Below are 72,089 nucleotides of genomic sequence, written 5' to 3' on the forward strand. Positions count from 1 at the left end.
TCTCATCCTATGAATCCTCAATTTTTGTTTCTAACTATATCTTCCCCCCATATGCCCTTTCTTCTATCAGCTCCCTCCCTTTTCTAATGCGCTTCCTCTCCTACTTTACTGCAGTATATACTATACTATATATATACACATACTATATAGAATAGAAAAAGAATATAACAATAATATATAATATATGAAAGCATTATATATAGTAGCATTATATAATAAATAATATAAAATATAATAATATAAAATTATATATAAATATATAGATCTAAATATACATACATACATACACACACACGTATATATTCAATTTCTTTACAATCTCTGCTGCTTGTTTCCTGGGATGTGACCTGTGCTGGTAAAGCTTAAATTAGAGATGCATTACAATCTACTCCATTCTTACTCTGGTGTGATGGACATTTTTTGTCATCCTTCTAAATTGTCTTGGGCTGGAAAATTGTTTAATCACATCCTTTTATGCATCCTGAAAGTCCAGAATTCATTTTGAGGCATTATTTAAAATTATTTGAAACAAATTTGGGAGTTCCCAGGCAAGTCATTTCCTTTTCTCCACCACCTTGGCACCCCCCCCACACACACACACACAATTGCCACAATTATTCACATTATTTCCTAAGTTTTTCTACCTTAGTATATACCCACACCCTCTGTCTATGTATACTCCTTCTAACTGACCTAATATAGATCCAGTTATGAAGAGAATCATGTTTCCATGTAGGGATGTAAAAAAATTTAACCTTATTGAATAAACATGTGCTTTTTTTCTGTTTAGCTTGAGACTTATATTTGAAGATAAATTTTTCTCCTTAGCTCTATTCTCATCAGGAAAGTTTGAAATGTCCCTGTTTTATTGAATGCCCATCTTTTCCCCTGAAAGTTTATGCTCAATTTTGCTTGTTGTAATTCTTCGTTGTAATTCAAGCTCCTTTGCCTTCCTGAATATCATATTCCAAGTCCTCTGATCTTTTCGTGTTGAAACCCCTAAATCTTGTCTAATCCTAACTTTGACTCCTTGATATTTTAATTGTTTCTTTCTGACTGATTTCAATATTTTCTCCTTGATCTGAGATTTCTGGAATTTGTCTACAACAATCCTTGGAGCTTTCATTTTGCAATCTCTTTCAGGAGGTGATCAGTAGATTCTTTCAATGACTATTTATCTACACCTCTGGTTCTAGGCTATCATGGCAGTTTTGCTTAATAATTTCTTGAAAGTTGCTGTTCAAGCTCTTTTTTTGATCATGGCTTTTGAACAGTCTAATAATTCATAAATCATCTCTTCTGTATCTATTTTCCAGCCTGGTTGTATTTACAATGAGGAAATAAATTTTCTTCTTTTTAAAAATTCTTTTGATTTTGTTTGACTGATTCTTGATGTCTCTTTTAGTCATTATCTTGCAATTGCCCAATATTAATTTTAAAGGAATTGTTTTCTTCAATGAGTTTTTGTACCTGCTTTTCCATTTGGCTAATTCTACTTTTTAAGGAGTTGTTTTCTTTAGTAGATTTTTTTTTTATTTGACCAATTGTATTTTTTAAGGAATTGATTCCTTCAGTCAGTTTTATCATTCCTTTTCAAATCTGTTGACTCTCTTACATAGCTCTCATTTATTTTCTGAATTTTTCTTTACTTCTCTTATTTGATTTTTAAAAATCCTTTTGAGCATTTCCCAGAGGACTTTTTTTTCATTCTTTCTTTGGGGGGGGGGACAATGAGGGTTAAGTGACTTTCCCAGGGTCACACAGCTAATAAATGTTAGGTGTCTGAGGTCAGATTTCAACTCAGTTCTTCCTGAATCCAGGGCTGGTGCTTTATCCACTGTGCTACCTAGCTGCCCCACAGAGGAATTTTTGGTTGTGAAATCAATTCATCTTCCCCTTTGAGGTTTTAAAGATAAGTATTTCGACAGTGTATTACTTTTCAGAGTTTGTGTTTTGGTCTTCCCTGTTGCCCTAGTAGCTTTTTATTGTTAAGGTTCTTTTCTGTTTTATTCAGTTTTAGCCTATTTTGAGACATTTAAAGTTGAGCTCTGTTCCTGGGGCATAATGGCCACTGTCCCATGCCTCTTGTGCTGGGGGCCAGGAACTGTCAGTGGCTTGCTGCTCTAGTGCCTCAGGGGCTTGCAACTTGCTCACTGTGCTGGGCTGGACTGACTTAGTCCTGCCTATTATGCTGGGGTGGGTTTGGGAATGGGGGTAGGGTTCCCAGGCTGGCACTTTACCTTTTGTCCTGTGCCTGCAGGCTTCATGACTGGCCTTCTTTGCCACAAGCCTGTTGAGCAAGGACTGAGGGGCCTAGGTTGCTGATCTGTGCTGTGGCTAAGAGCTTCCTACTGATTTGCCCAGGCACTCTCTGTACTGGGTGGTGTTCCCCTTTTACCCAAGAGAGACAGACCTTTTCTGAATTCCTCCTAAGTTATATTAATGTGGAAAATTTTTTCACTCTGTCTTTTTGTAGGTTCTGTAACTCAATAATTTTTTCCATATATTCTTCTAGTTACTTAGTATCATATTGAAACTTTTAAGTTTAGATGATTAAATATGCAGTATCCCATGAAAATCTATTTATTATACCAGCATAGAACCTTTTCATTCATATCTAAGAGCAGTGCCTGTGAATAACCTTTCTACTTAGTTATAACATGTTTTCTGGTTTGTTTATAGATATATTGACAATAAATATATATTGTTATATATACACTGAATACAAGTGTATTCCCTAGTGACATGTCAACTTGTTAATATTGAAAAAAAATGTCTCTGAGATAAAATACTCATTACATTCATGTTCATATTTAATTGATTTTTTTCCACTCTCTGTGATTCTGACCCTTTGTTAGTTTAAAAGCAGAGGATTCAGGGCCATTTTGTATTTCTTTAATTTATTTCCATGGCGAAAAAAAATATATCACCAAGTTACCTCCCCTGCTAGTGATTAAATTAACATTTATATATTGTGTTAAGATAATGGATTTAGCAGATACTCAGGGACCTACCTGGAGATTTAAACTGATTGAATTAGATAAGGCAACTGACTGTTGAGGGCTTACTAGAGTGTAGGCACATCTGGCTGGTACTTAAAGGTGCTTAAGAAAGAAATTGTTCTCAGCAACTTTGAACTTTGACCACCTTCGGGCCCAGTCAACAAATCAGCTTGAAGAACCTCCCATTTCTGGGAGGGGAACAGGAAGGAGGAAGTGGAGGCTGCACAGAGAGCTCATTCTCTTTTGGCTGGAGAGATCAGTGGGAGGCAGAGGAATTCAGTAGCGGGAAGCTAGGGAAGTTTAGGATCATTAGGTTTTATAGGAACTCTGTTCTCAATATTTATCTTTCTTTTACTATCTTTCAATAAACCCTTAAAAAAACCTAAATTTGTTTATCAGTGATTTTAGTCAGTTTCCCCCAAAACTGGGGGGACAGATTAGAACCCACATTTAGAATTTTAACTTATACAGTATGAAATATGTATAATTCTTCCCAAAGAGTGTCTCTCTCTAAATCCACCATAGCACAGTAATTATAAGAAAGTGAAAGTATTCCTCAAATCCTGATTTGGGGGTTTTAAATATTTCCTATATCAATATTCAAATCTTTAAACTATTACTAATATTTTGTACATCCCATATTTATAGCTCTATCACCCACTCCCCTTTAAAAGCATAATAGATTAAATTTGTATAGTATGGGGCAGCTAGGTGGCACAGTGGATAGAGCACCGGCTCTGGAGTCAGGAGTACCTGAGTTCAGATCCAGCCTCAGACACTTAACACTTACTAGCTGTGTGACCCTGGGCAAGTCACTTAACCCCAATTGCCTCACTAAAAAAAAACCCAAAAACCAAAAAACCAAAATGAAACAAAATTTCTATAGTATAATGTTATCAAAATTGTTTATATAATTTCTACTCAAACAAAAAACCCCCACAAAACAACTTTCTAAACATTTTCTAAAAGTATTTTTTTCTTTTGCACAATTACCATGATTTTATTATTTCATCATCTTCTTGAAGGGATATTGAATGTTTCTTCACTGAGTTTGTGTTTGATAAAAAATAAAATAAAAATTCAGTATGTAACCAATTTAGCAGACTAATGCTTTTGCAATTGAATAAGTTTGTATGTAGGTATATTTCATTTACTGAATAATCTCTTAATATTTATTTGAAATATCCTTTTAAACATATACTAAAATCATATTCAAATCATGTCTCACTTTTACATTGAGATGACCCAGGCTTTTAAAGAATATACTGCTAGAATATCAGCTCTGGCTGCATTTGCCAAGCTGGATACATTTTGAATATGAGTCCAGTGGTGGATTCTGTGCTTGTCATCTGATGACAAAACCAGCTTGGTTCAGAGAGACTCATCATCATGTTGAATTAAAAAGTAATGAATCATTTGACCACAATCCTGGCAGATGGTTCAAAAAATTATAAAGAGTTTTATTCTGTGTTTATGCCAAGAGTATCCACAAATGATGAAACCACAAACTTGGAATTTAGAAAGTATCTTTTAAAAAAATCAACACCTTGATGATACATGCTTAGATGTATTTTTTTTTGGGGGGTGGGCAGGGCAATGAGGGCTAAGTGACTTTCCCAGGGTCACACAGCTAGTAAGTGTCAAGTGTCTGAGGTCAGATTTGAACTCAGGTCCTCCTGAATCTAGGGCCGGTGCTTTATCCACTGCACCACCTGGCTACCCCCAGATATATTTTTTAACATGATTTCCACAGAGTAAATAATCTGGCTAAGTGTCCACATAAATATTTCTAACGTGTTATTCTTCTTGAATTGTCAACTCCATGAGGGCAGGACTATATCTTCTTAAGATGGTGGAGGAAAGAAATTAAACACACAAAGCTCCTGAAAAAATTACCCCCAAAATAGTCATAAAACAACCCCTGGAGCAGCAAAATGTACAAAAAGAAGGGATGTGATTATTTTCCAGGCAAAGCTCAACATGTACAAAACTAAAGTTTACAATTTTACACATTGATTTTTTAAAACTTTGTGTTCTAAATTTTCTCCCTTGGGGCAGCTAGGTGGCGCAGTGGATGGACCACCGGCCCTGGAGTCAGGAGGACCTGAGTTCAGGTCCGGCCTCAGACACTTAACACTTATTGGCTGTGTGACCCTCGGCAAGTCACTTAACCCCAATTGCCTCAGTAAAAAAACAAACGAACAAACAAAACAAAACAAAACAAAAAATTTTCTCCCTCCCTCACTTCCTTGTCCCTCCCTATGAAATCCAGCAATTCAGTATATCATTCATGTGCAATTATGCAAAACATCTTCACATTAGTCAGGTTGTGAAAGGAAATAGCTCCTTTTTCTAAAGTTATTTTGTCTAACAAATAAAATTATACTTCAATCTGTATTCAGATACCATGAGTTTTTCCTCTGTTGATGGTTTGGATTTTTCAAAGTCCTTCTGATATCATCCTGTTCATCATTTCTTTCATAGTTACTATCACTAACTGAAATACTCTCCATCCTATTCCCTCCCCTTGATATTTACTTTATTTTCTATGTTTCTTCACCCTATCCCTCCTAGAAAGTGTTTTGCTTTTCACTGCCCCCTCCCCCCATCTGTGTTCCCTTCACCTCTCCTCCCCCCATACCATTCCCCTCTCACATTCCCTCAGGGCAAAATATATTAACAGTAAAGTGTATTTTATTACCTCTTTGATCCAATTCTGATGACAGTAAGGTTCGCTCACTCCTCCACTCCTTCCCCATCTTCCCCTCTATTCCATAAGCTATTTCTTGTTTCTTTTATGTGAGCTACTTTACCTCCTTCCACCTCTCCCTTTCTCTTTCTTCCAGTGCATTCGCTTATCCCTTAACTTTATTTTAAAGATGTCATTATGAGTCAGCTAGGTGACACAGTGGATACTAGTCCTGGAGCCTGGAGGCCCTGAGCCCAGATCTGGCCCCAGACATAAGACACCCCACCCTGCCTGACCCAAAATAAATAAGGATAAACAAAAAAAAAATGCTTTACAGATATTATCCCTTCATGTTCAATTCACACCTGTGCCTTCTGTCTAAGTATATTCCTTTCAACTGCCCTAATATGGAGGAAGTTCTTATGAGTTAGAAGTATTGCCTTCCCATGTAGGGATGTAAACAGTTTAACCTTTCAATAACCCTCATGATTTCTTTTTCCTGTTTACCTTTTCATACTTCCCTAGGGTCTTCTATATGAAAGTCAATTTTCTACTCAGTTCAGTTCTTTCCATCACAAATGTCTTAAAGTCCTCTTTTTCATCGAAGCCCCATTTTGTGCCTCTGAGAGATTATTACACAGCTACTTTTGCTGGGTAAGTGATTTTTGGTTGTAATCCCAGTTCCTTTGCCCTCTGGAATATCATATTCCATGCACTCTTGTCCTTTAATATAGATGCTGCTAGATCTTGTGTTATCCTGACTGTAGCACCATAGTATGTGAATTCCTCTTTTGTAGCTGCTTGCAATATTTTTTCCTTGACCTGGGATCTCTGGAATTTGACTTCAATGTTCTTGGAAGTTTTCCTTTTGGGATCTCTTTCTGGAGGTGATTGGTGCCTTCTTTGAATTTCTATTTTACCTTCTGTTTCTAGAATATCAGGGCAATTTTCCCTAACAACTTCTTGGAAGATAATGTCTAAGCTCTTATTTTGATCATGATTTTCATGTAGCCCAAAGATTTTCAAATTATCTCTCCTGGATCTATTTTCCAGGTCAACTGTGTTTCCAAGGAGATATTTCATATTGCTCTCTTTTTTTTATTCAGTTGGATTTGTTTTATTGTGTCTTGGTTTCTCATAAAATCACTAGCTTTAATTTGTCCAATTCTAATTTTTAGAGCAATTATTTTCTTCAGAGAGCTTTTGTATCTCCTTTTCCATGTGGCTTTTCAAGCTGTTGACTTTTTTTCTCATGGCTCTCCTGCAGCACTCTCATTTCTCTTTCCATTCTTTCCTCCACCTCTCTAGATCTTCCTTCGATCTCTCCTACTTTGTCTTCAAAATCCCTTTTGAGCACTTCCATGGCCTGAGACCAATTCATATTTTTCTTGGAAGCTTTGGATGTTGGAGCTTTCACTTTGTTATTATATTCTGCAGGTATATTCTGGTCTACCTTTCCCCCAAAGAAACTTTCTATGGCCCGCTACTTTCCTTGCCTACTCATGTGGACCCGGAAGCAGATGTCTCATTGAAATCTGATTCTCAATGGTTGGAAGCTTGGCGTGCCTGTGTCCTGCCCTCTCTGGGCTGCCATCACTCAAATCAGCCCACTGGTTTAGAACATGGGCTCTCTGCTCCAACTCTAGCAGAGACTGCAGCTACTTTATCCCAGGCAACTGCTGAACGCCCTCACTGGTCCACAAGTTGAGCCTCAGAAGAAGCTGCTGGAGCTGAAGACCCCAAAGCCCTGTATGAGCTGTCTGTCCTGGACGGTCCACACTGCATGCTGAACTCCTCTCTCAGCCCAAATAGGAGGTGATCCCAGTCTCCTAGTTAAGCTGTCTTTGGCTAGAAAACAGTCTCACTCTGTTCTTTGATGGGTTAGGCTGCTCTGGGAGTTGTTTTATTGCATTATTTTTGGAGTGTGTGGATGGTTTTGTTGGGAGCTCAGGGAGTCACAGCCTTTCCTTTGCCTTCTGGCTCCACCCTCCTATCCCCATTCAACTCAAGATCTTTATCATCAAGAACTGTCTTTTGCATCTTTTCGTGTACCCATCAAACAGTACATGGCACATAATCAGTGCTTAATAAATGTTTATTGACTAATTTATCCTCCAGCTATGCTTGAATATGCAAATGATACAGAATTTGTTAGGTAACGTAGTAGTCCATTTCATTGTTTTATGTTTCTAATCAAGAAATCCTTCCTTTTTCTGAGTCAAAAATTGTCCTTTTGAAATTTTTACTCCTGGCCACCAGAAAAAAAAATCATCCCTATTTCTCATGAGAGCCCTGTAAGTGCCTCAAGGTCATGAACTGGTTTCTTTTCAACTTTATATCCCCATTTCTTGGCACAGTGGCTTACACATAGTAGTAGTTTAATATACATTTATTGAATTGAATTGAGTTATGGTGTTCCTCCTTCTTGTAGTGAGTAAAAGTTCCAAGATAAAAAGATTGTGCATATTAAAATCAATTTATTAATTAGGTTAGTCAGTAACCAATAAGTTAATGGTCAATGATTTTCTTGGTAATCACAGAAAAAAGCCAGGATCTTGGACAATCTTAAATCTCCCTCTTCTTTTTCATTTTTTTCCTTTTTTTTGTTGAGGCAATTGGGGTTAAGTGACTTGCCCAGGGTCACACAGCTGGTAAATGTTAAGTATCTGAGGTCAGATTTGAACTCTGGTCCTCCTGAATCCAGGGCTGATGGTGTTCTTTTTCTGACAGGGTCCTCACTTGACAAGAGAATTGCAACACTGATTGGTGGATATTTAATGAGGAGGTTGGCTAAGAGCCCTCAGTTCCTCCCAACTGTTTCATCATCAAGGGGGAAGGTTAGCTGAGAAATGAAGCCTCATCATGAGTTTTGAGCCTCCTCTAGAAATCTGAATAGTCCAGTCAGGTTATATTTTTCCTTAATGAGCTAGGTTTTCCCAAACTCTAAAGAAGTGATGAAGGACACACACTCATCTCCCTTCAAGAAGGATTTAAGTTAAACTGAGTTCTGTTTATAGATTAAATAGAACTTGGGTTTTCAATTCGGTAGGGCCTAGCCAAACCTAGTTAAGAAGCCAATGCCTTGAAAAGCCACAATGCTCTGACATTCTATAGCTAGAATTAGCCAGGGAAGGGATTCTCTTTAAGCTATTATAAGAGATGACCTTTTGACAGAGAAGGGAATATTGCAAATTAATATTATTAATGAAATGATACAAGATTAAAATTAACTTCTCTCACTCCTTAATATCTTTTCTAGAAGAAATACCCCCAGTTCCTTCAAATATTCTTTATACAACAATTTCAAAACCCTTTTTGCCATCTTGTCTTCATGTGGTCTAGCTTGTCAATGTTGTTTTTAATACATGATGTTATTTTTTTTGTTGTTTGTTTGTTTTTGTTTTTTTGCGGGGCAATGGGGGTTAAGTGACTTGCCCAGGGTCACACAGCTAGTAAGTGTCAAGTTCTGAGGTCAGATTTGAACTCAGATACTCCTGAATCCAGGACCAGTGCTTTATCCACTGCGCCACCTAGCTGCCCCCAAGACATGATGTTTTGCCATAAACATAGTGCTGCCATGTCATCTGACAAGCAGAGAAGGCCATGGGATTATCATTTCTTTCTTTTCTTTTCTTTTTTTTTTTGGTGAGGCAATTGGGGTTAAGTGACTTGCCCAGGGTTACACAGATAGTGTCAAGCATCTGAGGACAGGTTTGAACTCAGGTCCTCCTGACACCAGGGCTGGTACTCTATCCACTGTGCCACCTAGCTGCCCTATCATTTCTTTTTTTTACAACAATACTTCTTCCTTTTTATTTAAGTATGTGGTACCATTTTAGTAGCCATATAAACTCAGCAGACTCTTGTGACCACAATTGTTCTTTTCAGATGGACGTTCAAACTACTTTTTCTATATTCTTTCCTTGATCTGATGTTTAACTTGTTGAATTTGTTGTTGTTGGGGTTGTGTGTATGTTTGTGTCAGTGTGGTCTGTGGATAGTAACCCTGAGTCAGGATTTTTCAAATTTTTCTTGTTCAAAGGCTATTTTGTTCTTGTTCTCATATGTTCAGTGCTCTCACAGTAGATATTTTATAAATTTTTATTGAAGATATAAGGGTGGACTCAAAGCTTCACTTTTAAGATGACTTTGAATGGCAAAATCTATATCTAATTTAATTCAAGAAATATTTATTAAGCACCTAGCATGTGCTAGGCATTGTGCTAAATACTGTGGTTACAGAAGGAGGCAAAAGATAGTTCCTGCCCTCATGGAGCTTACATATATAAACAAATGTATACAAAGGAAGTTATATATAGGATTAATAGGAAATAATTCACAGAGGGAAGATATTAGAATTAAAGGTGTTTGGGGAAGGCTTCATGTAGAAGGTGAAATTTTCACTGGGACTTAAAGGAAGCTAGGGAAGTCAGTAGTTATAGTGTAGTAGACAGATCATTTTAGATACAGAGACAGGCAGAGAGAACTCCTAGAGCCAAGAAATGGAGTATCTTCTTTATGGCCAGTGTCAATAGATCAAATTATACATATTGAATACTAAGGCATAAAAAGATTGTAGAGGTAGGAGGTTGGCTATGTTATTATGAAAGGCATTGAATGCCAAACATATTTTATATTGGTCCTGGAGGCAGTAGGAAGTCACTGGAGTTTGAGTAAGGTGTGTTTGTGTCTAGAATGTGGCTAGGCAGGTAATATAAATATTGACCTTGTCCCCACCCTCATTTGTCTAGGTGCCTTTCCTCCCCATGGAGCCTCCTTTACATATCTACATGAGAGGACCGAAGGAATTCAGAGTTGTAAAACGGATAGACTTTGATTATAAGAGTAGTGGGTCAAATATCCCTTGATAACTTATAGTATAATCTTCACCTTAAAATGTGGTGTGCCAAAAGTTTACTAGGGGCTAGAGTAAAGTTATCTATAGTAGCCCCTTATTCAGTGATTAAGAAAATTGGGCTAAAACATTAGTTAAGTGGGAGAAACCCTGGTATTGCATCTAAAGATCTTGGTAACAGGGCTATGAATCTTTTGTGGGAGATAGATGACTTGTTAAGACTCACAAGGAATTACAAATAGGTCACCTTTTAGGAGGAGATAACTAGAAAGTGTTTCTCTTCCCTTCCTCTCCAAGAAAGGAAGGAAGGATCATTTCTTGTTAGAGGTAAGGGTGACTATTTTTCTGAAAGAGCTATTAAAAACCCTCTAGTTTTAAAGTAAAAGAGTGTGGGATCACTCCCTCTTCATAAGATGAAGAGCTAACAAATGCCTTTACTTGAGCCAAAATCTGAAAAGCAGAAAATGTGGGCTAGGACTGACAACAGCAGACTATATATCACACAGAGACAGAATCCACTGGGAACTGTGTCTTCAGTAGACCCCTGCTCAGCAAAAACCATGCATTTGGTAGAAACAACACATCTAGAGGAGATCAGTACAGTGATCCTATAGCATTGGAAGTTGTTGTTGTTGTTTTTTTTTGTTTTATTTTGTTGTTGTTGTTTTGTGGGGCAATGAGGGTTAAGTGACTTGCCCAGGGTCACACAGATAGTAAATGTCAAAGGTCTGAGGCCAGATTTGAACTCAGGTCCTCTTGAATCCAGGGCCAATGCTTTATCCACTGTACCACCTAGCTGCCCCTAGTTGTTGCTTTTCCTTTAATCTCAAAGAGGACCATGGCATCATAGTGATATTGTGATTTGCAGTGAATTGAAGTGAGGGAGGGCTGTGCAAGGTCACCAACCTCACTCTCTCCTCCAGAGCCATCTGGGTCCAGTGGCAAGATATCTGGAGATGGCCCCAGATGTTTGAGGCAATTGGGGTTGTGACTTGCCCAGGGTCACAATGATTATAAGTGTCTGAGGTTTGAACTCAGGTCCTCCCAACTTCAGGGTCAGTGTTCTATCCATTGTGCCACCTACCTCCCCCAGCATTGGAAGAAGGAATTTACCCTCCACATGTGCACTGGAAACATGTGTTTCCTATGTGTGTGCTTCTCCACATGTTGTCTCTGCTCTTCCTAATGAGAGTGGGTTTCTTTTTGGGAAAGTGATTTCTAAGTTTATGAAGGAAATATTTTTTTCTCATAATGCCATTTTTAAGCGACTTTCCTTTGAACTAATTGGGTCCTCTGGCTGACTATAAAACTTTAACATTAATTGGGGTTCATGAGTTACCATTTTATTAAATGTATAATCATAGAATACCTAGAATTTGGGATACTGTTCTCTGGGGGGATCTTCTTCATTGAAAAGGGTTAGGGGTGCAGCTAGATAGGGCAGTGGATAGAGCACCGGCCCTGGAGTCAGGAGTACCTGAATTCAAATTCGGTCGCAGACACTTAACACTTACTGGCTGTGTGACCCTGGGCAAGTCACTTAACCCCAATTCCCTCACACACACACACACACACACACACACACACACACACACACACACACACACACACACACACACAAATTTTGAGAAAAGGGTTAGGGTGAAATGGGAAGAGAGAGGGGAAAGGTGATGCATGCAACTACCAATTGGATTGCTTTCTGGTCAAATTTCCTTTATTAGTATAAGCCCATCATTATAGCTTGTCAAGGTCTTTTTGGATTCACATTTTGCCAATTTTACTTATTAGCTATCCCTACTAGCTTCACATAATCTTCAATTTCACGAAATATGCTATCGATATCTTTATCTGAGTTACAGAGAAAATGGTTGAACAGACCAGGACTAATGATTTTGTCAAATGTTTTGCTGAAATAAAAATATGTGTAGAATGTCCTACAAATTGTAGAACATTTTACACACTTAAATAAGCAAAATGTCAAAAAAGGAAATGAGGTTAGCGGGTATGATTTGTTCTTACTGAAGCCCGGATGTTTCACCCATCGTGATCATTATTTTTATTTCTAAGTGCTTAGAAACCATCTGTTTAGGAGGCTAACTATTACATTTTCATAATTTAATTTATTTTATTACCCTGATCAAACAACACGATTTCTGAGCTTATTGGTCTATCATTATGACTACATCTCAGCATATCATATACTGGTTTTTTCTAAAGCCTAAATATTATTTTTTTCTTTTAGTATTATATGAATTTATTTATCTGCCTATTTTGGAGCTCTAATTGCCATTATACAATTTTAACATTATTTGTCTCCAGATAACTCAATCCAGTTTATTCTTCGGTAACATCTGAGCAGAGTAATTGAACAATCTGTAGCAAATCCTATTGCACAGAGATCAGACCCTGGGTTACCTAGATGTGGCACCCTGAGATTTCCCTCTCTGGTCTACATGTGCTCTAAGCAAGAGTAGAATAATGTAGTATAAGAAAATAATAATTACAACTTAAAAATTTCTTCTATAACCTTGAGTTGCCTCTAAGAATTGAACCTGAGGATTTACAGATATGAAAATAAAATATCCCAACTTGTATTTCAATAGCTCTTTATGATTTACAAAACCTTTTACATGCATTATCTTACTTGAGTCTCACAGCAGCTCTGTTATAGTAAAAATCATGCTTCTCCCTGGTTTTCTCAGTTGAGGAACCTGAAATTATCCCACAGAAAAATGTTTGGACCAAAATTGCATTAGTACTAAAGGAGCCATGTTACAATAATTTGGGATTTTAGAACTTGAAAATCACTTAGTTAAGACTCATCAGTTTACAAACATTAAGGTCAGAAAGTTTAAATGACTTAGCCAGTGGCAAACCCCTTTATGTAGAACCTAGATGAACTCTGAGGTCTTTTGTAGACAGCTGAATGCTGGTCAATGTTTAATAACAAGCTGGCTGTGGGAGGAAAGTGTATGTGTTAAGCGTAATCCAAAAGATTAGCAGTTTAGACCATTTAAAAAATAAAGTCCTGATTTGTAGCATTTTCTGATTTCTGATATGTAAGTTCTCATATTGAAATTCATTCCTTCTTAATAGTATTTTTTCCAATTACATGTAAAGATAATTGTCAATATCCATTTTTTTTTTGCTTGTTTGCTTTTGGTTATTTTTTTTTTTGCAGGGCAATGGGGGTTATGTGACTTGCCTAGGGTCACACAGCTAGTAAGCGTCAAGTGTCTGAGGCTGGATTTGAACTCAGGTCCTCCTGAATCCAGGGCCAGTGTTCTATCCATTATGCCACCTAGCTGCTCCCAATATCCATTTTTATAAGATTTTGAATTCCAATTTTTTTCTCCCTCCTTCCCTCCCTTCTTCCCATCCCCAACAAGACAGCAAGCAATCTGATGTAGGTTATACATCACAGTGAAATTTTAACCATTGGTTCTTGTGAGCTGGTCTGACCTGGCTCCAGCACAGCTTTGCTTCAAGATCTAAATCTATGATTCCATGAATGACCTCCTGTTCTCTGCTACCATCTGTTAGGTTTATAATGAGTAGTAATTCTCTCTGTTGCAGAGAGAGCTCTATTTTACTCAACTACTAAGGGCTGTGAACCATCATTCCCAGCTAAGCAGCCAACAACACCTATCAAAATGCCCCAGGCTGAGATTAAGCCCTTTATTTAGGCCTATATTGCTATTCATCAACTATTATCAAAATCAGAAATTCCTTTTTGTTTTTATCATAACTTTACCTCCTTACCACACTACCCCACTCTCATAAATTAACAAATATGCCCAGCTTCACTTCAGTAAATTGTAAAAGGGAAATAAGTGGGGAGATTGCTTTAGACCACAAATACCTGCTTACCCACCCCACTCTCTCCATGCCTCTCTAGTTCCTACAGAATAATAGAGACTGGGATAGATCTAATACCCTGTAAAGGGTTGTTGAATGTTACCCTGCTTCCTTCAACAACAAAATCATCACATCTTTAAAATCTTTTCCTTTTGTTATTGATTTCTTTCTGACCAGTTCAAACAAACAAACAATAACAATAACAATAACAATAACAATAACAATAACAATAACAATAACAATAACAATAACAATAACAACAACAATGAAACCTGGTCTATATTCCCCTGGCAGCTTAGAGAAAGCTTACAGACTCTGGGCATATTGCTATATTCAGTTCTACTTTAATATATACATTACCCAAAAGTGCTATGCTATTCAGAACTATGTGATAATAACCATAGGACTTATGGGAAAACTGAGGGAAAGGACAAACATTCTGTCACATTAAAAAATGACAGGAATCTAATAAAAATGGTAACATTTTTAGCAATTTTATTCCCATTCGATTAGCTAAGAAATACTTCAATACTACATTAAATTGTGTCAGATTGATCTTTGGCCCTGGGCTGCAGGTGCAAGTTTGGCAGGATGCAAATCTGGGCTATGGGATGAAAGGATTTAGGCATGGGGCAGATCCCCCTACTCTGCATCAGAAAATACACAATGCATATAACATTATATCTTCACACATATCTGAAGTTTGGTTGTAGAATTGGTTGTCAGAAGGGGTGTAGCTGAAGCTGATGATTTATAGTGAAGTGGTACATTTTTCTTCATTCTTCCTGTTTGTCCAGGAAAAAACCCTATATCAGTAAACTGGAAATTCACATTATGCTCAAAATGTTCCCTAAGATATCAATCGAGTTTGAATAAATTTGAGTTTTCAAAACAATCATTATAGCAGAACAGACTGCACTACCTTAAGCCTTAGTAAATACTAGGAGATCAATAATTTGTCTAGGTTTGGAAAGAGAATAACAGTTCCATATTGTTGCCTAGCCTCTAGACAAGAGCTTGTTTGGAAACTTAGGGACTTGTACAAATATCATTAAAAGCAATTAGATTGGGTTTTGACCTTTGTAAAATAAAAATTAACCATTACCTTCATGTGGCAATGAATTAATTTGATAAAAGAAAAATAATTTGTAAATATTTATATGTAATTTCAAATTAGCAAAGTCATATCAGCAGAATTTATCCCCATGATTTTCAGATGAGAGTTTTAACTAAATATTGCCTACTTGATTGACGATAGTTCATTAATTGTATTTTAAAGATATATTTAAGGTTTTTTTTTTATTTTTATACAAAGAAAATCTCCTCATGTCCCTCAACCTGTATTCTTTCTTCTTCCCTTAGTCTTCTTTGTCTAGTGTCTTTCTCTCTACTAAAGAGGCCGACACATAAAACATAGTACTTGAGAAAAATCTATTCTTTGATATTTTCTTTCTTTTTACAAAAATGCATAAACCTCAACTTCTTTCTGTAGCTGCTTTGAATCTCCTTTGGGCAAACTGAAACAGCTGATTTACATTCCTCTTGCTTTCAATGGCGAATAATATAGGATAATGATATTGTGTCCACTTTCTATTATTTGTCATTATACAAAGCACTATTGTCTTTATACAATAGGAAACTTAATACTGCATTTTTTCTTTTGAAAGCTATTGGGATATAAATTTTATCATCTTGTCATTAAAAGAATTGTCTTAAGGAAAAGTCTTTTGCATTTTTCTCTGTCAATAACAACAAAAATCAATGCTGTTGCAACCATTAAGTATAATTTTCCTTTTTACTGTGGGCACTTGTCAGTGAGAATAAAGGCAGCAGTCCTTAACAGGCTTTGGTTTGTATTCTGATCTTTAGTGCTTACAAAGGTACGTCTTGTTTTTCCCTACTGATCTTTTGTGTTGCCAAACAAGCAATGTATTGCAGGCTTTTAGCCTGTGGTCAAAAAGAACAACACTGGGAAGGCAAAGACATAGGGAAGGTCATTTCTTATTTTTAAAAGAGGCAGCATAGTTTTATGGATAGTGAGTCTGGTCTCAGGTCAACACAACCTTGGTTTAAGTACCCCCTCTGACACATACAGTACTGCTTATGTGATCAGGACCAATTCATTCAATTCAACATTTTGGTACTTCAGGCTGTTCTCTAAATGCTGACTGGCTGGATGCCTTTTGCTTTGGTAGAGGAAGTTTCCTAAAAAGGTACTATTGAAACTGATGAAATAACAGGTTTAGGATGAAAAAAAAAATCTCGATGAACCTCTTAATTAGACCTCAAAATTAGGACCTCAGTTAATTAGGACTTCAAAACAATTTCTTCAAAAACAGATCATTTTTTGGCCATATCATTCATCATCTAGGAACTATTATTTCCAAAGAGTTGGCCAATGAGAAGATGGACTGTATCCCATCCTTCCTGATGTAGTTAATTGTCGGGATTGTCTCCCAAACAAAAACACCTAAGCTTATCTCCCAAACCTTCCTATCTCTGCTTCCTTCTTCTATGGAGAAATCTTTCAACACTCCCTTCTCCTTTTCCTGAGGTAGATGTTTGTCCCTCCTGGAATTGTAACCTAAACCTGGCTGAGCATCCAGAGCATCAGCATATAATCTCCATATCCCCCATATCACCTGAAGAAAGCAGGTCTTTCAGAGTAAAAATCTCATTTCCTTGTCTCTCTTCTTCTCATTTTGGATATGTCAGTGAGTGGCACAGAATGAGCAGGCATAGATACTGGGCTGCTTAAAGATGGGACTACAATATTCTAAACACGCTTTTTTATTTAATTCCTCTATTGTTGTGGAGAGTAGTACTTCTATATTCCTAGTCTATGTTTACAACTTCAATGCCATTTTCAATTCTTCACTCTTTCCACATAACCAATCATTTGCCAAATCTTATTCTATAGCCACAGCATTCTTTGAATCCTTTTTTCATACTTACATAGCTTCCCAATTTAGACCATCATCACCACTTACCTGGTCTATTGGAAAGGCCTCCTAAATTATTTCTCTTACTCAAAACTCTCCCAGTGCCATCCATCCATCCTCCATGCAGATTTCAAGCTATAGCACATGTCTGATCATGCCCAATAAACTTCTGTGACTCCCTAATGACTCTGGGGTCAAAAATTACTTCATCTCTATCTCTTCTTTTAAAAGATTACTAATATTGGCATACATTTTATAAGTATATAGGTATTGGTACCTGCAAATTAAAAATAAATAAGTATACACATATCAGAGATGCCTGCACAAAATGTATTAAAGAAAGGGGTACTAGACTAAAAAGAAACAAATAACCAAATAACACCTTGTATGCCATTGCTTTAGAAGGTCATCTCTTAAATGGCAAGGTCAGATAAAAAAATGTGATTCATGCCATGTTGATCTGACATAGTTGATATTAAAAAGCCTCCTAGCCCAAAGGTTAGTGCGACTATACAAATTAAAAAACAAAAACAAACAAAATAACAAAAAAGGAGAAATAGTTAATTGCCTAGTGCTTGGTGCTCAGACCCTAGAGAAATATGTACTTTGTTATACAAGCTTAAAATGAGTTTTTGATGGCCTTCAAATCTCCATGGAGAAAGAGTGAATAGTTAAATTTCCTGCCATTTTGCCCCATTGACTTTCTTTTCTTTTTTTTTTTTAAGTGAGGCAATTGGGGTTAAGTGACTTGCCCAGGGTCACACAGCTAGTAAGTGTTAAGTGTCTGAGGCCGGATTTGAACTCATGTCCTCTTGACTCCAGGGCTGGTGCTCTAACCACTGCGCCACCTAGCTGCCCCTCATAGACTTTCAAATATGAAAAAGAAAACAAAAAATACATAATCCAAGTGAAAGTGGATATTATATTTTTTATTTTGGGGGGGAGTAGGGAAATTTAAAATGTAGCATGTTTTTACAATGAATGTAATTTATAAACAATTCAATGTAATATTTTCTTTTTCAAAATTCCATCATTATCATTTTCTCACATAGAATCCAAAGACTTGGATAGTATTCCCAGTTACATACAAGCAAAGGTCACATTCATTCTATTATTTTTAACATTTCCATTGCGAGTTTTTTACAGATGTCTTGAAATGCACATTAGGGACAACCAGTACGAATGGCTATGCCAGAGTCTTACAAATATATTTAAATAAAGTTCAGATTGAAGGTCTAATAATCTGTGTGCCCAGTATTATTTATAGCATATTAATATTTTTCTAATAATATGTTCTGTGCTTTTTTGTTTTGTTTTGTTTTGTTTTTGTTAAGGACCATTTCTGTTTCATTTGGGCTCATATATAAAAATAGACCAAGACTGGAAAAATTATCTGTCTGGAAAATTTTCTATCTCCTGTGTATTTATAGAAGAGATAGGGATGACAGCATATTTTGGAACTTATATTTGAATGAAAGACCTTCTTTTTCTTTTATCTTTTAAAGTGTTCATAGATTGCCCTGCATTTTCAAATTCCCTAATCTACTTTATGAGATAGCCTTTAGCTATTTAGAACTGAATTGTCTATAGTGATTAGGAATGTGACTAAAAAAGGCCATGAAGGATATTGTACCAAAATGACTAGTCAGGTCAATGACAAAGCAGCCAATTTGGTCATTTGATTGAATTGATTTTTATTAAGTCAAAATGATCAATTTGATAGTTCTTTGTAGACACAGACTAACACCAAATATCCAGACTGATTGAAGGTCAGAATAGATTGACAGCCAATCCACTTCAAATGCAATCCTTTATTATGGAAGAGGTCATTCAAGGCTATATCTACATGTTGCTAAAATAAACTTGCTTCAAGAAATTCCATGTATTGAGGGGGAGGAAAGAATGTTAAACTGTGTCATATAAACACAAATTCGGTATTAATTTGAACAGTGAAAATCATGTTTTCACTGTTTCATCTGACATGCAACCCATTCTTTGTTAATATACAATGAATTTTTTGATAAACTTAAGAAATATAAAGACTAAAGAAAGGACATAAAAATGAATAATCACTGAAAAACTTGTAGATTGATCTTATATCCTAGTCTAGAGATGTGAGGTAGCAGATTTCTTCCAAGCAATCATCAGTTCCTAAACTTCCTCATTATAATTGCAGACTAACACAAACTTCTAAAAATGTTTTAAGATGTCAATATCTGACCATTTTTTTTTCCTCTTGAGAAAATGTCATTTTCAGAATTCAGGACATATATTTTCCCAAATCCAAAGAAGAAAAACATGGATTATTCAAAAGGAATATTTAAAGAGGACATTTTCATTGTAAATAGGATGAGAAGATTTTAAATTATACAAAATAAAGCACACTTTTCAGCTTTAGGTCCTACCCACATCATATTTTGGGAAACTTCCATGAGGTGAATGTATAGGGATTTCCAGTGCAGAATGTTATCAAGTTAGATAATTTTAGAAATAAAAGAAATGATCCTTCACAACTCCTTCATGCCACAGATGAGGAAAATGAGGCCAATAAATGTTGTTAGAATCAGTCAGTCAACAAGTACCCTTTAAGTTTCTACTATGTAGCTGTTTGGGCTATGAATAGAATTCTGTTCTCTAGGAACTTCCTGATAACTAATCCAGGGACATTTCCATTACTACAGGTTGCCTCTCATGTAACTTTCAAGAATTAATAATAGGCTATTATATAAAATGACCTTTTGCCATTACTTTGTGGATGTATAATCACAATCCGTATCATCCTCTTATTATTTATAAGCCCAGTGCTCATCAGGCTGTCATTTACTAATGGCCTTTCACTGTCTTTTCTCCATTAGGACACACTCTAGATAGTTTATAGCTCAATAACCTTCAACCTTTTGAAAGTCTCCTTGTGGAAATTGGCTGTTCCAATTATCCACTTCTTTTAAGACTTCGTTCACATGCCACCTTCTCAATGGATCCTTAATACCCTTAACATATATATGTATATATGGGACAGAGAGGATAGAGAGCTGGAACTAGTGAAGCAGTGAAATATATTGGCTCTGTGGCTCTGGCCGAGTCATTTAACTTCTTATTCTCCTCAGAGTGTCGTAGATTTTACATTGTAGAGAAACTGCCAAGCTGAATTGGTAGAGGATGGTTAATCATTTAGGAGTTCCTTATAACAAGAAAATCAAACATCCAGTCCTTATACACATACAAATATATGCATATATATGTATAGGCATACACATATTTATATATAATATGTGTATGCATATGTACACAAACATATGTGTATATATATACACACATATATGTATATATGTATAGATAGATGTAGATAAATTTGTCCTTCATAATCATAGAGGACAAAATGACAACACAATGTTGCAATCAATATGTGATGTGTCCAACTGTGACTGATCAAACAAATATGAACTTGGAAGGCTCTACCACAAGACATTCACAAATGGTCAGTATAAATATTTGGAAAGGAGATTTCTCTAAATTTTCCCATCTTACATTTCTTTTGAGCTACTGCAATTCTGCTTTGATCATAGAGCACAGCACTTTCTTTAATAGGGGCACACCATGCTGGGCAGTCCTGTGATAGTGTCTCCCATGGTTTACAATCTATACCAAAGTTCTTCAGAGAAACTTTGAGTGTCCTTGTGTCACTTGTCTTGTATGAATTCTACATAAAAGTCTTTTACTGAAATGTATGTTTGACATTCAAACAATGTGGCTAGCCCATCAGAGTTCCACTTTCTACATTAGAGTCTAGATTCTTGGCAGTTCAGCTCATGAAAGGACTTCACAGTCTGGTACCCAGACTTGTCTGGTGATCTTCAGAATCTTATTAAGACAACTCAAATGGAAATGGTTAAATTTTCTGGCATGGCACTGGCAGACTCTTCAGGTTTCTTCCTAAGCTTATAACAATTGGGTCAGCACCATGGCTCTGTAGAATTTCAGTTTAGTAGAAAGCTTAATACTTCTCCTCTTCCCCACTTTTTTTCAGAGTCTCCCAAATGCTGAGCAAGCATTGGCAATGCATGTGTCAATTTCATCATTTATGTATGCATCCCTGGAAAGCATACCGCCGAGGGCAGCTAGGTGGAACAGTGGATAAAGCACAGGCCCTGGATTCCGGAGGACCTGAGTTCAAATCCAGCCTCAAACACTTGACACTTACTCGCTGTGTGACCCTGGGCAAGTCACTTAACCCTCATTGCCCACCCCCCCACACACACACACACAAAGTGCACCACCAAGGTAAGTGAACTTATCCACAGCATTCATGCTTTCTCCATTTGCTGTAACTGATGGTTCCACATATGGATGATGAAGTTCTGGCTAGTGGAGAACGTTTGTTTTCTTGGTGTTAACTGTCAGGCAAAAATTAGTACAAGCAGCAGAGAATAAATCTGTACTCCATTGCATTTTAGCCTCAGAGGCTGCATTGAGTGTGTGATTATCTGTGAGCAAAAAGTCACATATCATCTCTCCTTCCACTTTAATCTTGGCTTATAGCTTTTTCTAGTTAAATAATTTTCCATCAGTGCAATAGCTGACCCTGATTATGTTATCATCCTCAATGAAGGTTTCTGACAGCATTACTGAAAACATTATTCTAGAAAGCATGGGAACAATCACACAGCCCTGTTTTACTCCATTGGTGACTAGGAAAGTACAAGAGCATCATCAATTATCCAAAACCCATGCAAACATGAAAATGGTATAGTGACGAACTTCTACAGGCAATCACATTTCACTGTGATCTTTCACAAGTCCTTAAGGCAGACAGTACCAAAGACCTTGGCTAGATTGACAACATTGTGTATAGACTTTTCTTCTGCTTCTGACATTTCTCCTCTAATTGTCAGGCAGAAAACACTATGTTAACCATTCCTTGGCACTTACTGAAGTGACACTGATTTTCAGTACATAGTGATGATGTTCTATCTGAAGGATCAGCCTATTAAGGAGGACGCTGGCAAGAATCTTGTCAGCTAAGAATAAGAGAGAGACCACCCTGTGATTGTCAGAAGAAAAAAAAAGCTATTCCCTTTACCTTTAAGAGGCATCCTTGATATTTTTTTGGGGGTAGTTTCCTCTTACCATATAACCCAGAAAATTTCAGTGGATTTCATGACTTGTAGATTTCTGCTGGAATGGAATAATGGTGCTTTGCCACAGGAGAAGTACCCAATGACATTCAAAACCTCTTTTTCAGCTGAAATTTCATCTAGATGGGGATTGGCTTCACTCCGAGGAATACAGTCAATGGTTCACCATTGGTAGATGACAGTCTGTTGAAAACACTATGGAAGTGTTCAGTCTATCTCTCTAGGATCAGGTCCTTATCACTAATCAATGTGATTCCATCAGCAGTAAGTACTTGAGATGCATCAAAGGTATTTGGACCATGAGTAGGTGTTTGGATTGTTACTATCAATATAGAACTGAATATTAATTGACTTCTTCCTGAGCCAAGAATCCTGTATTTCTCTAAGTTTGGGTTGCACTATAGTTTTTTTGTTTGTTTGTTTGTTTGTTTTTTTTGTGGGGCAATGGGGGTTAAGTGACTTGCCCAGGGTCACACAGCTAGTAAGTGTGAAGTGTCTGAGGCCGGATTTGAACTCAGGTACTCCTGAATCCAGGGCCGGTGCTTTTATCCACTGCGCCACCTAGCTGCCCCCTGCACTATAGTTTTGATGGAGTTAACGTCTGTTGGTTGGTAAAAACTATGGAGTTCTAATTGTTCTTTTGCTTTTTAAAAAATTTTTTGCTTTTTGTTTGTTTAGCAACTTTTGAATTTACCCTTCATTTTTTGTCAAGCCAATGTTGATGTTTGTGAGTATTTTGGCTCAGATGAGCAAATGCAGTATTATACACCAAATCTCTGAAAGCTGCCTATTCATTTTCTGCCCCACTGTTACAAACTGCATTGGCTTATCTTTCCCTCGAAATGAGTAACAAACTGTTCATGCTTGCAAAAGTACTCTAATTTGTTGACTTTAGGATTCCTGGGTTGTCTTGCTTTGATGCCACCACTTTTGTTTAATGTGAATATTTACCTTGGAGAGAATAAGTCTATGATTGGTTTAGCAACTTTTTGTCACACCTCACCTTAGTTATTCTCATATCTTGTGTGTCTATTCTTCTTAAAATGAAAAAGTCAATTAAGTACCAATATTTTCTGTGAGGGTGCATACATTAAGTTTTATTGCATTTAGGTAAATGGAAGATAGTGTGGGTGATAAGGTCAAGAGAAGCACAAGTCGTCAGTAGTGACTATTGCTCTTGCCTTTTCTAATTCTATTCCTCCCAAGGGCATCCTGTCTTATCTGATAGTCTGGGCCTACTCTGGAATTAAAGTCACCCAGAACTACAAGCTTGTCATCTTTGGGCACATTGATGATGAAGGTCTGTAGGTCTTCATAAAACGTTTTCTTTGACCTTCTCAGGGTTCATCATGGTGGAAACATACACACCAATGATCGTGGTGTGGTACCTTCCTGCAAGTGGTAATCACACTGCCATGAGTCTATTTTTCATTTCTTTTGAGATGCATATAAGCTTGCTGAGTAGATTAGTTTTGATTCCAAAACCTACAGCATCTTTGTGGTACTCTTTCTCAATGTAGCCACTCCAGAAAAATGTGTATCCAGCTCTGACTTTGGTAAAATGGTCTTTATTTGCCAGCCTTGTTTCCCTTAGGTGTGCATTTTGGATGTAATACCTGCTGAGGTCTCTTGTACCTAGAACTTTTGATCTTTCAGCTCTAGTGGATTTTGTGTTGTCCATAGCCATGTTCACATCTATATACCAGTGGTGAGTGGAATCACCTCTACAAAAGTGTGTGTGTATGTTTCAATGGCAGACTATGATCCTTGCCTGTCATAAGCTAAACAGGGTTAGGATAGGTGATGCAGATAATTTTTAGGATACCTTTTCTATCCCCTTCCCCATACCAGAAGGGAATAGTGTGGCCCTTACAAAAGGCTTATTAAATACCTATGCGACTACTGACTTTCACTGCTGCTTCAATCCAATGAGAATATGACCATTTTGCCTTGGTCGCCAATGTGCAGGGTTGTGACTACTACTGTCTGGGTATCCATATCTTCTGCTTCATCCTTAGCCCAAAGGACTTTAAAGTAGGTAAAATAGAAACATTATAAAAAGTTTAATAGTAAAATACCAAAACAGTAAGATAATATAATAAAAAATAATAAAATAAAATGATGAACTAGTAAAATGGTATGCATGATGTTTTTTGACTGGCACATAAATTGGGCTTAAATGAGGCAGAGTTCTGCTAAGTCATCAGCCTTACTTTCTCTTCCAGAGTCATCAAAGTCTAGTGGCAAGAATAAAACAACACAAGACTACTGTCAGTGGCTCAGGATTCAGTAAATAACTTTGGAGTTTTTGGTGTCTAACCAACTCTAAGTGTTCCATAAGGCCACCTTCTGCCACCTCCATAAACCATTGCAGCAAATTGTTCACATCAATCTATTCCTTCGAGAAGTCTTCACAGGCTTGTATTTGAGACTTATCAATTTACCCTCAACCTGGTTTAGCCCATCTACTGAGATTGATTACTAGTCTGTGGGCACTACTAATACCATAGTTTCTTGGAGAATTAGGTGATGGGTGGACACCAATGGTGGATAAGCAGCTCTTAAAAATGTCCTCACACCAGAGTTACTAGTTTGCCATGTATACCCCCATACCCCATAGAGATATAGACATACAAATATATATACATGTGTAGTTACTATATAACATACACACATATTTGTGTATTAGTAAATATGTGTGTGTGTAACTGGAAAATACTATAAATTTGTCCTTTATGTTTTCTCTCTTACAACTAATGTAGCCTGTTGGTGAAGCTACTGGCCTTTTCCCTTTGTTCTTCATGTTGTAGTCTGGAATTAAAATAAATTACTTAGAATTATATAAGGTGCCCAGCTTCTTTTTTGATCACACATTTCTTTTAATCCACTTCTTCTCCAAAGGTTCCTTTTTATTATATGTGTGAGTCAACATAGAATAAATGGTGAACTTTAAAGAAGAACTGGAATAAAAGAGACAAAAATAAGAAGATGGGGCTAGTCATGCAGCATATTCTGTAGATAGTCTATATTGTCCCATGTTGTTCTTGTGATAACAGTAGCAATTATGGAAGGTTTCTAATACATTGGGTAGACTCTGTGGGAAATTTAAGGGAAGACACATACATGAGTGATGCAAGATTAGCATCCATGTGTGGGTTGTGATCTGTATTGTCAGAAAGACCAACCATATCAATAAGATCACAAATGTATATATATATTTTGAATACCCACAAACTGGTATTTTCAGAGACAGGAGACCAGGACGGTGAAATGACTAGAAACCATTAAAAAACATTTCTGTTAAAACTGGAAAAGTGAACACACGGGGAATGTTGTTTTCTTTCCATGTAGAATCACTCATTAGAAATGGCAACAAAGAAGAACTTAACTCAATATAAGGAAGCATTTCCTAAAAATTAGACCAGTACAGAAATGAAATTGGTTATTATGAGATAGTGTATACCTTGGAGCCAGAGGTTTTAGAGGGGATGCTGAATGACCATCAGTCACAATTATAGCAGAGAAGAGCCATGATTCAGGGAAAGGTTGGTTTCCTTTACTAGGATTGAGTGTCCATAACGTGATAGAATGGGTTCATCATTAGGTCAGCTACTTTAGCAAATGAAAACTAACTTGAATGCTAATAAACTCATACTGATTTCTTATTACCCATACATAAACAACTATAACCAAGCACATACAATACTATGTGACATAAATTGAAATAATCTATTCCTGTTTTCATAAAATACTCCATAATGTTTTCTTGCTTCAGGACCAGTTTGCCAGGCATGATGAGAGAATCATTAAGAAAAATGTCAGTATTGATCCATCATCTTTAAGTGGAAAAAAAACAGGTAGTAAACTTCAGGAAACAATTTGATGGGGGATATGAAAAAAATTAATTAAGATGCATAGCAAATTTAGAATGGTGGCCCGGAGGCTAGTTTTCTTTTTCTTTTTTTAAATGTAGTGATACAATTCTATATCTATCTTACCTTTATGGAACATGTTTTAAAGAATATAAGTCATGACAGATGTGGATTTGTTACACATAGAGCCTGTGTAGAGCATGTTGCTTTTATTTCTCATTAAAAAAAATGTGAACTTTTCTAATTGGACTCTTCATTCTTCCCTAGCTTTTCATCTGGAGGTTGCAATAAATGATAGTAATTTTGATGGGATTTCATAGTCACTATCATTTAGTGCTCCCAAATCTTTCTGCTGGTAGTAGTGTTCATAGACACCAACTGGCAGTGCCAGACTCAAGGGTGTGATTATTCATTCCCAAAATGGGACTCCATTATTTCATGTGACAATACTTATGTTTGGTATCATGCCATTTACAAATAAATTCCTCTTTCTCCTATTGGAGATTTCTTTTCTAATTCACCTTTCCTCCTGGAATAATAAGTAAAAATAGTACCATATATAATATTCATTTATTCCCCCCAAGGGCAAACTATGATTAGCTGTTATGGCATATGTTATAATATGAATTATATTTATACTGTTGTCTTAGATAATATTCCTAAGTGTTTTGAAGTGAACAAAGGGAGTTGATGGTTTGGTGGACATTAAGATAATTAAAATATTATCCCTAACAATAGATGATTCAGTTACAAACACTGACAATTAAATTTATCTCTTTGACCTTTGGAAAACTATTATTTACAGGGTTAATGTTTAGAATCTATAGATGTTTTAGGCAAAACTTACTGAGGACAGTCTTTGTTGTTATTTTTTTAATTAGAATTTTTCCCAAGTTACATGTAAAAAACCCCACATTTTTTCACATTAAATTATTAAACCTTTGTGTTCCAAATTTTCTTCCTCCCTCCTCCCTCAACCCTCCATAAGAAATCAAGCAATTCAATATGTCATACATGTGCAGTCATGCAAAATATCTTCACATTAGTCATGTTGTCAAATAAAACAGACAAAATAAGTTTAGAAAGAGGAACTAATAAATGAAATTGTACTTCAATCTGTATTCAGATACTATCAGTTCTTTGTCTATTGATGGTTTTCATTTTTCATATGTATGTCTGATAGCATCCTGCTCATAATGTCTTTCACAATTACTATTGCTAACTGTATTACCCTTCATCCTATTCACTCTCCTTGATATTTACTCTATTTTCTGTCTTATTTCACCCTATCCCTCCTCAAAAGTGTTTTGCTTTTTACTGCTCCCTCCGCAATATGCCCTTCCTTCCTTTGCCTCTCCCCCTCTTATCTCCTTCCTCTCCCAATTTCCCTCAGGGCAAAATATATTAATATATCCACTTGAGTGTGTATGTTACTATCTCTATGAGCCAATTCTTATGAGAGTAAGGATCACTCACTCCCTTGTTCCTTTCCCATCTTCCCCTCTATTCCATATTTTTCTTGTTTCTTTTATGTGAGCTACTTTACCATCTTACACAACTTCTTTCCCCTTTCTTCTAGTGCATTCGTCTTATCCTTAAACTTTATTTTGAAGATGTCAGCTAGGTGACACAATGGACCAAGCATCAGCCCTGGACCCAGGAGGCCCCAAGCCCAAATCTGTCCCCAGACATAAGCCACCCCAACTGGACTGCCCCACAAAATACAAGCATAAATGAAAATAAATGCTTTATAGATATCATACATTCATATTCAATTCACACCTGTGCCCCCGTCTACGTATATTCCTTTCAGCTGCCCTAATACTGAGAAAGTTCTTATAAGTTAGAAGTATCTTCCCATGTAGGAATGTAAATAATTTAACCTTTTAATATCACTCATGATTTCTTTTTCCTATTTACCTTTTTATGCTTCTCTAGGGGCTTATATTTGAAGGTCAAATTTTATATTCAATTCAGGTATTTTCATCATGAATGCCTGAAAGTCCTCTTTTTCCTCAAAGTTCCCTTTTTTCCCCTGAAAGATTATACTCAGTTTTGCTGGGTAGGTGATTTTTGGTTTTAGTCCCAGTTCCTTTGCCCTCTGGAATATCATATTCCATGTCTTCTGTTCCTTTAATGTAGAAGCTGCTAAATCTTGTGTTATCCTGACTGTAGCTCCACTGTATATGGATTCATTTTTTCTAGCTGGTTGGAATATCTAATCCTTGACTTGGGATATCTGGAATTTGGCAATAATCTTCCTAGAAGTTTTCCCTTTGGTATCTCTTTCTGGAGGTGATTGGTGTGTTCTTTCAATTTCTAGTTTACCTTTTGATTCTAGAACATCAGGGCAATTTTCCCTGGCAATTTCTTGGAAGATGATGTCTAAGCTATTTTTTGTCATGGTTTTTATTTAGTCCAATGATTTCCAAATTATCTCTCCTTGATATATTTTCCAGGTCAGCTATTTTTCCAAGGAGACATTACATATCGACCTCTATTCTTTTATCCCTTTGAATTTGCTTTACTCTATCTTGGTTTCTCATAAATTCATTGGCTTCTATATGACCTATCCTCATTCTTAAGCAATGATTTTCTTCAGAAAGTTTATGTACCTCCTTTCCATTTGACTAATTCAGCTTTTCAATCTGTTGATTATTTTTTTTCATGATTTTCTTGCCTTACTCTCATCACTCTTTCCATTTTTTCTTCTACCTCTCTAACTTTTCCCTCTACCTCTCTTTATCATCAAAGTCTTTTTTGAGCACTTCCATGGCCTGAGACCAATTCATAATTTTTTTTGAAGCTTTGGATGTAGGAGCTTTGACTTTCTTATTATCTTCTTCTGAGGGTGTATTTTTATCTACCTTGTCACCAAAGAAGCTTTTCATGGTCAGCTGCTTTCTTTGGCTGTTTATCTTGACCACCTATTTCTTGACTTTTAACTCCTTCTTAACATGTAGCAGTGCTTCCAGGATGCACTGTCCCAAGCTATAGACAGTCCCCAGTTGTATGATTAGCCTCATTCTCAGACTGCCTGGCATGTAAGTAACCATGGGCCCACTTTCTCTTTAACCCAAAAGCAGCAATCTGATTGAAATCTGTTTCTTTATGGTTGGAATCTTGGTGTGCCTTGCCCCTCCCCCACTGGGCCTCTGCTGCTCTAGTCTGCTCACTGATTCAGAATATGATCATTACACCTTAGCAGAGCAGAAACCACAGCTATTTACCCCTGGCCAACCACTGGAACCCCTCCCCTCTTTTTTCTGTGAGCTGGGTTCTGGAAGGTGATGATGCTGGAGATTCTGAGGCTCTGGAGACTCAGCTTGCCTGGGGTTGGATCTTTGCCCCTTGCTGAGGTCCTCTCTCACCCCATATAGCAGACAATCCAAGTCACCTGTTTAAGCCATCTTTGGCTAGAAAACAGTCTTACTCGGTTCTTGTGTGGGTTATGCTGTGCCAGGGGTTGTCTTATGGCATTTTTTTTGGAGGTACGTGGACAGATGTGTTGGGAGTGAGGACAGTCACATCCTTTCCTCCTGAGGACACTGTCTGTAAAGAATATTCCTATTTTTCTACTTGAAAAGCTTCCCAAGATATATATTTTCTCCCTGTACCATGAAGCATCATGTATAGCCATGGTATTGTGAGAATTAGAATGAAACCCCCAGCTGGGAGGGACATTGTAAGATCTGGTCTGAAAGGAAACCATGTGAGTTTGGCATACAGAAGTGATGTCTGCCACCTGTGGGTTCTGTCAATCAGTGTTATGAGCCAATTAGCTCGGAGCTGTGTGTGTGTGTGTGTGTGTGTGTGTGTGTGTGTGTGTGTGTGTGTGTGTGTGTGTGTGTATGGCCCTGTTTACTGTTTTACAGGAGGCTTCTGAGAGAAGAGCTTAGGAGTGAGGCTCTTGCATGTCCGGAAGGCGGCTTGGCAGCAGGGTGAGGAAGAATAGGGAGAACTTCACGTGGGCTGTTAGGGAAAAGCAAGTTTTTCTCTCTGGCTATACCAAATAGATCTAAACTAGGAATTTTCCATGCTATAAGGAATCTGTTCTCAATCTCTTTCTCTCTCTCTCTCTCTCTCTCTCTCTCTCTCTCTCTCTCTCTCTCTCTCTCTGGAAAGTGGTTTCTAAAGTGGAAACAAGGTGAACATTTAAAATCACAATAAGGCTAACGCGAGGCTTCCTAGGTTGAAAGTTCAGATTTTAAAGTTTCAAGGATGGGCAAGAATTGAGTATTATACCCACAGCAGAACAGTCTCAAATTGTCTCACTTGACAGCTTCATGAAATGATTAAGTTTTTTTGTTTGTTTGTTTTGTGGGGGGTTTTCTGGTGGGTCAATAAGGGTTAAGTGACTTGCCTAGGGTCACACAACTAGTTAAGTATTAAGTGTCTGAGGCCAGGTTTGAACTCAGATCCTCCTGAATCCAGGGTCAGTGCTTTATCCACTGTATCACCTAGCTGGCCCCTCAATGATTAAGTTTTAAATCCTGTATTGTGTGGTCAGAAAATGTTTTCGAATCTCACCTGAACTTCCTTCACCTGAAGAGGTGCTATGGATGAAACTACAATATTAACCACATTAATGCCACGTAATCAATGTAGCTATAGCTAAGTTGATTCCCGCAGGCCTTCTAAGACAGGAATGGGGTTGGGAATGGAATGAATGAACCTCCTCTTTGTGTTGAAGATCATATTTAAAAAAAACTTTCTTTTTATAAAATTTTTGTTCTGTTATATAGATATGTACTGGGATGTTGAGTCAGAGGCTTTGTGTAACAGATTTTTGATGCTTATTCTATTTTGTTTTAATCTAATTTTTCATTTCAGGAGATCAGTCAAAATTACTTTAACACTTCTAATCAAGATACATGGATTTAATCTTATTTATTTTGTTTCAGAATTGTAATTTCAACTCCTGCTTGGGGGAAAAAAAAGATCTCTATCAACACAGACTTGTAACTCTTTTGCAATTTACAGTGTTAGAGATTTTCCTAGTCTACTGGGAGGTTAAATCACTGTCCAAGGGTCAAAAAGCCCTAATGTGTCTAGGAGTAGCTTTCAATATAAGTTTTCCCAGCACAAAGGTTGACTGGGGGCAGGAAAGAGTATAAATCAAGGGAACCTTGGCTTTCTATCTGCTACACCAAGCTTTGTCTCATGTGTCTAAATATATCTCTAAAATACTTCTAACTTCAATTCAAAATTTAAGAGCATCATTTTCAATCGCAACTTTTAGACAGAAGAAATTTCATCTCTCTTAAATGAATTGCCTCCACCTCTTCCTTTTCACAAACAATGTCAGGAAAATTATAATATTTTCTTGATTTTTGTACAATTTCCATTAGCATTAATGACACTGTAATTACTTGTGTGGATAGTCAGGCTGATGAAATAGCTCTATATCAGTAAGTACTTTATTTCTAGGCCATTTTTAAGTGCTTCCATCTTAAAAGAACAAAAACCACATTAGGGTAAATTTTTGACAGAAATGGTTCAAGTATTCCTGAGCTCAGACATTTTTTAGGATATCTCCAGAGCCAGTATTAGTGTTTCTGATGACAGGCTTATGCCAAATAAAAGAGATTATAATTATTTACACATGGTCATCTGGGACAGATTTCTACTTGGAGTTTTTACTTAAAGGACCAAATACACATCAAGGTTTCACCTCAAAGGGAAAATAATTGTAATTTTTTTAGTGTTCTCCACCCTATTCCTTTTTTAGAAGAGACATAAAACTTCAAACATCATTGCCATGTGAGTGGGAGAAACAAGACCCTTAATTCAAGGCCTGATTTATAAAGGCTACTTCCCAAAGTAGAAAATATACTCCTTTCTAAAGGGAATATATATATATATATATATATATATATATATATATATATATATATATATATATATATATATATATATATATATATATATATAACTTCTGCTACTGGTAGGGGTAGCATATGAATACCATGGTTTAGTTTTTTCTGCTTGTAGGCTGCTAGACAAATGTTTCCTTCCTCTCCTTCCCTATTTAACATGTCTATACTTAGGGTCCCTTACCGTTTACAGGACATTATACATACATTCCCTTCATTTTTACTCTTCCCTACCCATGGTCAACCTTATATCATGTGATCCCCTATGAATGGAATACACTCTGTCCTCTCCTCTGCCTCTTGGAATCCTTGGTTTCTTTCACAATTCATGCCAAGTGCCACATGAATCCTTCTTTAATTCTCTCAGCTGATAGAGCCTTCATTGCCAAAGTTATCTTTCTCATTCTGTATAAATTTTGTAAATAATAAGTTATGTATTAAATGCTTTTTCAATTAGAGCATACATTCCTTGAGGATTAGACTATTTCACTTTTGTCTTTGCATGTCTAGAGTTTAGCACAGTGCCATGCACACTAGTAGCAGCTTAAAATATCTTGTTGATTGATTAATTCATGGAATGTGTGGTGATGTGGTTCTTGCATACACATTATTGAGGCAACAACAATGAAAGGTCACTGGACTAGAAAGGAAGGAAGGAAGGAAGGAAGGAAGGAAGGAAGGAAGGAAGGATTTGTTAAGCACATGGAATATACCAGACACTGTGCTGAGTACTTTACAAAAATTATATCCTCAAAACAACCCTGGAAGTTTGGTACTATTATTATCCCCATTTTACAGATGAGGAAAATGAAGCAGAAAGAGGTTAAATTACTTACCCAGAGTCACAAAGATCACAAGAGGTCAAATTTGATCCCAGGATGAGTATTTGACTCTGCAGTTTGTTTTCCTAAATGACCTTTCACAAATAATTTAATTACAACTCTCTAATGAAGAAAATACCTATCTTCCATAGTTCACAAAATTGACATGTGTTTGTGCAAGTGCTTTGGGGAATTTTTTTTTTACAAGTGTAAGGAATGCTCTTAATGTTCTTTCATTTTTACCATCAGCATCATCATAATCAATATACCATCTATGAAGGAGGGTCTTGACTAACATGGATTTCTTTATGAACACCACAATATTAAGTTGAGCAGGATCACAGTACGTTATATTGGATGGCTGCTCAAACTTTTGTCGTAGCCTCAGAAAGTATTTAATAAATCACTACTTCAGGGCACCAATTTGTACTCCAGTGGGATTAAACAAAATTGCTTGATGATGATGACTTGGTGAGGAACTGATAAATTAGAAGAAGCTGGCTTGATAAACAAATATTAAATCATCATTACCACAATCATTTCATTTCAAAAGGCTCATGTTAGGGCACAATGTGGTTTTTAATATCTTAAAAATGAAGATTCATTACTTAAAGAAGAAATTTTGCTTTGAATCTCAGCTGGTTTCAGAGAATACCCATGAAAGAAGTGTAAAGTTCCTCTGTTTTATATATATTTAGTCCTGATTTATGGGAGAGCAGTTCAACACTTTATATATGAATCAGTCATTTGGGGGTCAGTTTCTATATGACAATATAGAAATTTTGCTTCTTACAGGTTTTTGTTCCAGACATGGTGCTGTATATAGAAAAGCCAAAACAAAGTGGAAAGCATTCAGACACTTATGAGTTAAAATGAAATGATTTCATTTTTTTATCAAACCTTAGATTAACAGAAAGGAGAGAAAAAGCATCAACCAAGAAAATATAAGAATCTCTGAAACTTATGCATGAAAGGAAAATTTTAAATCCTGGGTTGCCAGTCTGAATTTTCAGTGAGTTAGTAATGGTTAATATTGGATGTTTATTTTCAGTATCCGAAAGTTTGTGTGGCTTCATCTTATTTTCATGTCACTTTGAAAGTCCATTTTAATAAAGAAGTTCAATAACAGGCAATCTGTCTGACACTTCCTAGCTTTGGTGATCATGGACAGGTCACTTAGCCTGGTTTAACCTCAATTTCTATATCTGTAGAATGGGAGAAATATTGCCAGAATATCTCCTTTATGGGACTATTGTAAGGCTCCAAAAATAATTTATATAAACACAAGCAATAGAATTTAAAAGTACTTTAAAATATTATTTGGAGTCCACAGTTTACAAATGGTATGGAGAACTGGAGATTGTTCAGAGTACAGCAAGGAAAATTATGCAAGATCCTGTATCCATGTCATTTCAAGATCAGTTGAAGGAACTGGATATGTTTAGTTCAGAGAAGAAAAGATTCAGGATGGACTGTCATCATTTATTTGAAGGTGTATTCCGTGAAGAGGAATTAGATGTGTTATTGGCCCCATAGACAAGGAATAAGAACAGTGGGTGGAAATTGCAGGGGTCAAGCTTGACTTGAAGTTAGGAACAAAGTTCCCCAAAGTGAAATGACTTCCTTGGGAGGTAATAGGTTCTGCCTCCTTGGAAACCTTCAATAGCAACTGCATGATTATTTGTCAGGGAAGCCATAATGGTGTGTGTGTGTGTGTGTGTGTGTGTGTGTGTGTGTGTGTGTGTGTGTGTGTGTGTGTGTGTGTAGGGGGGAGGGCTAGATGACCACTGAGGTCTCATTTAAATCTTAAATTCTGTGATTTCTGAGATTTAGGTAAAAGAGCACTGAACTGGAAGTTAGGATACCTTGTTTAGATTCCCAGATCTGCTACGTACTACCTACCTTTGGGAGAGGTAGAATAGTGTGATGATAAAAACATTGGATTTGTAGTCAGGTTCATACACTGCCCCTGATATTTATGAACTATATGACCATGGTCAGATTGCTTAATTTCACTCATTATCAGCATGGCCATCTATAAAATCAGGATAATAGGTAATAAACAAAGTTTATTACAGCACGAGGTTGTTGATGGCATTTATTCAGATAATGTATATAAAGTGGTAACTTGAGAAAAGTCACTTATTCTCTTTGACCCTGAGTTTCTGAATCTCTGGTGGGAAGAAGTTGTAGAAAATGACCTGTAAGATTTATTTTTCAACTCATAATTCAATGATTCTAATACAAAAGAGGAAAAATTTCTTCACATAAGTAGAGATGGATATTTGGAGTTCCAGCTTGAACTTTTTTTTTTTTTAAAGTGAGGCAATTGGGGTCAAGTGACCTGCCCAGGGTCACACAGCTAGTAAGTGTCAAGTGTCTGAGGCGAGATTTGAACTCAGGTACTCCTGACTCCAGGGCCAGTGCTCCATCCACTGTGCCACCTAGCTGCCCCCAGCTTGCACTTTTGCTAGGCTTCTTCAGCCACATAAGAACTCACTTTCTCATTTTTACAGTAGATTATGTTACTTAAGAAAAAAAAATGAGTCCCCCTTTATATTCTCCTTGAAACTTTGAGGGTCTGGCTATCTTTACATGATAATCTTACCAATTTCTATTGTGCCATATTAAAAAGAAAAATATGAATTATGAATATATACAATTTCATGCTAGGGCTCAGTAAAACACATGCCTTTGGGACTACTATTTACCTTCTTAATTCCATATACCATTGTAACTGTTTTTTCTACTTATTTTGAAACCTAGTGTGTCCCTATTAGATATTTAGACAATTATATATTTAGAGGAAGTGAGGAAATAAATCATCTCAATTTTTACATGAGATGTTGACATATTGATTTAGTATTTCTTTAAAAATCTTTCAGGATTGGGGAGCTAGGTGGTGCTGGATTCAGGAGGAACTGAGTTCAAATCCGGCCTTAGACACTTAACACTTACTAGCAGTATGACTCTGGGCAAGTCACTTAACCCCAATTGCCTCACCAAAAAAAAAAAATCTTTCAGGAAAATAATTTCAAAATACAATAAATAGTAAATGGATAGAGCTTAATGAACTCATACAAATTAGAATGAGGCATTGTTTGGTGAATCATTAGAAGAGTTTTGTGAAGAGATATTTGCTTAAGCTGGCTAACAGTTAATTTTTATTACTTTCATTTTGGTTAGTATAAATTATGATTTAGAAACATTTTTATTTCTACCTATCATCTATGTAGATATGGATATATATATATATATATGCTTTTATAAATTCATATCATCTTTTTATTTGAGTGGGCTCATGCTGATAAAACCATTATTTGGAAATCAAATTATTTCTTTTAGTCTCCAATCAGTCAATATACTTTCTGATTCACTAAACCCCAAGTCCTTCAAAAAGAATTGCCTGAGAAAAAGGTTTTACTTTAAATAATTTAGGAAGGAAAAATAGATAAACTACTATGAATGTAATAAATGATTAACATTCAGACACTTCTACATTAATATTTAATTAGAAAATGTTTCATAATGTTACATACAATGTAAACTTTATTGAATATTTAAAAACATGAAGTGCAAATCATTCAGATTACCTTTCCTTGTAAATCTCCAACAGAGTTTCAGGAAAAGGGAAATGATAACTCTTTACATATAATATAATTAGCTTTTTTGTTCTTTTTATCCTTTATGCCCTTCATGAACTTTACTTTGCTGTTCTAGAAGATTTCTTCTGGCAACACTTAGCTGTTATCTTTTGCATACTTTTTTTGACCATTTCCCATTTTGGGGGGAATAAAATGGTAATTAGGATTAGCAGGGACTTTGATAATTTGTGCATTTTGTTAAGATCCTCAGGAAATGGTAGGTGGAAGAAAAGATGAAAGGAAGGATGGAAGAAAGGAAGAACAGAAGGACAGAAGAAAGGATGGAAAGGATGAAAAGAAGGAAGGAAGGACTTATTAAAAATGACTTTGTATCAGGCACTGTTCTAAGAACTTTCCAAATATTATGTCATTTGTTCCTCGCAAGTCTGGGAGGTAATAGTATTTTATATTTTACAGATCAGGAAACTTAGGCTTAAAGGACTTGCCCAGGGACACACAGCTAATAATTTTCTGAAGATGGATTTCAGCTCAGGTCTTCATGACTCCAGTTGTAGTGTTCTATTTATTTATCACCTAGTTGCTTCTCATACATACATAGAAAGAAAAGAAAAGAAAGAACAAGCACATATGTTTATATAAATACATATACATATGTATACACATACATACATACATACAAGTATGTGTTTGTATGGATATAGTTGTATCTGTATTATGTTTGTTATGTATGAGTGCCAACTCTCCCATCAGAGTGGTAGATTATTGAAGCATCTTTTATGAATTGGGATTTGTCAGCTAAAAAAAAAAGAAAAAGAAAAAAGTATTTACCTGGTAAAAACATACTTGTTTATAATCCTCTGAAAATTTATCTCATATGCTAAAGAAACAAATCTACCCAGGAAAGGTGAGATGAAGGCTTTGTGGAACCTATCTTCAGCCACAACAACCTCTTCTAAGACTTTGTCTTTATAGCAGTGATCTTCCTACATCTCTGTTAAGGAACTTGAAAGCAAATACCATACTTTCTTCATTATTGTATGAATGTCTAGCAAAATGGGTTCCACCATGATTCTTAGAGTGAGAAAATAATGGGATTTTGCAGATGCCCAAAGGCCCCACCTGGAGATAGATTTAGAACTGATTGATTGGGTGAGACTGACTGAGGACCTAATTTAAGGTTGATTAAATAAAGACCACACCTGGCCAACCCTGAGTGGGGTATTGTTCTCAGAGGCTTTGGACTCTGAAATCAACAGGAGAACACCCTCAACCAATCAGCTTGATGGACCTCTCCTTCTGGGGGAGGGAGACAGGAAGTAGGAAGGGAGGCTGGCTGGCTGGCTCCCTGGCTCTGGCCTCTTTCCTTCCATAACCTTGGGTTGGTGGTGGAGGGAAAAAGAAGAAGGAGTCTATTCTGAACCCTAGGGTAGATAGGTTTTGGCTATCTTTCTGAACTCCATGTGTTCTATCTTTACTAACTTCTAATATACTTTAATAAATGCTTAAGGCCCAAACACTGTTGCTGAAATTTCTAATTTATAAGTAAATCCTAGCTTGTTTCCCCCCCACACACTGAGGGGAGACAGGTAAAGATCCACACATTAAATTTTAAACGTCACATTAATAGATGTTTGATAAATATTTGTTGAGTTTTAAATCGAATTGTTGAGTTTTGATAATTCAATTCAAACATATTTATCTTTAGAAACAAAAAAGTGCTTTTTATTAGGAAGTATATTGAGAATTTCTCCATTTTTAAAACATTATTTCTAGTGTGTGTGTGTGTGTGTGTGTGTGTGTGTGTGTGTGTGTGTGTGTGTATCATGTTTTATGTGGCTATATTTCCCATAGGTAAGCATTTCCAAACATGTATTTTTGTTCTAAGCATATTTTTATGATATATGTCAGGCAAAATAATATCAAATATTTGAAAAATCAAACAATACAGGAATTGACCCTAAGCAGTTTCCCAGCAGATACCTATGTCAACAAGGTAATTGAAATACTGATAACCTTTCCTTTCATAGCTTTCCAAATATCTAAGGACAGAAAAGGGAAAGATTGGTTTAGATCCCACATTGAAAGGTCATGAAGGCTGTCACATAGATAGATACAAATATTTTCACTTCAGCATAACAAAACAAACTACGTTTGAAAAAAAGCCACTCCACATTGAGACTACAAAATACTCCAAATACACTCTTTGTGTGTTAATCATTATACAAAATATCAGTCTTCTAATGTGGTTTACTGGATCTGCTTGTTTTAATGAGTGAAACAACTGGTCCATTTATAATCATCACTGAATCAGATAAGTTGACAATCTATTGCAAAGAAATGTAATTAGAAACAATTCTCTCTAAAAATGTCAATTATTAGCATTTTCTATGAAAAAGACCATCCTTTGTACACTTCACTTATTCCTGAAATGTCCATTTGTGTATAGGGATAAACCTGAATGTATTTTCTTTGTTTTTTTTTTTATAGAAACTCAAAATATATATGAAATATGGGTTCATATACTCCATCAACCAAAGACATCTTGAAAAAGAATACTCCCCCAAATTTTGGAGTGCAAAGATCTGAACTCAAAACTTAAATTTCTATCAATAGTACTGTGTCAGGCAGGTTGGCAATTCTTTTTTTTTTCTTTTTTTTTTTTTTACATATAAGGTATTTTATTTTTTCTGTTACATGTAAAGATAGTTCTCAACTTTTGTTTATACAAGCTTTACAGTTTCAAATTTTTCTCCCTCTCTCCCCCCTCCCCTAGACAGCAGGTAATCTGAAATAGGTTATATCTATATCTATATATCTACATACATATACATATAGATATATCTATACACACACATATATATACACATAATAACATTAATCCTATTTCTGCATTAATCCTGTTATAAGACAAAAAAAGCAGATCAGTAATGCAAAACCTCAAAATAGAAAAAAAAAACCAACAGCACAAAAACAAAATAAATAGTATGGTTCAATCAGCATCTATACTCCACAGTTCTTTCTTTTTTTCTTGGATTTGGAGATCCTCTTCCATCATGAGTTCCCTGGAACTCTTCTGTGCCATTGCATTGGTGAAAAGAATATAGTCCATCACAGTAGGTCAACACTCAATGTTGATGATACTGTGTACAATGTTCTTCTGGTTCTGCTCAACTCACTCATCATCAGCTCACATAAGACCCTCCAGGTTTCTCTGAACTCCTCCTGCTCATCATTTCTTATAGCACAATAGTATTCCATTGTATTCATATACCACAACTTGTCCAGCCATTCCCCAATTGATGGGCACTCCCTCAACTTCCAATTCCTTACTACCATGTAAAGAGCAGCTATAAATACTTTTGTACATGTGGGTCCCTTTCCCCTTTCCATGATTTCTTTGGGAAAAAGACCTGAAAGTGGAATTGCTGGGTCAAAGGGTATTCACAGCTTTATTGCCCTTTGGGCATAATTCCAAATTGCTCTCCAGAATGGTTGGATCAGCTCACAGCTCCACCAACAATGAATTAGTGTTCCAATTTTCCCACAGCTTCTCCAACATTTATTATCTTCCTTTTTTATCATTTTAGCCAATCTGATAGGTGTCAGGTGGTACCTCAGAGTTGTTTTAATTTGCACGTCTCTAATCATTAGAGATTTAGAGCATTTTTTCTTATGGGAATAGATAGCTTTGGTTTCTTCATCAGAAAACTGCCTGTTCATATCCTTTGACCATTTCTCAATTGGGGAATGACTTGGATTTTTATAAATTTGATTTAGTTCCCTATATATTTTAGAGATGAGGCCTTTATCAGAAGTACTGGCCTCAAATATTGTTTCCCAGCTTTCTGCCTCCCTTCTAATTTTGGATGCATTGCTTCTGTTTGTACAAAAATTTTTTAATTTAATATAATCAAAATCATCCATTTTGCATTTTATAATATACTCTATCTCATGTTTGGTCAAAAACTGTTTTCCTTTCCAAAGATCTGATAGGCACACTATTCCTTTCTCTCCTAATTTACCTATGGTATCACCTCTTATGTCTAAATTGTGTATCCATTTTGACCTTATTTTAGTATAAGGTGTAAGATGTTGGTCTATGCCTAATTTCTTCCATACTATCTTCCAGTTTTCCCAGCAGTTTTCATCAAATACTGAGTTCCTATCCCAGAAGCTGGAGTCTTTGGGTTTATCCAACACTACATTACTAGTGTCATTTACTACTGCATTTAATGAGCCTAGCCTATTCCATTGATATACCACTCTATTTTTTAGCCAGTACCAGATAGTTTTGATGACTCCCACTTTATAGTAAAGCTCCAGGTTTGGTACTGCTGACCCACCTTCCTGTGAATTTTTTTTCATTATTTCCCTGGATATTCTCAATTTTTTGTTTTTCCAGATGAATTTTGTTATTATTTTTTCTAGCTATATAAAATAATTTTTAGGTAGTCTGATTGGTATGGCACTGAATAAGTAAATTAATTTAGGCAGTATTGCCATTTTTACTATATTAGCTCTGCCTATCCATGAGCAATTGATATCTTTCCAATTATTTAGATCTGATTTGATTTGTGTGAAGAGTGTTTGGTAGTTGTGTTCATAGAGTTCCTGGGTTTGTCTTGGCAAGTAGACTCCCAAGTACTTTATATTGTCTACCATTACTTTAAATGGAATTTCTCTTTCTATCTCTTGCTGCTGGACTTTGTTGGTCATGTATAGAAATACTGATGATTTATGTGGATTTATTTTATATCCTGCTATTTGCTAATGTTGTTAATTTTTTCAGCTAATTTTTGAGTTGATTCTCTAGGATTCTTTCAGTATACCATCTGCAAGGAGTGATAGTTTTGTTTCCTCCTTGCCTATTCTAATTCCTTTAATTCCTTTCTCTTCTCTGATTGCTAAAACTAACATTTCTAGGACAGTATTAAATAATAGGCGTGATAATGGACATCCCTGTTTCACCCCTGATCTTATTGGGAAGGCCTATAATTTATCTCCATTGCATATAATACTTGCTGATGGCTTTAGGTAGATACTGTTTATTATTCTAAGGAAAGCTCCACCTATTCCTAAACTCTCTAGTGTTTTTATTAGGAATGGGTGTTGTATTTTGTCAAAAGCTTTCTCTGCATCTATTGAGATAATCATATGATTTTGGTTGGTTTTCTTATTGATGTGGTTGATTATGTTAATAGTTTTCCTAATGTTTACCCAGCCCTGCATTCCTGGTATAAATCACACCTGGTCATAGTGTATTATCCTGGTGATCACTTGCTGTAATCTCCTGGCTAATATCTTATTTAAGATCTTAGCATCAATATTCATTAGGGAAATTGGTCTATTATTTTCTTTCTCTGTTTTTGCTTTGCCTGGTTTTGGTATCACCACCATATTTGTGTCATAAAACGAATTTGGTAGAACTCCTTCTTCACCTATTTTTCCAAATAATTTGTATAATATTGGAATTAATTGTTCTTTAAATGTTTGGTAAAATTCACCCCTAAACCCATCTGGCCCTGGGGATTTTTTCTTAGGGAGTTCATTAATGGCTTGCTCAATTTCTTTTTCTAATATGGGTTTATTTAAGGATTTTATTTCTTCTTCTGTTAACCTGGGCAGTTTGTATTTTTGTAAATATTCAACCATTTCATTTAGATTGTCAAATTTATTGGCATACAGTTGGGCAAAATAATTCCTAATTATTCACTTAATTTCCACTTCATTGGTGGTAACATCCCCTTTTTCATTTTTGATACTGGTAATTTGGTTTTCTTCTTTCATTTTTTTAATCAAATTAACCAATATTTTATCTATTTTATTGGTTTTTTCATAAAACCAGCTCTTAGTTTTATTGATTAATTCTATAGTTTTTTTTGCTTTCAATCTTCTTTTTTTTTTTAGTGAGTCAATTGGGGTTAAGTGACTTGCCCAGGGTCACACAGCTAGTAAGTGTTAAGTGTCTGAGGCTGGATTTGAACTCAGGTACTCCTGACTCCAGGGCCGGTGCTCTATCCACTGTGCCACCTAGCTGCCCCTGCTTTCAATCTTATTGATTTCTCCTTTAATTTTCAGGATCTCTAATTTAGTGTCTAATTGGGAATTTCTAATTTGTTCTTTTTCTAGCTTTTTAAGTTGCATGCCCAATTCATTAATCTCCTCTTTCTCTTTCTTATTCATGTAAGCATTTAGAGCTATAAATTTCCCCCTAAGCACTGCTTTGGCTGCATCCCATAGATTTTGGTATGTTGTCTCATTATTGTCATTCTCTTGGATAAAGTTATTGATTGTTTCTATGATTTCTTGTTTGGCCCATTCATTCTTTAGAATGAAATTATTTAGTTTCCAATTGATTTTCATTCTACTTTTCCCTGGCTCTTTCTTACATGTAATTTTTATTGCATCATGTTGTGAGAAGGATGCATTTACTATTTCTGCCTTTCTACATTTGACTATGATGTTTTTGTGCCCTAATACATGGTCAATTTTTGAAAATGTGCCATGTACTGCTGAGAAAAAGGTATATTCCTTTCTATCCCCATTCAATTTTCTCCAGACATCTATCATGTCTAACTTTTCTAGTAATCTATTCACCTCTTTCACTTCTTTCTTATCTATTTTTTGGCTAGATTTATCTAATTCTGAGAGGGCGAGATTCAGATCCACCACTAGTATAGTATTACTGTCTAATTCCTCTTGTAACTCATTTAACTTCTCCTCTAAGAACTTGGATGCTATACCACTTGGAGCATACATATTTAATATTGATATTACTTCATTATGTATAGTACCTTTAAGTAAGATGTAATTTCCTTCCTTATCTCTTTTAATGAGATCTATTTTTGCCTGCACTTTGTCTGAGATAAGAATTGCTACCCCTGCCTTTTTTAATTTAGCTGAGGCATAATATATTCTGCTCCAGCCTTTTACCTTTACTCTGTGTGTATCTCTCTGCTTCAAATGTGTTTCTTGTAAAAAGCATATTGTAGGATTCTGTTTTTTTTAATCCACTCTGCTATTTGCTTTCGTTTTATAGCAGAGTTCATCCTCTTCACATTCACAGTTATTATTACTGACTGTCTATTCCCCTCCATTCTATTTACCCCCTTTGTACTTTTCTGCCCTTCTTTCACCCTATTCCTCCTCACCGACGTTTTACTTCTTACCCCTGCCTCCCCCAATCTGCCCTCCCTTTTTATCACCCCCCTCTCTTTTCTTTACCCTTTTCTCCCTTACTTTTGTCCTCCCTTCTATCAGTCCCCCCCTTTCCCTTCCCCTTTTGCTTCCCCAAAGAATGAGTTAAGTTTCTTTATCCCAATGAACGTATATGTTATTCCCTCTTTGAGTCAAATCTAATGAGAATAGGGTTGAAACAATGTTCACCCCTCCTTTCTTTCCCTCTATTGTAATAGGTTTTTTTCCACCTCTTCATATGATATAATTCATCCCATTCCACCTTCTCTTTTCTCTCCTCCCCATAGACTCCCTTTTTAGCCCCTTAATTCTTTTGTATCATCACATCAAAAACAATTTATATTTATACCCTCTATGTAAAGTCCTTCTCTCTGCCCAAATACATTTACAGTTCTTAAGAGTTATGAGTATTACCTTCCTGTGTAGGGATATAAACAGTTTAACCTAATAGGGTAACCTTTTTTTTCCCCCCTCTGTTTACCTTTTTAAACTTCTCTTGAGTCTTGTATGTTGAGATCGAATTTTCTATTCAGTTCTGGTCTTTTCACCAGGAAAGATTGAAAGTTCCCAATGTCATTAAATGTCCATCTTTTCCCCTGAAAGAAAATGCACATTTTGCTGGGTAATAGATTCTTGGCTGCAATCCAAGCTCCTTTGCCTTCCAGAATATCATATTCCAAGCCTTTAATGTTGAAGCTGCCAGGTCCTGAGCAATCCTGACTGTGGCTTCATGATATTTAAATTGCTTCTTTCTGGCTGCTTGGAGTATTTTCTCCTTCACCTGATAATTCTGGAATTTGGCTACAATATTCCTTGGAGTTTTCCTTTTGGGGTCTCTTTCAGGAGGTGATCGGTGGATTCTTTCAATGATGATTTTATCATCTGATTCAATGATATCAGGGCAGTTCTCCTTAATGTATTTTCATAATACAAATCTACCCAAGTTTTTCACAATGCTTGCCAGTGGAGCATGAGGTCTGCAAAATCCTAACTAGCTAAAGAGGTATAGTCAGTGGGCCTGGTGATAGATGATATTATATGTTCAAAGGATCAGTACAGCTAAATTCAAAGAAGTTAATCAACAGCCTAACTTTAATATAATCATGTTTTCATCTACAACAGATCTTGAAGACCATGTTACAAGTTATAGAGGGTTAGTGATCTGTGTCCCTAAAGGAATGAATATCCACACCCATGAAATGATAGCTTTTTAAAATACCATTATAAGTAATCACTCACATAGATCGATACCATCCACAAAACTGAAAGAAAAGTTTCCAGAAAGGTTTTGTCCTTTGAAAGTACATGCTAGTTTTTAAGAGGAACCTTAATTAAAGAGAGTAAGTGATCCCCAAACAAGAACAGACCTGTACGAACTTGAAAAATTAGATGTATTGCGGGAGGGGCCGAGCCAAAATGGCAGAGGAAGGATATTAAATGCACAGAGCTCCTAATAAAATTACCCCAAAAACAGCAATAAAAAAACCCCTGGAGCAGAAAAACCCACAAAAATATGGGCTGAGATTATTTTCCAACCATAGATGGATTAAAGGGGGCTGTGCTGAGCTACCAGTAAAGTCCAACTCCAAGATCATGCCAACAGACACCCTAGGCACCTCGCACCAGAGGAATTTAACCCCTGAGCCTCTGAATCATCTGTAGCACCAGAGTCTTCTGGAAAACTTGCCCTGTGGAAAAGTGGGTGGGGAAGAAGATAAGGGGGGGGGTTTGGAGAAGAGGGGAAGGAAGGAAGGGAAGTTTGGGAAGGTGAAAATGTTCTGCATAACAGCACATGTATGACATATATTGAAGTGCTTGATTTCATAGAGAGAGTTGAGGAGGGAGGGAGGAAGAAAAGTTTAAGAAAACAGAATTAGCTCAAAGACCTTAGCCTCATCAGAGTGGGCTCAAGGAGGGAATAACATACACACTCAATTGGGAGGAGTAATCTATTTAATCCTACAGGAAAGCAGGAGGGGAAGAGGATAAGGAGGGAAGGGTGAATGGAGGGAGAGTGGAGCAGGGGTGGGGGCAGTCAGTAGGAAAACACTTTTGAGGAGGAATAGGGCAAAATAACATAGAAACTAGAGTAAATATCATTGGAAGGGAATAGGATGGAGGGAAATAATTAAGATGATTGACTACAATGGCAAAATGTATAGTACCTACTGTAATGATTGGAATGATGCCAAAGAAAAGACTCCTGGTCTTGCCCTCAAAGACCTTCACTTCATGGCGAAGCTTTTCTATAGTAAGTCTCCAGTAGGTGGGGCCATTCCAATCATTACAGTAGATGGCTATCATGAAAGGGACCTTAAGGACCCTCCCACCCTCCCTATTTTGGCCACAAGCCAGCTAATTTCCGAATTACCCCCCCCCCAAGGACTTCCCTTTGCCTAATCCCCCTTAAAGCCTTTAAGCCTCTAAAAGCCTTGCTTTAAAGAGAAAAAGCCAGTCCAGTTTAAAGGGCAACATGCTTGAATTTTTTGTTTTCCCTTTGATTTTTTTGATTTTTCTCATTGGAACGTGTTGGGGTAGCATAATGTCCCAACTTAAACATCTAACTTACTTAATATTACTTCATTGTGTTATCGGTTTCCTCCTCATTCACATAGCAAAACATTTTTTGGTATAATGGCATGGGTGTGACTGTCTCCACTGAGAATGTGTTTAATATTAGTAGAAATTTTATGCCTGCAGTTGAAATAAATTCTAATATCATACTCATCATAGTTCAAATAACTACAGATCTCATTATTGTTACTATCATTTTTGTAATATGGAAAGAGATTAAAGGCATACCACCTAGTGAAAGAGACGCTAAGATAGCTCCCTTTCCTGGAGATAACCCAGCTTCAGAAACAGATATTGACCAGTCTTTAGAATCAGATAAGCACAAACTGCTCCCCCTGCAGGAAGCTATAGAACATAGTAAAAAAGGAGTGCCAATTCAAGTTAGAAAATATAACCCCTTTAAACCAGGTGACTTGAGAGCATGGAAATCAATATTCCCTAGTTTTGAGAAATATCCAAACGTAATTTCACAGTTAAGGACTATATTTAATACATATCATCCCACTTGGGCTGATGTTACTTGCCTTATAGAAACTTTGCTATCCCCAACTGAGATTACAGATATTATCTCAGCAGGAAATGCCCTTGTTGCAAAGTGTCAGGCTGTTATAGCATGGCCTCTAAAGGATCCAGAGTGGAATTATAATAATGACAGGCAATTCCAAGAATTAAAAGATGCTAGGGAAACACTTCTGAAGGGAATGGAATCTTGCTCTAGAAAACCCAAAAACTGGATGAAATTTGTAAGTGTATTTCAGGAGGGTAATGAAAGACCAAGCAGATTTTATGATAGGCTTTGTGAGGCTGCCAGGCAATATAGCAGATTGGATCCAATTGATTTAAAAGATTTTTATATTGTTCTCAACATGTTTATTTGTAATTCACTGCCAGAAATATGCAAATATTTTCTGACACAATGCCCAGATTGGAGGACCTTCACAGCTGACAGGATTAAGGATCTTGCAAATTATGTCTTTGACTCTCGTGAGGAAAGTCCAGAGGGCCCTAAACAGAGCATTCTGGTACCTGCAATTCCTAGTCAGCCATCTAAACACCAAAACAAGGGCACACACACACACGCTGGCTCAGGTTTGACGGCATGTTCGAGTGATCAGCTCTGGTCCTCTGTGGCAGGACGCACTTGACTCTGGTTCTCAGCCAGAGAGGTAGCTTTGGGATTCGGTGAGTTTTATAAAAGAATATACACTAAGCTTAGATCTAAGACTATTCATTTGTATTTCTACTTTCCTATTTCCCTAATCGGTATCACCTGTTTGTTGGCTAATTAATTCCCAAACTATAAAAGCTAATTAATCCCTCTCTAATCAAAGCTCAGAGGCTTCTTTCTCTTACTGGTCTGGGAGATATATAAGGGAAAGATTAAAGGGGAGTTTAATGCTCTTATACCCAGTTTTAAATCTCACACTACTCTGCTGGGGTATTGTGAAAAAAATTCTTTATCAGCTTTAAGGTACTATATAAAAGTTATGACAAACATAATGCTATCAGAAAAAGCTGGAAAATTCCACATGAACTGAGGCAGAGAGAAATGTACTGTATACAAAATAACAGCATTATTGTAAGATGATCTGTTGGGAAGCATGTGGTTATTTTCAGCAAGGCAATGATCCAATATAACTCTGAAAGACTTATGAAAATTGCAATACACCTACAGAGAAAGAACTGATGGTATCTGAAAACAGACTGAAACACATTTTTCTTTTTTTGGACAACTCCTTAATCTGAAGTCTTATTTTTATCTTTTTTCTCTAACAACCTAGCTAATGTAGAGATATTTTCCATGACTACTCATTTATAATTTATATTGAATTACTTGAGTTCTTTGGGTGGGTGGTGGGAAGGGAGAGAACACAAAGTTTTAAAAAATTGCTGTCAAAGTTTGCTTTTACATGTTATTTGGAAAGTAAAATTCTAAACAAAAAAAAAGAAAAAATATTGTAATGAACTAAATAGATTATGCAACATGTTTTTGGCATTAGGACCATATAATTCTTGTCAGAATTATATAGGTGCCTCATGGGACTTAGCCTTGGAAACTACTCTGTTCAAAAATGAAGGGGCAGCTAGATGGCACAGTGGATAAGGCACCAGCCCTGGATTCAGGAATACCTGAGTTCAATTCCGGACTTCAACACTTAACACTTACTAGCTGTGTGACCCTGGGCAAGTCACTTTACCCCAACTGCCTCACCAAAAAAAAAAAAAAAGAAACCCAAAAATTAGTTTGCTTCAAATTTCTTTTTTTTAAATCTTTTCCTCTTTTCCTTTCTCCTTCTCTCCCCTCCCCTACATTTATCTTTCCTCTTCTCCTATTTTCTATTCTTTTCTCCCCTTCTCCCTTCCTCTGTCCCTTCCCCACCATCCTCTCTTATCTTCTTCCTTCCTTCTCCAATTCTTTCTCTATCTCGCTTCTCCTCAATTCATGATGACCAATCTCTAACTGTTATTAATTTTCTTCCATGGGGCAGCTAGAGGGAGCAGTGGATAGAATACTGGGAGTAGAGTCAGAAAGACATATTCCTGAGTTTGAATTTGGTCTCAGACACTTATTAGCTGTGTGACCCTGGGAAAATCAGCAACTTCATTTATAAAATGACCTTGGGAAAGAAGCTATTTAGGTATCTGCCAAGAAAACTTCAAATGGGATCACAAAGTGTTGGACACAACTGAATAATGACTAAATAACAATTTTCTTCCTCAATTTGATTTAACCCACACCAACATTTATTGAGCATTTGCTATATAAATCACTATGGGGGGCAGCTAGGTGGCACAATGGATAGAGTACCTGTCCTGGAGTCAGGAGGAACTGAGTTCAAATCTTTCCTCAGACACTTAACACTTACTAGTTGTGTGACCCTGGGCAAGTCACTTAACCCCAATTGCCTCACAAAAAACAAACAAACAAGACAAAACAAAACAAAATAGCTAAGTACAGTCAAATACTCAAGTGGACTTTTAGTTTCATTGATGTATTTCCTTACACAGTACATATTGCAAGCCATTCTTGCCTTTTCATTCTGGGCGACTCTTGCTACATTTCCAAAAGTTTTCCACAAGGACTCAATGCAAAGTGCTTGGGGAGGAGGGCTGCCTTCCTTACTTTCTGCTAATATCACAAAGAAATCATAGTTATCATTTATTTTTGCCCAGTTTTTTCAAATATATGTTTTGGATGACATCAATCACTCTCCTTTTATAGTTAATTATGAGTTATAGCCTTCTCTTACCTACTTTGCACTTCTTTTCTCCTGTCTCTTTGAAGATTACTGTAATTTATGATATACATTCACATAACATCACTAATAGAATATTGACATTAAATAGATGAGCCTTCATTTCCTTTTTAGTGATGTAATATTTTATTTTCCCTAATTACATGCAAAAATAACCTTTAGTGTTCTTTTTTCTTTTTTAAATTTTGAGTTCCAATTCTCTCCTGTCCCCACTCACTGGGAACACAAGTGATTTGACATAAGTTATACATGTACAGTCATGCAAAACATTTTCCCATATTAGTCACATTTTGAACCCCCCACAAAAAACAACAAGAAATATAAATAAATCAAAGAAGAAAGAGTATCTGCATTCACACACCATCAATTCTTTTTCTGGAGGTGGATAGCATTTTTCATCGCAAGTTCTTTGGAATTGTCTTAGATCATTGTATTCCTTAATATAGCTAAATCATTCACAGTTGATCATCATGCAATATTGTTGTTACTACGTACAATATTCTCCTCATTGCACTCATTTCACTTTACATCAGTTCATGTAAGCCTCTCCAGGTTTTTCTCAAAATATTCTATTTATAATTTCTTATAGCAAATCATACAAAACAACTTGTTCAGCCATTGCCCAATTGATGGACATTCCCTCAATTTCTAATTCTTTGCCACCACAAAAAGAGCAACTTTGACATTTTGTACATATAGTTCATTTTCTTTTCTTTTTTAAAAATCTCTTTGGGATACAGACCTAGTACTAGCTTTGCATGGTAAAAATATATGCATGGCTTTATAGCCCTTTGGCCATAGTTCCAAATTGCTCTACAGAATGGTTGAAACAGTATACACTTCACCAACAGTGAATCAATGTTTCAATTTTCTCACGTTCCCTCCAACATCTGTCATTTTCCTTTTTGTTATATTAGTCAATTGAAGAGATATAGGGTGGTAGCTGAAAATTGTTTTAATTTGCATTATTTTTGGGGGGCAATGAGGGTTAAGTGACTTGCCCAGGGTCACACAGCTAGTAAGTGACAAGGGCCTGAGGCCAGATTTGAACTCGGGTCCTCCTGAATCCAAGGCTGGTGCTTTATCCACTGCACCACCTAGCTGCCCCCTTAATTTGCATTTTTTAATTGATAGTGAGTTAGAGAATTTTTCATATGATTATAGATAGCTTTGGTTACTTTGAAAACTGCCTCTTCATTTCCTTTGATAATTTATCAAATGAGGGAAAGCTCTTATTTTCATAGATTTGACTCAGTTCTTTATATATTTGAGAAATGTTGTCTTTATCAGAGAAAATTCCTGTATTTTTTCACACTATTTCTATGCATTCTATTTCCCCTTTTATCCTACTCTCTCTCCTTTCACCCTATCCATGCTTTTGACCACCTCTTACCCACATCTGTGCTCCCTTCTATCACCAACCTCCCCCTCCCCCTACCCCACTGCCCCAGTTAACTTCTTCCCCTCTCACTTTCCTCTAGGGTAAGATATATTTCTATACCCAACTGATTTTGTATAGTATTCACTCAGAGTCAATCAAGGTTCAAACATTCCCCTCCACTGTAAAAATCTGTTTTGTGCCCATTTCATGTGAGATAATTTACCTGATTCTACTTCTCCTTTTCCTCTTCTCCCAGTTCCTTTCTATTTCTCACCCCATAATTTTATTGTTTTTAGATACCCCATCATATTCAAATCATAACCAGTCCCACTGTGTATATATATATATATATATATATATATATCTTCTAAATGCCCTTGTAATCAGAAAGATTTTAGGGGTTACAAGTATAATTCTCCCATGTTGGAATGTAAATAGTTTAACTTTATTGGAACACTTATCATTTCTCTTTCCTGTTTACATTTTTATACTTCTCTTGAGTCTTGTATTTGAAAGTCAAAATTTCTATTAAGCTCTTTTCATCAGGAATGCTTAAAAATCTTCCATTTAATTTAACATCCTGTTTTTTTTTTTCCCCTGTGAAAGAATATACTTAGTTTTGCTGATTTTATTTTTGGTTGTACTCCTAATTCCTTTGCATTCCAGAATATCACATTCCAGGACATCTGGTCCTTTTATGTAGAAATGGCTAATTCTTGTGTTACCTTGATTGTTTATCTATGATATTTGAATTGTTTCTTTCTGGAAGCTTGCAATATTATTTCCTTGACCTGGGAGTCAAATTCCAAAGTTTTCATTTTGGGATATCTTTCAGGAGGTGATCAGTGGATTATTTAAATTTCTATTTTACCTTCTGTTTCTAGGATATCAGGACAGATGATACTTTCATGAAAGATGATTTCTAGGCTCTTTTTAGTTCATGGATTTCAGGTACTCCAATAAATTTTAAATTTTCTCTCCTGGATCTATTTTACAGGTCAGTTCTTTTTCCAAAAAAGATATTTTACATTTTCTTATATTATTTTCTTTCATTTGATTTTGTTGTAGTGTTTCTTGACACTTCATAAAGTCATTAGCTTTCACCTTGCCCAATTCTAATTTTTAAGGAATTATTTTCTTCAATGAACTTTTGTAACTCCTTTTGCCAATGCTTTTTATTTTATTTTTTTTGTTGTTTTTTTTTTTTAATTTTGTGGGGCAATGGGGGTTAAGTGACTTGCCCAAGGTCACACAGCTAGTAAGTGTCAAGTGTCTGAGGCCGGATTTGAACTCAGATACTCCTGAATCCAGGGCCGGTGCTTTATCCACTGCGCCATCTAGCTGCCCCTTGTCAATGCTTTTTCAAGAGTTCTCTTTGACAAAATTTTTAATATCTTTTCCTATTTCCTATTTGGCTAATTCTGCTTTTTAAGGCATTCTTCTGTTCATTGAATTTTGGGGCTTCTTTTACTATTTAGCCTGTTCTGCTTTTTAATATCTTTTTGTCAGAATTTTTGTGCCTCTTTTACCAAGATGTTGACCCATTTTTTTCTTGATTTTCTTGCATCACCCTCATTTCTCTTCCCATTTTTCCATTATCTCTATTACTTGATTATTAAAATCATTTTTAAACTCTTCAATTGCCTGAGTCTAATTCATATTTTTCTTTGATGCTTTGTAATTAGCAGGTTTCACTTTGTTTTCTTCTTCTGTATGTGTTTTAATCTTATTTGTCACCATAGTAACTTTCTATAGTCACAATTTTTTTCCTGTTGTTTTTCTTTCTGTAATGAATCTCTCTTCAACTTGAATTTTGTGCTGGATTGCCTTAACAAAAATGGCAAACATATTTGGTGAGTACATGTCTTCCTGTTTTTTCCCTACCCCCCCCACCTGATATTAATGATCAGAAAGTTGTCTATTTTATTGTAGCTTTAAATAAATTTGGCATAGATTTAAATGTATGCATGTAAGATTCTTTTTCTTTTTTTGTGGGGCAATGAGGGTTAAGTGACTTGCCCAGGGTCACACAGCTAGTGTCAAGTGTCTGAGAATGGATTTGAACTCAGATCCTCCTGAATCCAAAGCCAGTGATTTATCAACTGTGCCACCTAGCTACCCTTGCATGTAAGATTCTTTGAAGAAAAATAACCAATAAAATGTGTTTTGCTTTATTGATGGTAAAGACATGATCTGTTGTGCAAAATTCGCAAAATCTAAGCTAATAGCCTTTCCATGAATACTCTGAATGCATATGTAGCTCAGTCATAAATATGTTAAGGGATTAGAATGTAGACTTATAATTTGGTAGTTGTTGATGTTCTCTGAATCATGAGTTTTGTCTTTATTTGTTTGTTTTTGGTATAAATAAAGTCCAACATTTGGACAAAAGAAAAAAAAAACATAGTCCTTGTCTGGGGAGTGGGATACATACAAAAACAAATGTATGTATCATTTGAAAAACAAGGGTACATTAATAATAGGAAGGAGCCAGAAAGATTCCACTGAGGAAGGGGCACCTGGGTTCAGTTTTAAGATTGTCAGGATTCAAAAAGATAGAGCTGGAAGTAATTCATTCCATGAAATAGAATGTGAAGAGGAGGGAAGAACTCATAAATCAGGTTTACTGAAACATAGAGGGCATGACTTATTGGTAATGTGAAATAAACTAAAAATGTGAGAGGCAGCCTTTGTCAGAGAACCTCAAACATAGGGCTAACAAGTTGGAATTGATCATAAAAACAGTGGGGAGCCACTGATGGCTTCTGAAAAGGAAGAATGATAGCGATTACCTGTCCTTATATAGTGTTATTTTAACAGCTCAATTGAAGCCTGAATAGGGAGGATAGAGACCCTGGAGTCAGGTAATGAATCAGTGAAGAAAAGGCCACTTATGAAGTGCTTACTATATGCTAATCACTTTGTTATGCTTCTGGAGATCAAAGACAAGCAAAAAAAAAAAATAACCTGAGCTCTAAAGAATTTTATTTTCTAGAAGGAAGAAAGAAAGAAAAAATATATTGGAAAGTTGGGGTCAAGAAGAATATCAAGATATGGTGAAAATTCATCAACCCAAGCCCAGGGTCCCTGAAGTTGAAGTTTGTTTTCTAGGCAGAAGAATAGTCTGGAGTATAAATGACAGTATGGAGATAGTAGGGGAATATGATGGGATTGAGTCTCTAGTTAAGGGGAAAGCTCACCACTTAGCAGCTAGGGTCCCAGGGGCTGGAGTCTTACTTATTGGAAGGGAAAGAGGAGGATAAAGAGCCTGGAATTCAGGAGGCATGGCTGGAAACACTAATGAGAGTAAAAAAAATCTGTCACTATGGTTCGAGCAAGTAATGCATTTTTAAGTTTCGTGTATCCAGTGACACATACATGACCAAACCCAAAAAATCTTTCACCTTCCTCACAACCCCAACTCACATGCAAAGCAGAGACTCCCCTCTAAATATATAAAGTGAAATATGAAAGTTTCAAGTAAAAAGACCATGGTTCAAATCTTGCTTCTGACACTTATTAATTACATGTCTTTGGACATCATTCAATTGCTCTAAACTTCAGTTTCTTCATCTCAAAAATGAAGTTAGATTAGAGGGCCTCTTAGGTCACTCCCATCTATATATAAGTCTATGATACATAAGCCTATTCCGAGCAAAAACTTTCTTCCATATTAAAATATTCCAGGAAGTGTTCCATTAATAACAAACAATCAATGTCAAATGTTTTCCTTATAAACTTATTTGGGAATGATGCTTTTCTGCTTGTAGGTGGTTTTGGAATGGTAGTATATGTTGTATGTTATCTGACAACAAAAATATTCATGGTTTTCTATGAGTAGTATTTGAAAAAAATATTTTCAAAAGAGTCAAGAGACATCAGCAGTTTCAAAAGTTCAATTTATAAACTTGAGAATCTAAATGAAATGGAAGAATATTTACAAAAATATAAATTACCCAGATTAAAAGAACAAAAAGTAGGATACTTAAGTGACCCAATTTTAGAAAAATAAATTGAAAATCCATCAGCGAACTTCCTAAGAGATAATCCCCAGGACCAGATAAATTCAGAAGTGAATTCTACCAAATATTTAAGGAGACATTAATCACAATAATTGAGAAAATAATTGGAGTTCTACCAAATTATTTTTATGTGAAAAATATGGTACTGACACACAAACCAAGAAGAACCAAAACAGAAAGAAAATTATAGATTAATCTTGCTAATGAATATTGATGCAAAATTATTTTAAATAAAATCCTAGCAAAAAGATTACAGCAATGCATCACAAAGATTATACACTATGATCTGGTGAGATTTATACCAGGATGCAGGGCTGGTTCAATATTAGGAAAACTATCAGCATAATTGACCATATCAATAACAAAACCAACATAAATCATATGCTTATCTTCAATAGATGCATAAAGTCTTTGACAAAATACAGTAACCATTCCTAATAAAAACACTAAAGAACATAGGAATAAATGAAGCTTACCTTAAAATCAGAAGTAATATTTATCTAAAACTATCAGTGAGCATTATCAGTAATAGCAATAAGCTAGCAGTCTGTCCAATATAATCAGGGGTGAAACAAGGATGCCCATTATCCTCTATTATTTAATATTGTATAAGAAATGTTAGCTAGAGCAATAGGAAAAGAAAAAGAAATTAAAGGAATTAGAATAGGTAATAAGGAAATAAAAATATCACTCTTTGCAAATGATATTAAACTTAGAAAATCAACTAAAAAAATTACTTGAAATTATTGATCAATTTAGCACAGTTTCATGATACAAAATAAATTCACAGAAATCATCAATATTTCTATATATTACCAACAAAGTCCAGCAGCAACAGATAGAAAGAGAAATTCCATTTAAATTAACTGTGATCATGTACCCATTTTTACCTTATTTTAGTACATAGAGTGAGATGTTGGTCTCTATATAGTTTTTACCATGTTTTCCAGTTTTCCCAGCAGTTTTTGTCAAATAATGAATTGTTGTTGTTGTTGTTGTTGTTGTTTTCCCAAAAGCTTGTATCTTTGGGTTTATCATATACTAGGTTACTATAGTAATTAACTACACTGTAAATTGTACCTATTCTATTCCACTGATCCACCTATATATTTTTTAGTCAATACCAGATATTTTGATAATTACTGCTTTAATGGCAGTTTGAAGTCTGGTACTGCTAAATCACCTGCTTTTGCATTTTTGGTTGTCATTGATTCCCTTTATGTCCTTGAGGTTTGGTTCTTCCAGATGAATTTTGTTATTATTTTTTCTAGATCTATAAAATATTTTTTGATATTTTGATTTGCATAGCACTAAATAAATAAATTAACTTAGGTAGGATTGTCATTTTAATTATATTTTCTTGGTTTACCCATGATCAATTAATATTTTTTTCATTTGTTTAGATCAGACTTTATTTGTGTTAAAAGTGTTTTATACTTCTTTTCATATAGTTCCTGGGTTTGTCTTGGCAGGTAGACTCCCAAGTATTTTATATTATTCACAGTTAATTTAAATATATAGAGAACTGAGTCAAATTTATAAAAATACAAGTCATTACCCAATTGATAGTCAAATGATATGAACAAGCAGTTTTCAGACAAAAAAATCAAAGTTATCTATAGTCATATGAAAAATGCTCTAGATCCCTATTGATTAGAGAAATGCAAAATAAAACAGCTCTGAGGTACCACCTGACACCTATCAGATTGGTTAATATGACAAAAAAGGAAAATATTGGATGTGGGAGGGGATATAGGAAAACTGGGATACTAATCCACTGTTGGTGGAGTAATGAATTTATCCAGCCATTCTGGAAAGCAATTTGAAACTATGTGCAAAGGGCAATAGAATTGTGTATACCCTTTGATCCATCAATATCACTGCTAGGTTTATATCACAATGACATCCCCCAAAAGAGAAAAAAAATTAATTGTACAAAAAATATTTATAACAGATCTTTTTGTAGTGGTTAAAGATTGGAAATCAAGGGAATGCCCATCAATTGGGGAATGACTAAACAAGCTGTGGTATATGATTGTGGTGGAATATTATTGTGTTATAAGAAGTGACAAGAAGGATGATTTCAGAAAGGCCTAGAAAAACTTGTATGAACTGTTGTATAGTGAAGTGAACAGAACCAGGAGAATGTTATGCACAGTGACAGCAATATTGTTATATGGAGAACCTCGAATGACTTAACTATTCTCAGCAATACAATGATCCAGAATAATCCCAAAGGAATAATGATGAAGCATATTATCCCCTCCAAAGAACTGATATTTGTTTGAACACAGACTGAAGCATATTATTTTTTGCTTTCTTTTACCCAATTTTTCTTGTACAAAATGACTAATATGGTAATGTTTTACATAATTGCACGTGTATAACCTATATTTGGTTGCTTACCACCTCAAGGAGAGGGAAGGTGAGGGAGGGATAAAATTTGGAACTCAATACTTTAAATAATAAAATGTTTATTATTTTAAAAAGAATGTTCAACTTATAATTTAATTCTACATGTTTTAGCTTAGATGAACTGTCTAAAATTTTTATCTTTAGTATTATAGCACTTTTCTGGATATGCCTACATGGGGCAAAGAGACTCAAGTTAGGAAACTGACCTGTATTTCTGACAAGTACCTAGACTCCCAACTTTCACTCTATCTGACCTTGGCTGGTAAGGGTGGAGGTGTGGTGCTTGTTGGCAAGAGAAGTAGGAAACTAGCCTATAGAGTAAAAGGAAGAAATGAACAGAATTATGCAAGCAGATTCAAGGTGGAAGACATGGGCAAGCAGGAAGTAGACATCAGACAGGAGCCATGGGGAAGTTTGAAATCTGAATTGTTGAAAGGAGAGCTGGAAAGAGATCTGGTAACATATTTCTTCCCTCCTTTCCCTCTTCTCTTATACCTATCTCTGTCTCTCTATAACATTCTCTATCTCTGTCTTGTCTCTCTCCATATATGTCTACAAGTATATACATATATACATATGGATGTGTATATATGTACGTGTATATGTATAATGGATATATGATAGAGATAGTCATATGATTCTAGTGGTATAAGGAAGTCTTTGGTAAGGAGATAATCACATATATATACACACACAGGCATGCACATATACATATTATTTGTATATATACACCCATACATGCAAAATACATGTATGTATATGTATATTTATGTATGTGCTTTTTTCTGCAAGAGAGGTAAATTTCTTGTTTTATAAAAAAGATATTTGGATTAGACCTTGGTAAAAAGTTTCAGAGCTGGATTCATTAGTGAAAATTAGAGTTTGGAATGGTGTTAGACTGTCACAGGACTGGAAAAAATGTATCCAATGTATCTGAATCCAGCTGTGATGTTTAAAATCTTAATTGTGGTCGCCAAAAATTAAAAAGCTTCAATACCAGTCTTTGGGCATTAAACATTTATTAAAGCAGATATTTACAAAGAGTTCAGAAGGTTATGAAAAAGAAGTCCTACCAAGCCTAGAGTTCTAGCCTGGTTAGGTTCTTCCTGAAGTCCTCCTCCAGGAGCCTGCTTTAATCAGGAACTCCCTCTCAAGCCTGTTTTAATTAGGAACTCCTTTTTTAAGCTGACTGTGGAAGCTTTTTTATAGTTCTGGAACAGAGGTGGTCCTTACACACTGCTTCAAGGTGATTGGTTGGCATCAACCAAATCCATTGGCTTTGAAGGTGTTCTCAAATTGAGTTCACAGTCTAGTTTCTGAGAACAATACCTTCTTAAGGGCTAGCCAGGTGTGATTATAATCCAATTAACTTGAAGTAGGCTTAATCAGTAGTCAATCACTCTCACTTGATTCAATCAGTCTCAATTAATCTCCAGGTGGGTCTTTAAGTATCTGCTAAATCCCATTATTTCATCACACAGGCTATCCCTAGAAACTTTCCTTCACTTCTTCACTTTTTTCTTTAACTTCTTGTTCTTGTTCTTGTTCTTGTTCTTGTTCTTGTTCTTGTTCTTGTTCTTGTTCTTCTACTTCTTGTTCTTCTTTCTTATTCTGGGGGAAGGGAGGAATAGTAGATTAGAAAATCTCTAGGCTAGAAATCACCAGCGACTTTTGATATGGAGGGCTTGGACAGTTTAGTCCTTTCCTATATTTCCTATATTTCTTGTGATTTTTGGAAAGAAAAACTCACCCCAGCAAAGCTGGGAAACTAGCAAGCTGCAATGGGCAGTCACGTTTTTCTTTTTGTTCTTTAATTCATTTTTTCCCCTCCATGCAAGGCAATCTACCTTGCATGGAAAGAAAAGTCATTGCCCAAAAGGGGAGTCAGTTGCTTGGGATTCTCTGACAACACAATGAAGGGTGTACCGAGTTGGCCCAGAGCAATACTAATTGGCATCTTAGCCTGTCTTGCTCATGATGGATAGAATGTTAAGAGCTCAACTTGGAACAGTGTGTGGCTTTATTAACGGAACAGATTTGTCATCTATTCTTGAAATTAATTGAAATAGAGAAAATAATTTAAATTAATGAGTTCTGTTTACAACGCAGATTTTGGTATTCCATGGACTCCAAAATACAAGGTGGCAATCGTACAAAAGAGTATGATACTATAAAAAATCTGGTATGAAATGATTGTATAAGGTAATTGTTAGTCACTTCTCTTTAGATTTAAGTTTTCTAATCTGGGGTTTTATATCAACAGTGCATGAGTCATTCAATCTATTTTACTGTCACTTATAAAGTTCTTGCTGTGTACAGTTCATTGCATTACATGCTGGGAAGATACAGATCTGGATAAGCCAGTCCCTTACCTCATGGAGGTGCCAGACTCATAAAGAAAAAAAAAAGCTACAAACACAGTTAGTTACATCCATGAGTATATTAGAGATATATGTAAAGCAATGTACCATGGGTAGTCCAAGGGGAAAAATTATTACTAATGGGTAAAAGTTGAATATTTAACTTTCATTTCCTTTCCCTTGTTATCATTAATTTAAAACCATTCTCCCTTTTAATAATCTTATTTTAATTTGTGTTTAATAATGTATCTGAATAATCTTTACTAGAGAAGAAGGCTATAAACAAATGAAGATGTGATATTGCAGCCTCTATATCCACACTGCAAGTTTTGTAGGCTTCACACCATAAGAAAACATTATAATGTATTATTAATGGAAGGAAATATTTCCTGCTCCTTAGGTTTGAGGGAAATTTGGTTATTGGTTTTTTAATTCAAACAAAATTTCCTAGTCTATGGTCAAGATTGAGTTTGAAGATTTGATCCTTTTCTTAGATATTATGATAATTGAAAAATTTTCCTCCCTAATTTATAGTATGCTTTTATCCTTTATCAAGTCAGGAATATGTAAACAAAGTTGGAGAAAGTAAGGTACATTACTTCTTCTGGAGCACCAAAAAAGTATTTATTCTTCCTGTTTCACTGTTTTCTCATCTCATTAGGGGCCCAGTTCCAAAGAATATGGTTTAGTCGGTGGTTTGCCACATGATTAGAAATTATATATTTCACCCATCAAGAATAAATATTATAGACTTTGGTCTTTTGTAAATCATGAAGTTCTACAAAGAATAGAAGAATTCATCCTACCTTTTGTGAGGATTATGTTATGGGGAAAACAGGTGGGGGTTTGGAATAAAGATTCTCATGGGGGCAGCTAGGTGGTGCAGTGGATAGAGCACTGGCCCTGGAGTCAGGAGGACCTGAGTTCAAATCTGGCCTCAGACACTTAACACTTACTAGCTGTGTGACCCTGGGCAAGTCACTTAACCCCAATTGCCTCACCTAAAAAAAAAAAAAAGATTCTCATGAATTCCTCCCTAAAGAATTGCACCTTCTTGCACACAAATCCAATTAGAATAAAATAATAGTTTATTTAGGGTCATGGGAAAGGAAACCAAGAGAGAAATCCTTTGACTTCTCATGGGGAGAAGGCATGGCACAGTGGTGTGGCTCTGAGATACCTATCTCTTGGAGCAGATACTTTTATAGAGGACTGATGGGGGTGATCATCTGACTGTGGAAAGTTCCCTTATTGGGGGAAGACCATCCCCACTGTTGGTGGTAGGGGGAAGTTGGGTGAGGGGCATCTCTGAATCTCTCAAGCCATCTCTCTCCTCATGCCACAAAAGCAGCAGTCACACCTAATCTTATTTCTTTTAGGGGTGGGGGAGACTGGAATGAAGGCTGGTGCTCTTGGAGCTGGTTCAATCCCAATCTAATACCACTTTTCTCTTTAGGTGTGTCTGTCCTTTGGTTTAGTTTCTCAAGGAGAAGGTTCTTTGATTTACCCCAGAGAACTTCTGGGGTACACTAGGCCCATAACATTTTCATGTATTTTAAAGTTCTAATGAAACAGATTTTTAAAAGTAAGTGGATTCTTTTAAAAAGCTATAGCTAGGGGCAGCTAGGTGGCACAGTGGATAAAGCACCAGCCCTGGATTCAGGAGTACCTGAGTTCAAATCTGGTCTCAGACACTTGACACTTACTATTTGTGTGACCCTGGGCAAGTTACTTAACCCCAATTGCCCTGCAAAAAACAAAAACAAAACAAAACAAAACAAAACAAAAAAAACAAAAACAAAAGCTATAACTAACACTCTTCACAATGCCATTACATTTGTACGTTGATTGATTGATAATAGAAATTAAAGATGGAGAAAACATATTAGTTAAATGCATTACATCCCTCATGTACTTTGTACATCTTCCTCATTTTAGATGTATGTACTGTTGAGGTAAATTGTATTTTCATAAAAAGCTGTTTTTTCTTTCTTTTATTTTTTTCCCTGAAAATTTTACATGAGGTCCCATAATTTGAATTGGCGCAGTGGCAGAAACTGGGACAAACATAAAGGATTGGAAACCCAGTGGGAAGTGTAGACCTGTTTTTCTAATAAAAGAATCAAACTGGAATGTTTTGATTTACCCAAATTCTCTCACATTCTTTCCCTAAAGTAGTTAATGTAAATGGAGTGAGTCTTTTTCTTCCCTTAGATCTTAGTAAGATATGTTTTTCCTAGTAGAATGAGGGAATAAAGAAGTCCATAGTACTACTATTGGACTTCTGAACAGAAAGAGGCAGGTGTTTTCCCTTTTCCAGCTCACTATATAATTGTATAGAGAAAAATCTTCTTGAGCCTGTTTTTCAAGCTAGGATATGGGAATCCAGAAAAATAATATTTCATTTAAGATTGCATGACCTGTCTCAATTAGGTTTAGGTAAGACAAAGAAATATCTTGATTTTTAAAGAGTGAAAAAAACAGGCCTCAAAAGTTGATATAATTTCCTTTTAATGTGTAGAGCTTTAATGTTTGTCTCTGCTTATCTGAAAGCATGGATGCCTTGTTTACTTATTTTTTGTTGTAGAGCATTTTTGACATCAATATATAAATATGATTTGGGGAAAAAGTGACATATCTGGAGAGCATTATTTAATTTTGCTTAAGAAAATAATATTGAGCCCTTACCTACTTCTTGTGTATTTTAAATGAAGCCTGTAATTTCCCAATGGTATGAAATGTGAAATGGATAATTTTGTGAAATGCATCTATGTGTGTTCCTCCTTTAATGAAAAAAATGTGGCACTGACAAGGAATAGGTACTGTTAGTTATAGCACCTCTAAGGAACTTAGGATGAAGTCTAAGTAGAAAACAGAAAGCAAACAAATACAACATTAAAAATTCAGTACCTTCATTTCTTTTCCCTCTGATACACAGAAAGATACATAACAATAAGATCTTGAAAGACTTTGGCCACATTTCTCTCACTTTCTGAATCTCCTTTTCCTTTTGTTCCTTAAGTAATGGGAAGTGTATTGAAAGGTAAGAGTGAGGAAATAGAAATAAAACAAAGGAACTCTGACCAAATATTTTCAATAGTGAATACCACATATTTACTTATTCATTATTTTATTTATTATCTATTTGAAAAGTTCTGCCAAGATAAAGACATATCATATTTAATAAAAAAAAAAATTCCTTATCAATTTTCCCTACCTTCTGCTATAGGGAGCAAACTTTTAAAGAAAAAGAAATAAACCATAAACAAATGATGAAGTGTTGTGGGATGAGGGAACCCAACCCCCAAAGAATCCTTAAACTTTCCCAATGGAAAAACAGCTCTTCTTTGTACCTCTGTTATAAGGTGTAGTGGAACAGGACCCTGGTATGCTGATAAGTAATACGGAGTTCTGTAAGATGATATGCCAGATATGGATGGATCCTATTGATACCTCATTATGCAAATATCCCCTCCCAGTATTCTTGCCCTTTCCAGTTTTGCGTTTTCTCTTGATTTGTAATTCCCTCCCCTTTCTTTGTTTTGTAAATATACAAAAGACCAGTTCTTCTTTTACTCAAGTGGGACAGTCTTTATGGTGATTCTGTCCCCAGGCCATATAATCCTCTATCCTAATAAATCTTTTTATTTTACAAGATTCATGATGAACCTCCAATTTTTTGGGTGAGCTAGCCACTCCACCCTCCCCCAATCCAGGTTGCAATTCCCCCAACAGTAGGAGAAGAAGCAAAGGGCAGGCAGACATTGTATGACCTTACTGAAGGTTCCCAGATCACATTCTATTGGCTACAATATCATCCAATCTTTGCTTTAAACTTTAGTTTCTTGTCTTCTAACTTTAGTCATTGTTAACAATTAATCTCACATCTTTGTTTTTTTAATATCTTCACTTTACAGGGATTTTCTAATATTTTCACTGAAGGAATATGATATGCATTTGTTTTCTAGTAGTTATAAAATAATAATTAAGTGCTTACAGTTATAAAAACTTATCACTCGACCTGATGATGTATTAATTTCTTGAATTCTAGACTCCCTGCAGCAGGGTGGTGCATTGTGTGTTAAAATGAATAAAAAATGTTTATGAGAGCATCAAAAGGAGAAGAGATTCCATAAAGGATTCTAACTTCAAACTCATTCTTTTTCGCTTCCAGAGCTGGTTGTTACAATTCAATATTGCAGCCCCAAATTTTGGTGGGTCATTCTATTTATTGAGTTTGGGTGCCCTTTTATTAAACTAGGGGCTGGGGTAGAAGAAAAGCAGGGAGGCAACAATAAAGCATACTGTACTAGGTGAAGACCTGGTGAAAGATTAGTTAAATTAACATCTGCCTTACAGATGACTAGAATACCAAGATCTTCACAATAATGAACCAAATAGCTGCTGTTTTTTAAGAACTCAGAGGGCTGAGTAGTGGTTAAGGATCAAACAGAATCCCAATATGCTTACTTAATTGCAAAAATGAAAAGGGTGTGGCCCAGGATATTAGGGCACCTAAATTTAGAAATTTTGGGGGGAAAGGGGGAAGTCATAAATAATTTTGCGAACACCTTGAATAGAATAAGACACTGCTAGAGGCAAGAATTGCTTTGTGTAAATAAAGGGTAGAGCATACTCCATTGTGCATGTGCTGATTCCCTGCCCACATGTGTTCAGCACTGAAGGATTTGCACTTTGGAATGATGAAGTAATTCCCTTATTGGTCTTTTGATTCCTGCATGTGTATACTTCCCCTTTTCTTCTACTACTAGCCTGAACACCATGCTAACAAGGAGTCATTCAGTGACCTTAAAAAGAGCAGCAATTCCTTCTTGCACTCTTCCTGAATTTGTAAAGAATCTCTCTTAGACTTCCCTGAAGGTAGGGATGATGGGGATGGGGGAGGAATAGTTAGTAGTTGGGAAGGAATCATTTCCTCCCAGTCACTATGGAAGTTACTTGAACATGTTAATAGGTACATTACTGTCTAAATAAATCTGAGCTTTGACCTTGAACCTCTGACTACTTCTACTGTGTGTGTGTGTGTGTGTGTGTGTTTTCCCTGAGAATAGGTACCCAAACACTGCTCTTGAAGGAGATGTTTAAAGCAACCTCAAGAATTCAAGAGGTCAGGTATCTTAGTCATATCTGATTGATAGGAGGTGTTTTCTGCATCCTTCTTAGGGAAGAAGATCATTGATAAGAGAATTCATGCTGGCTATCTATCCATTAAGAACTTTAGGAAATTATTTGTACTATTCAAAGCTGAGACAAAGGGTGAAGCGATTGTTCAGCATGCTTATGAACCATTTTGTAATTTGACATCCTTAATATTGACTTCTCATGACAGTATAGGAGACATTTCATTTCATTTTTAGACATAATGGTTTCACTTTTTAAAGTCTATTATGTTTATTTATAAGTCTTTTGTGTTTTATTTCTTTTCCACAGATTCCTGTACGGGATCATCATTGTATCCTGAATACCTTATACTTGCTTTCCAGAGATACACTAAACTTGAGTCAAACTTAAGGTTTCTTTGAGTGATTTTTACCAGGTGCTTTAAGGTGTAAAAAAACAGAAACAATTGAGTGTCACCTCTGGACAAACGAACAATCATATTGTCAGCGGCTTCATAGTTTAAATTATGGATTTCAGTATGAATCAGTAAAGGGGGTTTCCTTACTGGAAACTCAATACATGAATCAGGTTTGAAGTAAAAAAGAGAAATTATTTCTTTCTCTCCCTCTCCCTCTCCCTCTCCCTCTCCCTCTCCCCCTCTCTCTCTCCTTCCCCTCTGCCATCCCAGTATGCACCTGAGCCCAGAACTGGTATTTCTTAGTAGGAGAATGTGCATCAGCCTTTCTGGTCCACCACTGGTTTATTTTTACAGTTTTACTGCTAGTCAGAACTTAATAAATGCTATCTGACTCACTCTTAGAATCTTGCTATTTTTTAAAAAAGGAAAAGAAGTAAGTGATACAGTACATTTTTATCTTTTACATGGATTTTGATTTTCTTCTGTATAACATATTCATCAATAAACTTGGAAATATGGGTAAGGCCACAAACTATTGGGACATGCACAGTTAGCTTGAATATTATACTGAGTAGTAATTACTAAAGACACATTTTTCCTCTTACCATATTTCATTTCTCCTTTCTGAAAAGGAAATACAATACTTTTTTTTTTTCCTCTGTCAAACTTCTTCCCTAAAACTATGATAAGAATAGCTAAAGAACTAGTGTGAGCTGTGTTTAATTACAATCTGTTTCAGGAAATTATTGATATGGTGGGAAAATGGGGTACAGGTTGGGGTTGGGGTTGGGGTTCTTGGGAATTCCTCTTTAAAGAATTACACCCTCTTGCACACAAAATGTAGTTAGAATAAGGTGATAGTTTATTGAGGAGCAAGGGAAGGGAAGGGTGGGGGGAGGGAAACCATGAAAGAAATCCTTGGACTTTTCATGGGGAGATTTGGCATAAAGCACATGGCTCAGAGGTACCAAATCTCCTCGAACAGGAGACTGGAAGGTACTTTTATAGAGGCCTGATGGGGGTGGACCATCTGCCTGTGGAAAGTTCCTTTAGTGAAGGTGGACCATCCCCCACTAGTAGTGACTAGAGGAATTGGGTGAGGGGTGGCTACGGATCCCTCTTCTGGACACAAAGGCCGAAGCCACACCCAAACTTATCTCCCCAGGGTAAGGGAGACCAGAATGAAGGGTAGGAATCCCAAGCTAGCTCAGTCCGATTTGGTTCCTCTAGGCGTTATCTGTCCTCTGGTTTAGTTTCTCAAGGAGAAGATTCCTCGGTGTGCCCCAGAGAAATTCTGGGGTGCTCTGCGCTCCATGACATTATGAAGAGTGCTTCTGCTGAGACTCTTCCACTACTCTCTGAAAGGGACTTAGGAGGTACTGCTGCTGCTGCTGTTGCTGCTGAGCTGTTGTTAATAGGCATAATAATCTAGGTATTGTTATGGTATACTAACAAAACCATACTGGTATAGTATGGTTTTATTAGTAAGAGAAGTTTGTCTCATTGCTAATATTTATTGCATATTAATTGAATAATCTTGAACTGGTCCATTAAGTTCTCTAACTAGATGTGTTTAAATATCTCCAAGAGAACATGTATCCTTTGTCTAACACTGTCTAGCACTAATCTCTCTTCTGACCTCTAGTCTCACTTCTCAAACTGTCTACTGGGTATTTTGAACTGGATGTCTTGTACATATCTTAAACTCAGCATGTCTAAAATTGAACTATGAGAAAATAATGGGCTTTTGGGTCTCCAGAGGCCCTCAGTCGAGGGCCTAACCCACAGAGCCTTGCCTGACCTTTCTTGGGGCCAGCTAAAAGTCAGGAGAATTCCAAAGGAAATGAAGTTGGAACTTGGACTGTGAATAGAGACAGAGATTAAAACCACACCTACCTGAAAGCCTTCCCCTCAGAGGTTCTTTTCTCTGTACTTTGATCTTAGCTTATACTGTGCCGAATCACCCAGCCGCACTTGGCCCTGGAATGCTGGAGGAAAGATAAATGCTTTGACTTGCTTGCTATCCTAAATAGTCCTTAACTTTCTGAGCCATGTGCTCTATCTTTCCTAATATTTAATATGCTTTAATAAATCCTTAAAGCCCCAAACTGGTACTTTATCCTCTAATTTCTAAGTAGCATTATATTAGAAACCTCAGCTAAGTTCCCTAAGACTTGGGACATAGATAGGGCACCCCATAAATTTTTAATCACCACAGAACTCATTATCTTTCCTCACAACCAAACCCTCCTATCTTCCTAAGTTCCCAAATACTGTGGAAGGTACCTCCTAAGAACTCAGGTTTACAATATAGATGTTATTCTCAACTCTCTACTCTCTCTCACCACCACTCCCATATCCAATTAGTTGCCAAGTTCTATTGCTTCTAACTTTGTAATATCTCTTTTATATGGGCCAACAGTTCTCTTACCTGACATTGCCATCATTCTTGTGCAGGACTTTATCATCTCATGACTAGACTACTACAAGAGCCTTCTGTTTAGTTGTCCAACCCCACTCCAGTCCTTCCTCTACTTAGCTGTCAAACTGTTGTTCTTTAATCATGTCTGACAATGTTAACCCTTCCCTCATTCACCCATGCACCCCCATTGAATCAACTCCAGATTCTTTCTATTGCTTCAAGGATCAAATAATAAAATCTTCATTTTTAAGGCCCTCCATAACCAATCTCTTTCTACTTTATCTTCCCCCATCCTGTCTACTCTGTGATGCTCTGTAACTGACATTCTTGCTATTCCTTAAAAAAAAAAATGCTCCATCTCCCAATTCCTAGCACTTCTACTGACTGTACCCCATGCTTGTAACTCTCTCCCTCTTCATTTTTACCTTTGATCTAACTTAGCTTCCTTTAATTCTCCATCACCAGTCATATTGAGTCTGTTCTACCAATGGACTATGATGATTCTGGAAGAGAGAGTAAGGCCAATGACTTCACTCTGCCTCCCTTAAATCAAGTTTATGCATGAATCAAAACACATCACCCATATCATTCTACCATTTTTACCTATCTCAGAGTCCTGTGACAACAGTCAAGTGTCAAAGCAGAAGTTGACAGCTGTACCCTGGGAGGTGTGGTCACAATCCTGCAGAGATAGCCCAGGTCATATGGGTGACTTCTCACTGAAAGCAGCAATGAGATTTGGCAGCCTCTAGGTGAATGAACAGCCTTTTAAGGATGGTACTGTTCACCTCCTGATGTGAGGAAGGGGCTAGAAAAGATGCCCTAAAAGTTGTCTGTTTTACCCAACCCTGACCTGTTTATCACAGTAGATGGGGATCCCAAACTGCTGTAAAAACACAAAACTTGGATTATTTGTGTCTGACCTATTGCAGAGCATTCTGAGTTCATAATCCACTGCTGGACACACTGCAACTTGCCTCTAACACAGTGATGTCATTTTAATTCTCTTTGAGAATGAAGGACAAAAATCAAACAATCTCCAGTTTACACTATCTATATCATACTTTTTTTAATTAATAAAGTATTTTATTTTTTTCTGTTACATGTAAAGATAGTTCTCATCTTTTGTTTATACAAGCTTTCCAATTTCCAATATTTCTCCCTCCCTCCCCCCCTCCCCCCTCCCCTAGACAGCAGGTAATCTGATATAGGTTATATATATATATATATATATATATACACACACATAGATACACACATAGATATACATATATATGTATATATACATACACACATATATACATATATATACACATAAAAACATTAATCCTATTTCTGCATTAGTCCTGTTATAAGAGAAAAAATCAGAGCACTGATGAAAAGCCTCAAAATAGAAAAAAAACAACAGCACCAAAACCAAAAGAAATAGTATGGTTCATTCAGCATCTATACTCCGCAGTTCTTTTTTTTTTTTCTTGGATTTGGAGATCATCTTCCATCATGAGTTCCCTGGAACTCTTCTGTACCATTGCTTTGGTGAGAAGAATATAGTCCATCACAGTAGGTCAACACTCAATGTTGATGATACTGTGTACAATGTTCTTCTGGATCTGCTCATCTCACTCATCATCAGCCCATGCAAGACCCTCCAGGTTTCTCTGAACTCCTGCTGCTCATCATTTCTTATAGCACAATAGTATTCCATTGTATTCATCTACCACAACTTGTCCAGCCATTCCCCAATTGATGGGCATCTCCTCAATTTCCAATTCCTTGCCACCACGTAAAGAGCAGCTATAAATATTTTTGTATATGTGGGTCCCTTTCCCCCTTCCATGATTTCTTTGGGAAAAATACCCAAAAGTGGTATTGCTGGGTCAAAGGGTATGCACAGCTTTATTGCCCTTTGGGCATAATTCCAAATTGTTCTCCAGAATGGTTGGATCAGTTCACAGCTCCACCAACGATGAATTAGTGTTCCCATTTTCCCACAGCTTCTCCAACATTTATTATTTTCCTTTTTTGTCATTTTAGCCAATCTGATAGGTGTCAGGTGGTACCTCAGAGTTGTTTTAATTTGCATCTCTCTAATCATTAGAGATTTAGAGCATTTTTTCTTATGGGAATAGATAGCTTTGGTTTCTTCAGCGGAAAACTGCCTGTTCATATCCTTTGACCATTTCTCAATTGGGGAATATATCATACTTTTAACAAGATTGTTTGCATGTGTTCTCCTTCATTAGACTGTAATCTCCTTGAGAACAGGGACTGTCTTTTGCTATCCCCAGAGTTCAGTGAAGTGCCTGGCACATAGCAGAAACTTCATAAATGCTAATTAACTGGCTTACTGCCTCTGGTTTGTCTTACAGAGAAACAAGCATGTTTTACCAATGCTCCCTTTGGCTTATTCTCTTCCAATCAATGTCAGTCTGACACTCTGGGGCAACATAACATATTTTGTATTTTCTTGGTCCTAACACAACCTCTTTGAGCTTCAATTTCATAAGCCAAATGAGGGGATTGGTATCCCCTCATCTTTCCATCTCTGGCCTTGTGACATTTCAAGAGGAATAATGAATAAAACAAAAACTCTATCAACTTATACATTCATAAAATTCACATGATGATTTGCACAAAGCTCAAGAATTACAACCCAATTCTGACTACTGTCTGTTGTTTTTTTTTTTTCTATTCCTGCCACCTCTTGCAGGTATCTCAGCATGTAGCTTATTTCCTCAATTGCTAGCTCTATAAAGGGTATAAATGTTTACTAGCCTATAAGCTATGTAGATTTAAAAAAAAAACATTTTGAGCTAGAACTGCTTTTTATTAGTGAGGAGGCAGAAAAGCTGCATGTATTTATTGAACACTGACCATCTCTATCACGTTCATTAATTGAAAGAAAAGCCATCACTTTTCAATTTTGGGGAAGGGATGATTAGGATCCTGGAGGACAGGATGGAAATGTAGAATGATTGTGATAGAGGAGGACAATTTAGAAATATATTAATAGAGACTCATACAAAGAAGTTACCTGTGTAAGAGAAACCAGCTACATTAATTCAAAGTAAGGAAGTGCTGAATATATTCATATATCATAGAAAATGTTTAAAATTTGAGCATTTATTAGCTGCATAGTGATATAACTTTAAAAAATTTCTAATCCCAACAATGTGAACTGAAGAATCTTCTGCCTGTACTCAGCTATGAGTCATATATGCTTCATACTAGAGTAAGATGGATACTTTCATAAATTGAAAAAAAGTATGAGGATTATATTTACTATAAATTCACACACCTCTAATAAAAATTGACGTTTCTTTGTCGAGCCTCATGATTCAAGTCTCAAAATCTCCCAAGCTGGTAGAAGGGTTTATAGGAGACCAGAAGAAGCAGTAAAAGGCAGTTTTGGTGTTTGGGGTATATTCTAACTCAAATACAGTTCAGTCTGTCTCAGAGTCAAGAATTTTTACCCAGTTGTGGAGCTGAGAATAGAAGTTATTGCTTCAAATAGTAAAGGGTAAAGTTATGATCAAAGAATCCAAAAGACATCATTAGAGTTAGCATTAAGGGCCAAAGCATGTCTTCTTTACATAAACATCTTTTTGAAGAAGGAGGAGGAAGTTATATCAGTGATTTGAGCTTTGAGGATGATTTCAGTACCAATTAAATAAAAACTAACCTAGCCTAAACAAGGCATATTTGTTTGTTTGGCACAACATCCCTTAATGCTACATGTATTTGGGGTTTTGGGGTTTTTTTTTTTTGGTGAGGCAATTGGGGTTAAGTGACTTGCCCAGGGTAACACTGCTAGTAAGTGTTAGGTGTCTAAGACTGGATTTGAACTCAGGTACTCCTGATTCCAAAGCTGTTGCTCTATCCACTGCGCCACCTAGCTGCCCCAATGCTACATGTATAAGGATTTTCTAGAGGACCTTCCAACATTGCATTGGCATCAACAAAAGAAGGAATTTAACTCATGTAAACCAAAATACAGGAAAACAAAACAGAAAAATATAAAATGATAATAAGTAGTGCATTCTTCCCCAGCTCCCATCAAGAGATATATAGGAAAATCATTTATTAAGTACTAACTGTATGTTAGGCACTTTCTGTAGGAGGAACATGAAAAGGTTAAATTCCAGGTTTCACTGCCTGCCTTTAGAAAAACAGCCCTTTCTCTTAATAATATGATCAATGTTGTAGAAGATGCCAAATCTTTGCTATTGAGTTACCCTATGTAAAACAATAAAATTAGTATTGAGCA

The sequence above is a fragment of the Dromiciops gliroides genome, chromosome 1, assembly GCF_019393635.1.
Source record: "Dromiciops gliroides isolate mDroGli1 chromosome 1, mDroGli1.pri, whole genome shotgun sequence".
Lineage (NCBI taxonomy): Eukaryota > Metazoa > Chordata > Mammalia > Microbiotheria > Microbiotheriidae > Dromiciops > Dromiciops gliroides.